The sequence below is a fragment of the Dryas octopetala genome, chromosome 6 (assembly GCF_963921425.1).
Source record: "Dryas octopetala chromosome 6, drDryOcto1.1, whole genome shotgun sequence".
Taxonomy (NCBI): domain Eukaryota; kingdom Viridiplantae; phylum Streptophyta; class Magnoliopsida; order Rosales; family Rosaceae; genus Dryas; species Dryas octopetala.
The window spans coordinates 18365759-18437847 of record NC_141371.1 but is presented as its reverse complement, the minus strand read 5'-3'; the positions used below and the strand labels follow the sequence as shown (position 1 = coordinate 18437847).

Sequence of the window (72089 nt, the reverse complement as noted above, 5' to 3'; positions counted from 1 at the left end):
ATTATTCAATTAATATCTAACATATCATAAGATGCAGTGATTTCATATTGGATGGTTCGAATCAATTAACGATATTTACAGGCTGCTATACATAACACAAAAAATCGGAATAAATGGGCCAGCCCAAGAAAAAGATGGATGAATACATATATACAGAGAACAACTGTTTAAATGTAGAGTACATCATAAATGTAAATTTTGTACAAACATTTTTTTAATTGAAGCTGGTAGCTACATTTTTTAAGATGTCTTTTTATATATTATTTAAATTTTATAAATGAAGCTGTTACATAAAATTTTTTTAATTTATAGTTCACTTGTAAAAAGAATTATTTTGGAAATAATGGAGACAATTTAACAATCAACTTGTCATTTTCTCTTTGTTATCTTCTAAATCTTCCCCACTTTCCTCTCTACGTTCACTCATTCTTTTCCTAAAAGTCTAAATAGTCTCATGTTCCTCTCTTTATCTGCTTAAGCTTCATCTGGGCAATAATGGCCGGATGAAACTTACTCTTCTCCCTCCAGTTCCCCAATCCATTTATATAAATTACTACACTGTTAAAAAAATTTTAAGAAATTTACCTGGACAATGCGGCTCCTAGAGAGTGAGTGGAGGAACTACTAAACAGACAATTATAGAAATAGTGTCAAATTTTCCAGCAACAAAACAATATATCACACAAAAGTAAATTATATATTAATATATTACTACACTGTCATGCATATATATAACATATAATTATTTAGCTCAGCTGAGGTAATTGATCTAGTGAATTATATATATATATATATATAATTTTTTATAAAGTTCAAGGCAATGTTTTGACTCCTAGCTTGGTGACGATCGAAGAAGGGTGCATTCTGCATTTCATTTTCAAACGGTTAATTTGTCATCGAAATACTTTCCTAACTAAATGACCAAAAAGGAAGGTTGCAATGAAGTAGGGTTAGCCCAAGTAAACACGAAAAGCTGCATTAATTGCAACAACAGAAGAAATAATGATTGAAGTTTACACTGACCTCTGCATCCAGCCTGATGAATTTGGCATGAAGATGCCTTGAAGCAAGGGACTTCAAATGCTTATCCATTATCCTACAAAGAATCATTTCACATGAGAACATAAATTTTGCATGCAGATGTAGCGGCTCAAAGTCTACAATCAGCTGCCATTAGCAGTCCATAATAATCCGATTATTCAATTAATAACAGAACATCATCAAATAATTCTTAAATCAAGAATGATCCAGTCATTTCATTAACAGGAAAAACATCTCAATTCAATCATGTAATGACCAATTAGATCAGCGTACCAACCTAAACTAAATTCACTTTAACCATGTTCATTCACCTAGGAAATTAACATATCTCAATGCAATCCAGCTCAACCCGGTCAGCGGCTACAAACAAAATCAGAGTTCTGAAGCTATCAACCAATTTCAATCCATCACAAACACTCAAAATAGCAGTCACCAGAGCCATACACAGCGGAGGTCACGGTGGCAGAGGGTTCTAGTTTAGGTTTTTGGATTTTAACAGAAATCCAAGTTACCAATCCATACAAACAATAATATATATTATCCTTTCACTTTTGTTGATATTTTCTGAGAGATCTCAATGCAACAATAAAATTAAAATTAATTAAGCACTTCAAAATCAGCTGTCAAATAAACGAAAATAAAACTATATATACCACTAATTTCAACCAATCTAATTACAATTCCTAACTTGTATCTAACCAAACCAAACTGCCTATTTTAAAAGACTGAAAAACCATTTGTACTAAAAACAAAAACAATTCGAATAATAATGTCTGAAATTGCTTACCAAATGAGTCTTCTTCAGAATAGAACGAAGCCTGGTGAAGCAAATCTCCATTAGTGCAATATATCTGCAGTGAAAAAGGGAATAAGCAAAACTCAGTCATTATAGTACCCCAAAATTTTGTGAATTTGATGATACTCACTAAGGCATGATTCAAATGTTTTTTATAGAAATCAACCAAAACCTTGAGAGTTAAAAGTTGAACAGAAACATACCAAAGCTAAAACCAGCGAAAAAAACCATACCTTACCCCAAAAAAGAAACCAATCTTCAAATCCAAGAAAGTATGGGAACCTGAAATTAAAACACAGAAATCAAGTCATCGGCGCCGGCGGGAATCGTGGTGGCAGTGGGTACAAAACCTAGAAATACAGATTTCACAACCAATTGAACAATTCGATCCAACAATCAGACAGAGTAGACAAAGAGTAGTAAAACTCACACAAAACCTGAGGCGTAAAGTCACCGGAGCCGTCGCAGGTGACGGTGGCAGCGGCGGAGCTAGGGTTCGAATTGGAGCTTTCATTTCGGGACCCAATTGACTTAGATCAAGCACACCAATAGAAAGGCCTGGAAGAGAGGAGCAAAACCCGACCAAAATCATCACCATCCGCCGCCGGAATCGCCAACATCGGCGGCGGAAGGCCGCCGGACTTCTCCGCCTCGAAACTCCGTGCAAGGCGGTCGGTTGAGCAATTTGAAGACCCCTTCATCCTCAGAACGATGGGAGGAACAAAACCCACCCGGTCCGACATCCCAACTTAGCCGGAATTGACGGATCGCTGCCTGAGGACTCGATCGGGTTTGGGTGTCTTTTCGAGTTTTGGCATAATTTCTGGGTTAATCAAATACCATAGAAATGAAGAGGAAGAGAAGAGGAAGAAATCGGGAAACATATCGCCGGCATACGTCGCCGGACGGTGAAGATACGGCCGGATAAAGGGGGCGGAAGGAGAGAGAACGAAGGAGAACAGAGAGAGAGAGAGGCGCGTGAGATGAGAGTGTTCCAGTATTTTCTGGGTTTTGGGCTTTCTAACAATAATCAGGATGAATGACAAAAAAGGGCAGACCCAACCCTGGTATTCACAGAATGGCACGTAGATCAAAAAAAAAAAAGACTGAGAGGGGAAACAGAAGAAAAGGAGAGCAATGGCACGGGGCGTAAAAACACAGAAAAATGAGGGGAAGAAGAAAAAAGGACGCAAAATGACCAAAACAGGCCCAAATAACCCACTAATTACAATGGCAAGCAACTAAAAAAAAAAAAAAAAGGGGCAAAGAAGGAAACACACTATTCCTAAGCTACAGTACTGCCTTTGTTCAGTTTTAGTATATAGGTAAATTTTAATTAGGATTCTTGTCACCCAAGTATGTTTGGTGCCCATGTAATCTTAAGCCCTATAAATATGGGTTTTTGTACTCTTCTGAAGGTGGTGGTTGATAATTAATAAAATTTGAGAAAAGATGATTTCTCTATTTTTCCCTATTGTTTTGATAGTTTAGAGAATTATCAGTCTAATAGTGTAACACCCCAAATTTTATTGATTTTGGGTTATGGGTGTTACTAGGTTAATTGAAATTAGTTAGAAACTAATTGATATTTCTTTCGAACACAAATGTAGATTTATTCCACATGGACAAATTTATGGAATTTATTTATTTGAATGCTTTATTTGAGATTATGAACCATATTTATTTTCATATACTTATGGTGATTTCGAAATTGGGGCAAATGTACACTTATATTTGCCTAAAATGATTTAATTGCTTATACTTGGTTGATTAGATGATAAACAAAACTTTGTTCATCCAATTGGTAGTGTCGAAATTCCAAGGGAATACCAAAGCACTTGTATTTTTTTATTTTATCCAAAAATTGTTTTAAGTTACCTAATTTAAGTAACATAATTTTAATTAATTATTTGGTTACTTAGGTGACATTTTCAGATCACACACACACACACACACTCATACTTGTACAATTATATGTGTTTGTGACATCTAATTTGTTTAAGAATTAGGATTTTATAACTAGGAATACCAAGGGTTGCAAATTGACTTTAAAAGCCTATTTTCTTTGACCAACCTAGACCACTAGAGCTAGAAACCTAGATTACTTGGGCAAGAGATTAAAATGATGACTTTTGCATGGCATGAAGGCCAAAAGAAAGGCTGGAGATGGGATGAATTTTCAGCCAAAGGGAAATAAAATCCAATAAAAAGCCATGATGAATTTTATTTAATTGACTTGGATAAGTAAAAGTCTTTGATTGATTATTGGGCTATTTAGCCTAGAGTCTTAGGCTAAATACTCAATTAAAAAGGGCCAAATAGATTGGCCAACCAATTAAAAGCCTCTTGGGAAACCAAAAGCCCTAACAAACAGCCCAAAGTTTTGTCAAAAACCTTTTTCACGTAAGATAGGAAGTGACTCTTCAGTTTTCTCTCCAACAGACACAAGAACCCTTTTATAAAATCAACTCCTGTTCAGACCAAGAGAATCCACGAAAATTCTGAGTTTTACAGAGAAAAAGAGTGACAGAAAGAGAGAGAACAAGAGAAGAAGAAGAGGAAGGCCAGACCAAATGGAGAGATGAAGGAGTTCGACTTGCATTGTTCTTTGGGAAACTCAACAAGAATTGGTAAGAACCTTCATCCTATCCTCTACGTTTGATTTTCAATACCCTTTTATCTTGTTGAATGGCTAGGGTTAAGTGCATTCAAAGAAAAATCCAAGAGTCTCATAACCTAACCTTGTTTTTCAATTTTCGGATTTCCTGACCTTGCTTGATAAAAATCGATTTTTCGTACCAAAAGGGATGCAATCTTGCAAAACTGCTTTTGTTCCATAAACTAGACATATATATCTTTCATTCAAGCCAAGAATCATGCAAATCCCATCTATATTGAGTGAGTTATGTAATTTTAAAGTTTGCATAAAAACTGCCTATTTTCTATAGCTTTTTCAAAGGAAATTCTTGAGGTTTGCATACTTGGATTTTGATTTACTTAGAAACTCATTTTGAGATCATCATGATAGATTGTAGGACTGATTTTGGACTTGTACCAATTGTTTTTACATGATTTGGTGCATTAAACACGAAAAAGACATTTTTTTCACGTGAACAGTAAAATGCAAAATAATCAGCTTACTGATGTGAACTTGGGGCCTTCAAAAATCATACTTTCACAACTCCAATTGCTCTAAAAAGTTTTGTGCACGAGTATTTGTATGTCTTCTAAATTCTTGTGAAAAATATCATTCAAATTATTTTTCTGTGATTTTATAAAATTCTGGGAGCAGGTGCTGCTCATTTGTGATTTTGAAAGGAGCATTATATCTCAAAAATGTCATTTTTGATATTTAGGCTTTTTGGCCTAAATGGTTGGCTCACACAAGTCACAAATCATCCCTACGATTGATCTATGAGCATGAGGAAATTTATTTACTTCTGGAATGAAATTTGGGTTGTCAAAATCCCATGTTTTTGAATAAAAATTAGGCTTCAGCATACCTATTTTCGGCTATGGCGTATGTGTTGATTTCTAAGCTTCCAATTATGTTTGTATACATGATTTAGAACTTGTCTAAGGTCATAGGATGAATATTTATTGGTTAGAGGTCTCAAATGCCACTTAATTTAGCCAATACGACATTAAAACATTAGGAAATTAACCTCATTTGAGAGAGTTAGAATGTGAAATCTAATTCCCTTTATGTTTTGGGATTGATTTTCAGTTTGGTGGATCACCACAAGGACGAGAAACTTCATTAGAGGTAGGGCGAGCTAGTCCTTTCTAAACTCTATGTTTTAATATGATTTAATTCATAGATACATTAATGGTTTTTTTTTTTTTTTTTTTGATTGCTTGTCTTGACTTTGAATTGATATTTTAATTTGTCTTGACATGTTGTGGCTGCCATGTTTGCTATGAAATTGATTAATTAACCTTATAAGGAAATTAAAATTCATTTGGTTAATCGTAAATTAGCAAATAAAAATGGTAATTGAATTAGCTTTGAAACTAAAAGTTAATTGAATTTTGTATGTATGTTGATGACTTCAACTTGCCTTGTGAGAATGAAATAAATTAATCTACTTGTTCTAGGATCAACGAGTGGACTTAAGTGAATTTATTTGAGAATTAAATCACTAGGGCTGCATGTTTAGTTTTAAATAAACTAGCCTAGGATTTAAGGTTCTAATTGGACTTAAATTGATTTATTTGGTAAAGTAATAAATCACTTGACATTTTAATGTGGTTTGAAAGGGTATTAGATCACCTAAACTTGAAACTAATTAGGACTTGCATAATTGGTGGTACCCAAAAATATTAAGGATTATTTATTACCTTGTTGTTAATCTTGGAGGTTTTAAGGTTCAAGAACTAGATTAAAGGGTAAAAGAAGATTGAACCAATAAGAGAATTATGTGATTAATTGGCCTTGTGATTGGTTTCGGATCCAAGCTTTTAAAATATAAACTTGGTTGTTTATTTAATTGCTTATATTGTTTTATACTTGTTGTGTTATAAAACATGTTATATAATGAAATGAATGAATTGATTATATAATTGAATTGTCATTTCATGTTCATTTGGCATCATATATTCATATGAAGCATTGAGGACAGTCATGCGTTGTATGGGGGTTGCCAAGGCATAAATTAGCATTCATATTTATTGAATCAAGAATGTTTTACACTAATGTGGTTCTAGTATTTGGACTTCCTAATTAGAGATGAAGGGGTATAGTTTTTACTCTATCATTTGGTTCAATTCCCTAAATGTATGCATATATACATATGTCGTCTAGATTGTTATGAGAAATAAAGAATATGCTAGTGGGAAGTAAATGAGTTTTTATTTACTTCAATGAAATGACATTTCACTATTTAGATCTTACTTTTTAGTAAAATGAGGAATAGCGGTAATTAATTTTTCAAATTAGGGGATAAGTCCATTGTTTATAAACTTTGACAGGTTTGCAATGTCATGAAGAAAAAGGTACGCTTGCATTGTTATTTAATATAACATGCATATGCATTTTATGAGATTAATTATGTTGGAAACATATTAAAATGGATGCATGATGGTTTGATAATGCCCAACCCGAAAAGACATGGGTTTATGTTGGGAATTATGGCCATGATTTTATGCTTGTGAAATTGTATTTTTAGCATTGAAATTGATTATACTTGTGCTTGTATAATTGTGGCTTCAATCTTTGAAAATAGATTTGTTTAAATTTTCAAAGAAAGAATGATTTGATTTATATTTAAATGTTTTAAATAGGTTGCCATTTAATTAATTGAATTATTTATTTGGTCAATAGCCATTTCGGCATGAGCTTAGGCCAATATTAAATTCTACTTGTTATTGAAGTGATTGTATTGAATTGTTTGAGTTTTGTTGGACTAGTTGAGTGTGTGATCAACTGTTTTGGTGATACTCACCCCTACAGAGTTTGTTAAGTTGTAGGAAACCTATAGGACAAGAGAATGGTTAGCTTCATAGACATTTCGGATAGCAAGGGATGAATGTTTGAAAGTAGAGAGAATTCACCAAGGATTAGCATACCATCACCACCCACATCCGTATACTTAAGTGATGAGGAAGATGACCCAATCATGAATGAGTTAGTTACTATCCCTTTTATTTATCTTTTTATTTTAGTTAAGAAGTTTGAGAAATTGATTAATTAAAGATTAGTATGGCTCTATTATTTATTAAATATTTAATACTTATTTATGTTGATTCGTTCACACCAAAAAATTAGATTTTAAATTAAAGTTTTTACTCTCACTTGGTTTCAATTTCTTATTTGATGTCTTATTTATTGATTTTAAAACAAATGGTCTATCTTTATTTTTGGAAATTGTTTTATCTTAGAAGGTGAATAGCTAAAGCTCACCATTTTACAAAGCTTCCAATTTTGGTTTATTCTGATTAATTGTTATTAAAAATAGAAAAAAATTCCCACGGTTTTTTGGAGTTTGGTTTGTTTAAATTTTATGTCTTACACTGTTCTCCGATCTTGGCATGTTCTTACTTAGGTTTAGTGAGAGTATGTCTAGGTTGAAGACCAATGTGGCGTTGCCACATGCCCAATGTGCTAGACCCCATTTTGGAGTGTGACAAATAGAAACCCTTGTTTTTTTTGCCATTCTCGATATAGAGAATCAACAGATCTAAGGTAGGTTGTACGTGTTCCGAAGAACCGTATCTCTCTCGCCCACCATGCGCTACACCATTCTCTTTTCCGGTTAATCCAGGTAGTCATGACCGTTGCTAGGTGTCAATCATAGCTTGTGTAAACCTAAGGATAAAATGGTAATTTTACCCGGATTAGGTTGCTTTAGGAGTGTGTCCTAAATCCACTGCTGGATTCAATTTGAATCTAAGAGGTCACACGCAATACGTGTGAGATGATATTAGAAATGAGTTTGAACAAAATTAATTAATGGGTTAATTAATTGCGCCTAAGACTAATAGAAAAGAATTAGAAGTGATGTGTTTATGGGCTTATTGATCAATTAAAGAGTTAATTAATTAGTTGTTTAACTAATTGTTATGGGTTAAATACAAAAATGGTCCACGAACTTCACAGTGAATCTCAATTTGGTCCACTAACTATAAAAAGTATTAATTTAGTCCACGAACTTTCCAAGTTGTATCAAAACAGTACAAACGTTAACTTCCATTCGAAAATTAACGGAATTGGTCACATGAAAATGCGATGAACAAACAAAAATGCCTCTGAAAATGTGGTCACTTGCTGTGCACATGACCATTTTTCATTAAATTTTTGATGGAAGTGAACGTTTGTACTATTTTGGTACAACTTGAAAAGTTCGTGGATCAAATTGACACTTTTTATAGTTAGTAGACCAAATTGAGATTCACTGTAAAGTTTATGGACCATTTTTGTATTTAACCCAATTCTTAATTACATAGTCAAATGAACCAACAAATTTGGTCCATAAGACTAAGTGGCTGGCTCCCTTTAGTGGAAAATTAGTTTTCCACTCAAGTCTATAAATAAGGGCCCAAGTCAAGTAGTCAGTACAAGATAGCCCCAATAGACATCACTTTACGTTCTTTCTATTTTTCAAAGGCCATAGTTGTAAGAAAAGAGCTAGCACTCCCATTGTCCAGCAAGTTCATCCCTCCATCTTCTTCCTAGCGTGGACTTATTAGTGGTCATACACTTGTGTGACAATAATGACCAACTGGTGTGGAGAGCTTGTGGATTCACACCTTGGTAGGCTTCCAATTAAGAGGACAAAGTATGAATCATATTTCAATAGGGGAAATTACCAATTTAGTCCATTTATTTGTTCTAAAGTCTCATCTTGGTCCACGATTTTTTTTTTTGGCCAACTTAATCCACTAACTGTTTGACGTTTGCCAACATAGTCCATTCCGTCAAACTTTCAATAACGGCCGTCAAATTTAGGGGCAAAATGGTGAATTCATATCCTTAAATGTACTATTGGTCCACTTACTTTCACATTTTTCCCAAGTTGGTCCACTTTTTTTTCGACATTTACCTACTTGGTCCATTCTATCAATTTTGTTATAAATTCTGTTAAAATGAAGGACAAAATTGTCTTTTCATATTTAATAAATTTGTAATTCTATTTCTAATTTTAAAAATATTAGAACTAAAAAAAAAACCCAATAATTAAATTTAAAAAACAAAAAACAAAGAAAAAAAACCCATCGTAAATCCCCGGCCAAACCCACAAACCCCAGCCACCCATCTTCCTTCCCTAAACCTCATTTTCTCATCTCCAATGGCGGAAGTAGAAGCTCCTAGTGTCGTCGCCCGAGGCTCCAATGGCAGAAGCAAAGGCAGATCGAGATGGGGTGAAGTCGACGATTGGCAAAAAGGGCATATCGAAAATGGATTTGGCTGCAAATGAAGAAGAAGTTGGATTTGCACATTCAGAGAGAGGGGAAAATAGAGAGAGAGAGAGAGAGAGAGAGAGAGAGAGAGAGAGAGAGAGAGAGAGAAAAAAAAAATAGGAGAGGGGGAAGAGGGGGTCACTGGCTAGGTGTGGTGGTAGGGCCGGGCAAAAGGTCAGTGAGAGGGAGAAAAGGGTGGAGGGTGGTGGGTGGGTGAGTTGCCGATGGTGGATAGAGGGTTGTGGGTGGTGGGTATGGGCTGGGCATGGGTTGGAGAGGGGAGGTGATGGTGGGTTTGATTTTTTCTGTTGTTTTTTTTCTATATATTCTTTTTTTCCATTTTTTTTTTGTTTTCTGCAGGTGAGGGTGGAGATGGTGGGGAGGGAGGAAGGGCTACGGGTTGTGGGTGGAACCTAGGCTTCTTGTTCTTCTTTTATTTTTATTTTTATTTTTTAAATTATTTTTATAGTTGGGCATGAGTGAAGATCAAGGGAAGTTGCAGAATAAGAAAGAAGGTGAAAAAAAAAGTAATGGCTATGGGTGTGATCAAGGAAGAAGAAGAAGAAGAATTAGGGAAAAGAAATGGCTATGGGTGTGATCAAACAACAAGAAGAATTTGGGTTTATTGCAAATGGACTTTGGGTTTATGCAACTTTTGTTTACTGCAATTAAATGGACTTTGGGTTTACTGCATAATTTTGGATTTTGTGTGTGAATTGAAGAAGAAAAAGAAGAACAAGAAGAAGAAAGAAAAAGAACAAGAAAAAAGAAAAAAAATTTGTGGGGGCTGTTATTTTTCTTTGTTGATCGATCTAAGGGTATGAATGTTTTTTCTTTGTTTTTTGTTTTTTAAATCTAATTATTGGGTTTTTTTTTTAGTTCTAATATTTTTAAAATTAGAAATATAATTAAAAATTTATTGAATATGAAAAGACAATTTTGTCCTTCATTTTAACAGAATTTATAACAAAATTGATAGAATGGACCAAGTAGGTAAATGTCGAAAAAAAAGTGGACCAACTTGGGAAAAACGTGAAAGTAAGTGGACCAATGGTACATTTAAGGATATAAATTCACCATTTTGCCCCTAAATTTGACGGCTGTTATTGAAATTTTGACGGAATGGACTATGTTGGCAAACGTCAAACAGTTAGTGGATTAAGTTGGCCAAAAAAAAAATTTGTGGACCAAGATGAGACTTTAGAACAAATAAATGGACTAAATTGGTAATTTCCTCTATTTCAATATCATAGTATTGTTGTATCATATTTCAATCCGAAGCATGATCATATAAAATTTAAATTCCGCTGCATTTATATGATTAATTTTTAATCAACAAAGGAGGGCAGCTGTGCTGGTTGTGGGTTTTTGAAACTTGAAAAGTCATTTGGATGTAATTTAGATCTGCTGCTTGGTAGAGTTTTGTTGTGGAATCTGTTGGTTGGTTTTGTTTTCCCTCATTCTTTGTGTTTCTTGGCTACTGCATGCATTTCTTTGTTATTTGGAGGTTCAATTGTTTTGCTGTCATTTGAAGAAAGAAAAATTTGCACATTTACCATCCATATAGGGGGTCTATGCATTTACCATCCAAATAATTTTTTTTTTACTATTTGACATCTAGACTTTGTGCTGTGTAGCAATGTAGCACATGAGTCACATTTTGTCCATTCTTTTGTTAAATTATAAGGGTATTTTTATAAAATCATATAGGGTTTAATTTTAAAAACCTTCTTTCTCTTAAAAATATTTACGTAAAACGTAAAATAAATTAAGAACAAATAAAATTTTTAAAATTAAAAATAAATAATTAAAACCTAAACCTTCACCTTGCACATCCCACCACCTGGCCCCTCTCCCCTCTCCTGACCCTCGGTGACCCTAAACTCCTCCCCTCTGATCGACGCTCAATGATACTGGCAAATCCGCATCATATATTTCCCATATCCTTTTTTTTTTTTTTCTCTTTTTCTCCTTTCTCTCTTTCTTTTTTCCTCTCTCCCTCTTTTTTATTTCTCTTTGTGCGACACCGTTTGGGCCGTATTTGACCCTTCTCGCACTACCGCTGAGCATTTAAAACAAGGGCTATATAATCGATGTTTTGCGGCAAGCTCACGTACTCACCAGCGATCATGTTGTTGACGATGATAGTGGTGACATCGAGTGGTAGGTAGTTTGGTTAAGTGTTTGATCCAGATATGCATTAAGATAGAGAGAGGAAGAGAGAAAGAAAGACTAAAAGAGAGAAAAGAAGATAGAAGAAAAATAGAGAAAATAGGAGGTGATGGTGGTGATCAGAGAGGACGATTGGATGGTGGTGAGGTGCAGTTGGGTGGGGGGAGGGGTATTAGGTGGTTTGTTTGTTTATTTATTTTTTATTTTTTAAAACCTTTTAGTTAGTTAAGTAATAAATAAATATTTTTATTAAATAAAATTAGTGAGGAAAAATGGAAGTTTTTAAATTTTATATAAGAATAAAATAGAGCTTTTAGAGAAAAAATTGTCTAATTTAATAGAAAATGTAACGTAGGTGTGTCACATTATTACACGGTGCAAAGTTTAAATGATAAATAGTAAAATTTTGGCTCAATTACAAATGCAACCACCAATTATGGGGGATATTTTAAATTGGTCCACGAACAAAAAAATATTTCAAATTAGTACATAACTAATAAAAAGTTACAAAATAGCACATTTATTATGAATTCCGTCAAGAAAGATAGTTAAATGCCACTTTGGACAAAATGATGTGACTTTTTTTAATAATGTGAACACCAAATTTGCTATACATGAATTTATAATGTCATATAGATAAAAAAAAAAAAAAAAAACTACAAAAACTTTTAAACTCTTAAACTTGTTATCATTAATCTATGTAATGTAAATTTAGAATCCACATTATTCAAAAAATTCATATTAGCACTGTCTACACTAGCATTTAATGCTATTATTGACAAAATTTGTAACGTATGTGCTATTTTGTAACTTTCTATTAGTTAGTGTACTAATTTGAAACATTTTTTTGTTCATGCACTAATCTAAAATACCCCTCATAATTAATGGATGCATTTTGTAATTGAGCCTAAAATTTTTTTGTTCGGGTGGTGTTTCTTTATGTCGTGGGCCTTTCGGCCCCCTAATTTTAAAAAAAAAAAAAAGAAACTACATTCGTTTCTTTTCATTTTCCCGCCCTCACTTTGGATCAACGGACAAAACCCTAAAGGACTGGAACTCTCTCTCTCTCTCTAACTCTTTTTTGATGCAAAAATCCGTAAGAGAGATGCAACAACTTAAAGAAGATGATCTGGCTGATTGAAAGTCTTGTTGGATGATGAGGTGGATGTCGACTTGAGATCTTCCTGCACGAACACAAAATCAAAGGAGAAGGACCGGTGTGGTACCAGCCAAATACACTCCGATGATGAAGTCAGTGAGGTGTATTTGAAGGTGTTTGAGTAAGAATAAGGAAGAACAAGTGATGAACTTGGGAGAATATGGAAGAACAATGTAAGATCTTCTGGGTTTATTCTTAGCAAGTTGTGTGTATTTTGATAGGCCTTTTGGTGAGTAAAATTCTGTGAATCTTTTCCTTTGTGCATATAAGTGGGTTTATATAGACAAAGGAAGTGGTGAATGTTAAGTTACCTACATGAGGATGAACGGCTGAGAAGAGGCCATGCATTTGGTCATGAACAGTAGAATGCCCAGCTGCCCCTATCTTTGCATTCAATGTTGCATTGAATGCAAGTATGGAAGAACAAGTAGGATGCCCTCATAGTCATGGTTGTGAGCTGGGATGTCCCATCTGTCAGAAAGTCATGTCAGGTGCACTTGAGTATGGCGGTTCGTCCAAACGTGATTTTCTTAGAATGGTGGTGGGTGGACGAGCTGATCTGAACACATATGTCCTCATGTGCAGATGTGAAATCCATGTGTGATCGGATCGGACATGGACAAGTCGGCCAAGCCGATCAGGTAGGTAGTGTAGTGATCCCTTCAAGTGAAAACCGACTGTGACTAGAATTTGAGAGGATGATCACCAAAGGCGGAGCCGAACCGGGTGTCCACTTCATGATAGATTTTCCTCAGTGTAGAGAAACGGTGTTTGATCGATTCGGATCGACAGGAGGCAGTTCCCAGGCCGAGCCGAACACATGTCATATGTGAATCTCTCATGTATGAGGCAGTAAGATGTGCCAAATTGGAAGAGTAGGGCATTGGGCCGAGCCGAACCAAATGGTCGAGATGATCTAGTGATGACAAGATTGTCAAAGCAAGTCTGATCTTGATCAGTCATTGGGCCGGGCTGGGCAGGGCCGAACTAATGGTCGAGATGATCCGGTAATGACAAGATTGTCAAAGCAAGTCTGATCACGATTGGTCATTGGGCCGGGCCGAGCCGAACCAATGGTCGAGATGATCCGGTGATGACAAGATTGTCAAAGCAAGTTTTATCACGATCGGTCATTAGGCCGGGCCGAGCCGAACCAATGGTCGAGATGATCCGGTGATGACAAGATTGTCAAAGCAAGTCTGATTATGATCGGTCATTGGGCCGGGCAGAGCCGAACCAATGGTCGACATGATCCGGTGGTGACAAAATTGTCAAAGCAAGTTCGATCATGATTGTTTGACCAAGCCAAAGTAATAAGACGATTGGGGTGGCTGACCAGGTCAACCGTTGACTGGTCAAGATGTCACGTAGGATCTTTGAGGCGGTGGATTAGATCATCCAAGCCGAGCTGAATATATGACTTTGTAAATGTCTCATGTACAATGATCATCTTGTCTAGTTTGATCAACAAAATGATGATCTGGCCCGAGTCGAGCCGAGCCAAGGTGAGTTGTATAATCATCATCTCATCTGGCCGAGCCGATCTGAGCTGTACAATCATGATCTCGTCTGACCGAGCTGATCCGAGCTGAAGACTTTGAAAGTGATGTTCCAGGTTCTAATAGAATGCTTAATGGTTGAGATGTGACTGGAGAAAGATGATCTCCAAATCCGAGTCGAACTGATGGTGTTCGAAAAAGATGATCTCTTGAATTCCTGGTGGATCCCAATGTCAGTTCGGATCGGACATGGGTAACTCAGAGGTAAGAGCCGATCTCAGATGTACATGTTGTTGGCATTGCTAAGTTGAGATGATGACACACATGGGTGGGTCTGACCAAGTTGACCATTAAAATGTTAGAGCAAAAATGGGACCTGGTATGCCACGTGTTGGTCTGTGATTGGCCATTGAATCCATGTGGACTTATCCACAAATAGAAGTACCCCAACTTCCAATCCAAGCGCAAAAGACTTGGATTGGAAGTTGAGAATTGTCGGTGGAGGTGGATGTTTGTAGCCGAGTCGGATCAACCTTTGGAATTTTGAAAAGACCGAGAAGAGAGCGTCCGAGCTGACCTGGTTTGAACCGGGATCAAGTGCTTTTAGCTCGGCAAGCATGGTGTGGAGTACAAGAGAATATGAGATAAGTCAAATACTCCCAACTTGGCGAGCATAGGTGAGAGTATGAAGGAAGATGTGATGAGCCAAACACTCTCAGCCTGATGAGCATAGGCGAGAGTACAAGGGATGTTTAGAGACCTTTCGAGTTTTTTTCTGTTGGGCGCTTGGACTGTGGCCAGTTGCTCCGGCTTGGACCAGGTGTTTTTAGAGACCTTTGGAGTCTTTTCCTGGTGGGCGCCGGAACTGTGGGAAGTCGCTCCGGCTTGGACTAGGTGTTTTTAGAGACTTTTGAGTCTTTTCCTGTTGGGCGCCGGGACTGTGGCCAGTCACTCCGGCTTGGACCAATTGTTAATTACATACTCAAATGAACCAACAAACTTGGTCCATAAGACTAAGTGGCTGGCTCCCTTTAGTGGAAAATTAGTTTTCCACTCAAGTCTATAAATAAGAGCCCAAGTCAAGTAGTCAGTACAAGAGAAGCTCCAATAGACATCACTTGACGTTCTTTCTATTTTTCAAAGGCCATACTTGTGAGAAAAGAGCTAGCACTCCCATTGTCCAGCAAGTTCATCCCTCCATCTTCCTAGCATGGACTTATTAGTGGTCATACACTTGTGTGACAATAATGACCAACTGGTGTGGAGAGCTTGTGGATTCACACCTTGGTAGGCTTCCAATTAAGAGGACAAAGTATGAATCATATTTCAATATCATAGTATTGTTGTATCATATTTCAATCCGAAGCATGATCATATAAAATTTAAATTCCGCTGCGTTTATATGATTAATTTTTAATCAACAAAGGAGGGCAGCTGTGCTGTTGTGGGTTTTTGAAACTTGAAAAGTGATTTGGATGTAATTTAGATCCGCTGCTTGGTAGAGTTTTGTTGTGGAATCTGTTGGTTGGTTTTGTTTTCCCTCATTCCTTGTGTTTCTTGGCTACTGCATGCATTTCTTTGTTATTTGGAGGTTCAATTGTTTTGCTGTCATTTGAAGAAAGAAAAATTTGCACATTTACCATCCATATAGGGGGTCTATGCATTTACCATCCAAATAATTTTTTTTTACTATTTGACATCTAGACTTTGTGCTGTGTAGCAATGTAGGACATGAGTCACATTTTGTCCATTCTTTTGTTAAATTATAAGGGTATTTTTATAAAATCATATAGGGTTTAATTTTAAAAACCTTCTTTCTCTTAAAAATATTTATGTAAAACGTAAAATAAATTAAGAAAAACTAAAATTTTTAAAATTAAAAATAAATAATTAAAACCTAAACCTTCACCTTCACCTTGCACATCCCACCACCTGGCCCTCTCCCCTTTCCTGACCCTCGGTGACCCTAAACTCCTCCCCTCTGATCGATGCTCAATGATACTGGCGAATTCGCATCATATATTTCCCCTATCCTTTTTTTTTTCTCTTTTTCTCCTTTCTCTCTTTCTTTCTTCCTCTCTCCCTCTTTTTTATTTCTCTTTGTGCGACACCGTTTGGGCCGTATTTGACCCTTCTCGCACTACCTCTGAGCATTTAAAACAAGGGCTATATAATCGATGTTTTGCGGCAAGCTAACGTACTCACCAGCGATCATGTTGTTGACGATGATAGTGGTGACATCGAGTGGTAGGTGGTTTGGTTAAGTGTTTGATCCAGATATGCATTAAGATAGAGAGAGGAAGAGAGAAAGAAAGACTAAAAGAGAGAAAAGAAGATAGAAGAAAAATAGAGAAAATAGGAGGTGATGGTGGTGATCAAAGAGGATGATTGGATGGTGGTGAGGTGCAGTGGGGTGGGGGGAGGGGTATTGGGTGGTTTGTTTGTTTATTTATTTTTTATTTTTTAAAATCTTTTAGTTAGTTACGTAATAAATAAATATTTTTATTAAATAAAATTAGTGAGGAAAAATGGAAGTTTTTAAATTTTATATAAGAATAAAATAGAGAGTTTAGAGAAAAAATTTTCTACTTTAATAGAAAATGTAACGTAGGTGTCACATTATTACACGGTGCAAAGTTTAAATGATAAATAGTAAAATTTTGGCTCAATTACAAATGCAACCACCAATTATGGGGGATATTTTAAATTGGTCCACGAACAAAAAAATATTTCAAATTAGTACATTAACTAATAAAAAGTTACAAAATAGCACATTTGTTATGAATTCCGTCAAGAAAGATAGTTAAATGCCACTTTGGACAAGATAATGTGACTTTTTTTAATAATGTGAACACCAAATTTGCTATACATGAATTTATAATGTCATATAGATAAAAAAAAAACTACAAAAACTTTTAAACTCTTAAAATTGTTATCATTAATCTATGTAATGTAAATTTAGTATCCACATTATTCAAAAAATTCATATTATCACTGTCTACAGTAGCATTTAATGCTATTATTGACAAAATTTGTAACGTATGTGCTATTTTGTAACTTTCTATTAGTTAGTGTACTAATTTGAAACATTTTTTTGTTCATGCCCTAATCTAAAATACCCCTCATAATTAATGGATGCATTTTGTAATTGAGCCTAAATTTTTTTTGTTCAGGTGGTGTTTCTTTCTGTCATGGGCCTTTCGGCCCCCTAATTAAAAAAAAAAGAAAGAAACTTCATTCGTTTCTTTTCATTTTCCCGCCCTCGCTTTGGATCAACGGACAAAACCCTAAAGGACTGGAACTCTCTCTCTGTCTAATTCTTTGTTGATGCAAAAATCCGTAAGAGAGATGCAACAACTTAAAGAGGATGATCTGGCTGATTGAAAGTCTTGTTGGATGATGAGGTGGATGTCGACTTGAGATCTTCCTGCACGAACACAAAACCAAAGGAGAAGGACCGGTGTGGTACCAGCCAAATACACTCCGATGATGAAGTCAGTGAGGTGTATTTGAAGGTGTTTGAGTAAAAATATGGAAGAACAATGTAAGATCTTCTGGGTTTATTCTCAGCAAGTTGGGTGTATTTTGATAGGCCTTTTGGTGAGTAAAATTTTGTGAATCTTTTCCTTTGTGCATATAAGTGGGTTTATATAGACAAAGGAAGTTGTGAAGGTTAAGTTACCTACATGAGGATGAACGGCTGAGAAGAGGCCATGCATTTGGTCATGAACAGTAGCATGCCCAGCTGCCCTTATCTTTGCATTCAATGTTGCATTGAATGCAAGTATGGAGAACAAGTAGGATGCCCTCATAGTCATGGTTTTGAGTTGGGATGTCCCATCTGTCAGAAAGTCATGTCAGGTGCACTTGAGTATGGCGGTTCATCCCAACGTGATCTTCTTAGAATGGCGGTGGGAGACTGAGTCGATCTGAACACATATGTCCTCATGTGTAGATGTGAAATCCATGTGTGATCGGATCGGACATGGACAAGTCGGCCAAGCCGATCAGGTAGGTAGTGTAGTGATTCCTTCAAGTGAAAACCAACTGTGACTAGAATTTGAGAGGATGATCACCAAAGGCCAAGCCGAACCGGGTGTCCACTTCATGATGGATTTCTCCAAGTGTAGAGAAACGGTGTTTGATCTATTCGGATCGATAGGTGGCAGTTCCCAGGCCGAGCCGAACACATGTCATATGTGAATCTCTCATGTATGAGGCAGTAAGATGTGCCAAATTGGACGAGTAGGGCATTGGGCCGAGCCGAACCAAATGGTCGAGATGATCCAGTGATGACAAGATTGTCAAAGCAAGTCTGATCGTGATCAGTAATTGGGCCGGGCTGGGCCGAACTAATGGTCGAAGTGATCCGGTAATGACAAGATTGTCAAAGCAAGTCTGATCATGATCTGTCATTGGACCGAGCCGAGCTGAACCAATGGTCGAGATAATCCGGTGATTACAAGATTGTCAAAGCAAGTCTGATCATGATCGGTCATTGGGCTGAAGCAAGTCTAATCATGATCAGTCATTGGGCCGGGCCGGGTCGGGCCGAGCCGAACCAATGGTCGAGATGATCCGGTGATGATAAGATTGTGAAAGCAAGTCAGATCATGATCAGTCATTGGGCCGGGCCGAACCAATGGTCGAGATGATCCGGTGATGACAAGATTGTCAAAGCAAGTCTGATTATGATCGGTCATTGGGCCAGGCCGAGCCGAACCAATGGTCGAGATGATCCGGTGGTGACAAGATTGTCAAAGCAAGTTCAATCATGATTGTTTGACCAAGCCAAAGTGATAAGGCGATTGGGGTGGCTGACCATGTCAACCGTTGACTGGTCAAGATGTCACGTAGGATTTTTGAGGCGGTGGATTAGATCATCCGAGCCGAGCTGAATATATGACTTTGTAAATGTCTCATGTACAATGATCATCTTGTCTAGTTTGATCAACAAAATGATGATCTGGCCCGAGCCTGGCCGAGCCAAGTTGAGTTGTATAATCATCATCTCGTCTCGCCGAGCCGATCCGAGCTGAAGATTTTGAAAGTGATGTTCCAGGTTCTAATAGAATGCTTAATGGTTAAGATTTGACTGGAGAAAGATGATCTCCAAATCCGAGTCGAACTGATGGTGTCCGAAAAAGATGATCTATTGTATTCTTGGTGGATCCCAATGTCAGTTCGGATCGGACATGGGTAACTCGGAGAAAAAGCCGATCTCAGATGTACATGTTGTTGGCATTGCTAAGCTGAGATGATGACACAGATGGCTGGGTCTGACCAAGTTGACCATTAAAAAGTCAGAGCAAAAATGGGACCTGGTGTGCCACGTGTTGGTCTGTGATTGGTCATTGAATCCATGTGGATTTATTCCCAAACATGAAGATAAGTTACATTCATTTATAACGGAGTGTTTAGCATAATGCACAACATAACCAACAAAATAATAAACAAGCAGAATTGCCATTACCCCAAAAGCAGAGGAAAGTTTACTCACAAAATTAAAAAACGGATCTTTCTCCTTCTTTCCATTACGAAACCCTCGATCTCAGAAAACTATGACGAGAACCTCAAAGCCACAGGTGTAGTCCGATGAAGCCCTATCCAACGGCACGAATTCGTCGGAAGAAGAGCCGATCAACGACGAGGATGTCCAGGAGGACGAGGAGGAGCTCGAAGCCGTGGCTCGCTCCGCCGACGACTCCGACTCCGACTCCGACGAGGCCGCCGCCGACAACTTCCCGGGCTCCGATGACGACGTGCCGGCCACGAAGAACGGCGATGACTTGGAGGAAGTGAATGAAGCTAATCTGAGTAACGCTGAAATTGGAAAACGTGAAAAGGGCAAGCTTAGAGACATGAAATAGTTGAAGAAACAAAAAAAAAACGACCAGAACAACCATTATCCCAAAAATAAAAAACGAAATTGTATTAAGGAAAAAGAAAATTTGCCATAGATCACAGCAGTAGAAAAAGAACGAAAGGATTAGGCCCCATACCCCCAAGCAAGCAGAATCACAATATCACCAAAATAAATAAACACAAATTTGGGGTAAAGTAAAATCAATCATAGTACATACCGCAATCTTAATTAGCATCTTAATCTAGCTATTTGAGTGGCCCCAATTGATTTAGGGATTAAGCTTCTCAACTTTCAGTTGTGATGAAAATTGAAGACAATGGAGGCAGATTTCGCCACTGAATAGAAAATGGAAGAAGAGCCGAGAAAGAGTGTTTATGGATAAATCTACATGGATTCAATGGCCAATCACAGACCAACACGTGGCACACCATGTCCCATTTTTGCTCTGACTTTTTAATGGTCAACTTGGTCAGACCCAGCCATCTGTGTCATCATCTCAGCTTAGCAATGCCAACAACATGTACATCTGAGATCGGTTCTTACCTCCAAGTTACCCATGTCCGATCCGAACTGACATTGGGATCCACCAGGAATTCGAGAGATCATCTTTTTCGAACACAATCAGTTCGGCTTGGATTTGGAGATCATCTTTCTCCAGTCACATTTCAACCATTAAGCATTCTATTAGAACCTGGAACATCAGTTCCAAAGTCTTCAGCTCGGATCGGCTTGGCCAGACGAGATCATGATTGTACAGCTCAGATCGGCTCGGCCAGACGAGATGATGATTATACAACTCACCTTGGCTCGGCTCGGGCCAGATCATCATTTTGTTGATCAAACTAGACAAGATGCTCATTGTACATGAGACATTTACAAAGTCATATATTCAGCTCGGCTCGGATGATCTAATCCATCGCCTCAAAGATCCTACATAATATCTTGACCAGTCAACAGTTGACCTGGTCAGCCACCCCAATCGCCTTATCACTTTGGCTTTGTCAAACAATCATGATCAAACTTGCTTTGACAATCTTGTCACCGCCGGATCATCTCGATCATTGGTTCGGCTCAGCCTGGCCCAATGACCGATCATGATCAGACTTACTTTGACAATCTTGTCATCAGTGGATCATCTCGACCATTTGGTTCGGCTCGGCCCAATGCCCTACTCTTCCAATTTGACACATCTTACTGCCTCATACAAGGGAAATTCACAGATGACATGTGTTTGGCTCGGCTTGGGAACTGCCTCATGTCGATCCGAATAGATCAAACACCGTTTCTCTACACTTGGAGAAATTCATCATGAATTGGACACCCGGTTCGGCTCGGCCTTTGGTGCTCATCCTCTCAAATTCTAGTCACAGTCGGTTTTCACTTGAAGGGATCACTACACTACCTACCTAATCGGCTTGGCCGACTTGTCCATGTCCAATCTGATCACACATGGATTTCACATCTACACATGAGGACATATGTGTTCAGATCGGCTCGGCCTCCCACCGCCATTCTAAGAAGATCACGTTGGTACGAACCGCCATACTCAAGTGCACCTGACATGACTTTCTGACAGATGGGACATCCCAGCTCACAACCATGACTATGAGGGCATCCTACTTGTTCTTCCATACTTGCATTCAATGCAACATTGAATGCAAAGATAGGGGCAGCTAGGCATGCTACTGTTCATGACCAAATGCGTGGCCTCTTCTTAGCGGCATGCTACTGTTCATGACCAAATGCGTGGCCTCTTCTTAGCCGTTCATCCTCATGTAGGTAACTTAACCTTCACAACTTCCTTTGTCTATATAAACCCACTTATATGCACAAAGGAAAACGTTTACAGAATTTTACTCACCAAAAGGCCTATCAAAATACACACAACTTGCTGAGAATAAACTTAGAAGATCTTACATTGTTCTTCTATATTCTCCCAAGTTCATCACTTGTTCTTCCTTATTCTTACTCAAACACCTTCAAATACACCTCACTGACTTCATCATCGTAGTGTATTTGGCTGGTATCACACCGGTCCTTCTCCTTTGATTTTGTGTTCGTGTAGGAAGATCTCAAGTCGACATCCACCTCATCATCCAACAAGACTTTCAATCAGCCAGATCATCATCTTTAAGTTGTTGCATCACTCTTACGGATTTTTGCATCAACACTTCATCACATATCAAATGGTTAATTTGCTGTAACATATGTACAATAGATGGTTATTATAGTTAAAACTCATGGTTTTGGCCAAAAAAAAGTCTTGACTTATTTCAGTGCAGGTCTTTTTAATTCAGCGCAATATCCCTTGTAAAGACTGTTAGAAAGGGCTCCATTTTTTTCTGTACAATCATGGCGGAAACTCCAGAGAGAGAATTGCAATCAACTAAAAGATCCAAGCAACAATCCCGTTTCAACCCCAAACCCTTGCCTTCTCTTGTTCCTCCAACTCCACAAACACTGACCCCTCGCCGATCCATACGCCAAGCCTTGCTACAGTTTGATTCTGCCACTCCTCAGAAACTTTTTGAAGATCCGGCAAAGAAGAAGTTGAATGACGCAACACCTCAAGGCTTAATCAGTGACGTCAAAGAATTGCAAACTGATTTGGCCAAAAAACACAGACCATTGCCTTCTCTCACTACTCCAACTCAACAAAGTCTGACCCCTCGCTGATCAGCACGCCGAGCCTCACTACAGTTTGATTCCACCACTTCTCGAAAACTCTTCGAAGATTCGGCTAATGTCAAAGAATTGCAAAATGATTCTACCAAAACACGCAGGAAGGAAAAGACCAGGTAAATTCCAAAAACTCCAAAATCTGCTGACAATGGTGAGAAGTTGAAGCATAACGAGGAGGAGAAATTGACTGAGATTGAATTTGCATTCTCTCCTGTGTCACCGGACTCTATGAAGCACCGATACGGATACGGATACGGTGATACGATACGACACGACACGGCGATACGGTAAATTTCTAAAAACTAGGATACGATACGTTATGGATACGGCAAATAAAAATATATATTAATATATAATAATAATAATATGAATAATTTAAAACATACTTTAAATAACATAAAAATTCAAATTCATTTCACTCAAACTCTAAAGACTTAAAAAGATCATCCAAATTTAAAATATCCAAACTCTAGAAAATTAAAAAACATAAGTCTCAATCAACTTCAATATTCATAATGTCTTCCCCAGTAAATAAAGTAGCCTCCAATGATGGTTCATCAAGAGAAAGGCTAGCAAGCAATTTCAAGCATTCCAATACCTTCTTCACCCAAGTTATCAAATATATCTCCTCCAACATCCCACATTTGAGTAACACCTTCTTTGTGACAAGCTATTAATAATATAATTTATATTATATTATATTACAATCAAATAATGAAATAATCAGTTTTATTATATATCAGCCAAACAACCAGTATACACTATACAACTTTTCTTAATCTCAATAAGTCAATTCTAGTTCTCAACTAGTATATTACCAGTATACCACGGACAAAGTTCAGTAGTTCACAAAGAGTAAAAGACACAAAAAAACACCAGTACGCAGTTATCAGTAGATGAAGTGATTGAAAGAATCTGGGTTCGGCGGTGCGGTGCAGGTCGATCGTTTGGAGTGGGTTTCTGCGCATCCGATTTGGGTTTCTTGACTCTTTCCAATTTGGGTTTGCAAGAATAAGTGAAGAACTGAAGAAGTTGCTGAAGAAGATGAAGTGGCACTGTGGCAGACACGCAGAATCCTCGATCGTTTTCATGATTTCAAGGTAGAGACTCTTCGTATCCTTCATCCAAATTAAATTCTCTTCGTTTTCTTCAATTGGCTGTTAAACGTATCCAAAAAATCGGATACCCGTGTCAAGAGCAAAGGATACACGTATCCAACAAGTCAAATACGTATCCGTTGACTTGGATACGTATCCTGTGTTCCCGATCCGTGGTCACTGAACGCCATTACATGTTAAAGGACTTCAATCTCCATCTTTTTCGTAAGGTATTCTCTTTTCTCTATGACTATCAAGTCTCTACTTTGAATGAGCTCCCCAAGACAGTCCCTTCCTACAACCTTACCATTGTCCAGGAATAGAGGTGTCAAACGGGTCGGGCCTGCCCGAGCACGACACGAATAAAATAGGCACGGCACGACACGATTAAATGGGTCGGGCCGGGCTGAAGTTTTTAGCCCATCAGGTATTGCATCGCACGAGCACGACACGGGCCAAGCACAGCACGAGCACGGGCACGAAATAGGCACGACTATTTTAACATTGTTTTTTCCATTTTTAAAGAACTTTTCAAAAAAAATATTCAATTTTCATGAAAAATAATGTTAATATTTAATTATAAATAAGAAAAAATATTATAAGATTAGTTTTATCACCTTAAAAAATAAAAATAAAAAAAAGGTCCCTGGGCCTGTCCGTTTAAGGCACGGCACAAGCACGAATGGCCCGCGAGCCGTGGGCCGTGCCGAGCTTAGGTCTTAACTATATGGGTCCGCCCGAGCACGGCACGAAAGCACGATGGGCTCAACTTAAACGGGCCGGGCCGGGCTGGCCCGTTTGACACCTCTATCCAGGAAATTTAAGCTAATTTTTCAGGTCGCATAGCCCGAAATGGATTTAATGTATATGTGCAAAATTGTGATGTGTATTTTTGGCCTAGTGAAATTTGTAAAGTTCTTGGATTGAAACAGTACAACCACTCCAATTATCTGCAATATTTACCGATTTTTAGGGCATATTATGCTGAACACTTCCGGGCCCTGGCTTATGTTAATCCTACTACTCTCTTAAAAGATGGCTTGTTACTTGAGAAGTCTGAGTTCAAACCTTTTCACAGGTTTTTGTGGGATTTTGTGCGCCACAATATTCTCCCTACCTCCCACAACTCGCATCCTTCTGAGGAGCAAATTCAGGTCATGATGTCTATTCTGAATAAGGATCCCGTTCCTTTAGGTTTCATTATTTATGAACACATTCAGACAAAGACAATTGGTAGGGGTCGTGACCACAAGGGTGCTCTCATTTTCCCTCTCCTTATCCACCTCCTTTGTGCCCGTAGTGGTATCCCCCCTATGGCTGACTTGGATACCTTTGCTGAGCCAGTGGCTGACTATACAAAGGCTGTCATGAAAGTCAGTGAAACATTTGCTCACAAAAAAAGGGGTTATCAGGCTCCTTCCCTTGAACAAGAGAATGCTGCTCTTCTTGCAAAGGTTAAAGGTCAATCGGCTATCATTACGGATCTCATGGCCCAATTGGCAGCACATACGGCTCATTTTGCTACTTTTGTCATTGTTCCTTATTCAGATGGGCTGCATACTGACGATGGTGATCCCCCTGATGACGTTCCTGATCATATAGATGCAGCATCAGCGATGGACCCCACAGGTTCTCCTGTGGCAGCAAGCACAAATGTTCTTCAACCTGCGAATGACTTTGAACTTGCCATGCAAGCCCGTTATCATGATGTTGCAGCTGCTGCAGATTATTAGTTTTACGGGAGTTCGTAGTTAGGGGGAGTTAGAATTTAGAGGAAGTTAGTTTTTAAGGGGAGTTACTCTTTGCGCATGTAGCACTTTATTTTTTTTTTCTTGCATACTTTTTCCAACTCTATGTAGTATTGCACTTCACTGTTATTTCTTTTGCGCCCTTTTGTATTTCCATGACAAAAAAGGGGAGAATATATTTGTTTAAACTGCATTAGTTGCTGTGCTATCATGTTTTGTGTTGTGCTAGTACTTCTTCTTGCAGGAACACTTTTTGGAAGCTTATACTAAAGTGTTGAGCTGAGTGTTGAGAGCCTTGTGAGGTGAATGAGTTGTTATTTTGTTAAAGAAAGTCAAAGGGGGAGATTGTTAGTTTCTAGGATTTTGTATTGGATGTTCCTTGTCAAAATCATTGTATTTATTTCTTAATTATTCACTCACAACTCTAGGCTAGAATTAAGAATCAAGATATCATATGTTGAAGAAGTCAAGTCTGAAGTTAAAAGGAAAAAGGCCCTAAGGTATAATGCACTTCATGCATTTCGCGAAAAACAGTTTTGTGTCTGTTTGACTAGTCACTCACTGATCATAAGAACAATTTTCTTCACACATGTACTGCATTTGCAGTTTTATCACTTGAATAATTGTTGACAGTTCAGTAGTCCATTTCGTGACTTGGTTCTTAAAGCCCATTCAAATTAAAGCTTATTTCTCTTTTTCTCTTTCTTTAAACAAGCATGTGCACTGCACATGATCTAGTTGTTCACTCACACACTCACATCACTATTCCTCTTCTTCCTCTTTTTTGAATTTTGCAAAATGAGGATATTATTGAATTTACAGCTCTACATCCTTATCTTCAGCTGTACTAGGATTCCTTTCTAGGACAAAATGAATATGCCTTCATTTGTCTCTTGTGTACGGCCACTACTTAGCTTCCACGTGGCATGGGCAGACAATGGGTGTGTGCGTCGTGAGTATTTTGGCGTCCTTGGTCTTGGTCTTCCATGTGTGACGTGAATTTTAACTGGGCATGCTTGCTGCATGTGAGCTTGGGCTTTTAGGTGTGTGTGTTCATCTTTTCAAATAAGAAAATGCTTTTGATTTTCACAAATTAAATGATTTTCTTAACTTGTTTTTCACCCTCTAAAATATGAATGTGTTTGAGTGTGTTCTAAAGCTTTTCACAAATTCATAAACACTATCATTTAGATTTTAGATATAGGATTCTCCATTAGCCTTTTCATGTCTCTTGCTTGAAAAGGTTGATTTTTAAAGAATCCAAATCTGCATATCATGTTCATACATTGAAGAATCTGTTGTGCTTGGTATGAATCGATGTCATGGGCTAATGAGCTTGGAGTTTGAGCTGCCTTCTTCATGATTGACTGATTGACTGATTGCCTTGCTTTTGGAAGTTGTACAAAGGGGTAAGAAGCTGCCACTTAGTTTAGGACTTAGTAATTGAGCTTGTATGCTATATGCTCCATTTGTATTGAACCTCCTTGATAGTGGATTGTTTGGTTAGCTGAAAAAGACCCCCAGTTTTTTAACCGTTAGTGGTTTTTCTGGGTGAACAATTTTGTGCCTTGTTCGTTGTTTATTTCTATTGTGTTGCTTATTATTAATCTGAAAAACTTCTATCACAAGATCACACACTCCACTTTAACATGTTAACTTAACATTTTGAATGATAAATGAAAGTTTGAAAATCTGCTCACACACCACTTTAGTTGTTGATAGCACTAGGATGCCTACACTTATGGATCATTTGAGTGCATAGGTTGTCACTTAATCCTTGGGTGTGTTTGATTTGTGTTGGCTACAAAAGTTGTATTTTGATTTACAAGTGTTAATCTGCGACTTCATACTTAAGTCTGTTTGATTAGTCACTGAGTCATCACGTAAACAAAAATTTGGGTCCAATTACTGAATGTGGTTTTAATCAAGTCAATTAGGTAGATAAATCACTTAATACAAACTTTCACTATATTAGTAAAAATGCTGATATTTGTACACTAAAATTAAGCTTCTAGAGTTTAACTAAAATCCAATAGACATTACATCAAACCAAACTACCAACTTATATAATACATACTAGCTGATGCCTTCCAAGTACGATATATTATATAAGGAGGACATCAAATTGAACACTATGCATTCATTCAAACATATAAATAAAAAGATATTATTACATTTTCTACAAAGAGGTATAGCCTGAACAACATCAAGTGCAGCTTCCAACTTCAGGCCCACATACACTGGAAATTTCCCAAATGCATATCAAAGACAAGCATTGATGTTCCAGGAAGATATTACACATTCACAAATGTAAAAACATAGTAGACGCACACCATATAGTATTACATTTACCAAGGAACTTCTAAAGGTACATTTTTACAACGTAAATCTTAAACTTTAGTTGTAACCAAAAAGTTTGAAACACTTGACATCCAACATATCAATAAATGTATGTTTGTTTGTGAGAAAATATGGGTCAGATTATATGCAATGAGAATAAATAAAATAATGATATGCATTTTTTTATATTATAAAACAAGGTGCTACTAACAGCCAAAGCAACCACAAAGGCTCAAGAAGGATTAAGAAGAAAAAAACACCAAAGTGAGAGATGGAAGGTTCCAAGTGTTACAAAGTTTACCAAACTGCTCTAATTACTAATATGATCTTCATCTTTATCACAAAAACTGAAAAGACACCAAGCTATATATGTAGCACTTTCATTTATGTACCAAACTATTGTGTTGCTATCCCTATCACTAGTCATCATTACCAAACTATTTCATGGTTAACATATGTTGCCAGAACCACACTGGCCATCAAAATCTCATCCCAATTAAACTATAGCTAGCTAGACACGTATAACCCAAGACCAACCTTTCAGCATGAACAAAGTCATACTCTAGTCTCTAGCTTATTGCCCATATACATTCAAATATACATTCAAAGCTACAAGTCCATACACATTCAAAAATTAATCAAAACCCAAATGATGAAAACCAAGACAATTTTGTCCAAATCAACAAAAAATCAGACTAATCTCAAATAAATAAACCTATATACATGAAAACTTGCATAAAAAAAAATACAAACCTCAAGCAAATCAGGTTTATCTCAAGAGAAAATGCAGAATCCTAGTAACCTGCAACAAAAAAAAAAAATTCAAACAAACCCATAAATTCAAAACCCAGAACCAAATTAAGTAACAGATTGAGAGAGAGTGAGTGTAAGAGACAGAGACATAGATAGAGAGTGAGAGAGAGGGGAAAAACCCTCAGAAAAAGGAAAAACCTCAACTTTTTCGTAGCTCACAACCAAAGCCCCAAATCTGAGAGTAAGAAGATGGATCACATAGCAGCAATGGAAGAGGAAGAATAGCTGGTATCAGAGAGAATTAAACAAGATTGAGAGAGAGTGAGCGAGAGACAGAGACAGAGATAGAGACAGTGAGAGTGAGAGAGAGGAGTGAGACCTGAAGATGACATTTGGCGGAGATGACTTTTGCCGGCGATGAGTGGCTGGAGATGACCACCGTCGTTGGAAATCGAATCGACAAGAGCAAGAGAGGCGAGAGGTTCAGCTGAGGTATGCACGATTGGAATATTAATCCTTCACATTTTAATTGGATAAGTTATCCTACAGCATATAACTTAGGCTGGACTAGGTAGGATTAGGCCTTTTCCAATCCAAAGTCATACTTGCAGCCCAAACATGGTAAACATATAACTTATCCTATTCCAAGTCTATATCCTGCTCAACAAACGGGCCCCAAGTGTACTATTTGTCCATATGCAATTTGTATTCAGATCACTGTAAGTAGGAACTATGGACTAGCTGACATTGGTCTGTAATATAAGATTGTGTACGCAATAGGTGAAGTCGATCCAATCAACCTTTAATGGCTTTCAAGGCACCCTCACCCATATATCCCAACGCAACCTCTGCTCAATCTGATTAAATAGGGACTTCATCGTCACTCATTTCTCCTAGCACAACCTGAACTCCTCCACTTCATAACCCAGTTTATTGAACATGGCAAATAAGGGTGACAACTCATCACGCTACAATGACAACTCAACCTGTCACCCTGCGTAATCGATTGTCGATCATTTAATTTTGTTTTACATGGACGACTCCTCATACTCATCTCCTTCAGCAAACGTGTTACTGTTACCTTTGTTTTAAAGAAGAACGTAGATAGCATTTCTTTTTAATCTAATTGTATTGTACTGTTATATAAAACTGAATTGGACTGCATTATAATATTATTGCAAGAGGTCGGATTGGTGCCAAAAGGATAACATGTCTGATTACCTTTTAAAACACAAAAATTCAATAAAACAGCTATTATTTTACATTATTTAATAAGATCAACAATATATTTTCTAAACCATATCAGATTAGTTTTCAGTTACAAATAAAACCTTAAATTGAAGACCAAAATAAAAGAGAAATTTGAAAAACGAAAAGAAGCACATAAAAGTAAAATTCAATTTGCAACAAGATCCAAGAATATGTCGAAATTGGAGGAACTTTCACTACATCTGGATCGAGTCGAGTAGCTCCCCTTGAAACTAGTGTAGCTGCTGCTTTTACTATCAACTTCTCTTGCAGAAAATCACTAAGATCTGTTTGGTAGCTCAGAAAAGAAAATGAAAACTTGCAAGATCTTTCGCAGCTTTTCCATTTGGAATCCGATAGAATGGTTGTGGTAGGTAGTGACAAAATTGTTGGAATAATATGCCCTAATGCAAATTGTTTTAATAAATGTATTGTGTATATTTCTAACATCGTGGGCAAACTTATCTTTTATGTTTCATCCTTCATATACATATATACTATATCCTAATATATGTTTGTATGCATAAAAGAGGTTCATGATTTCAAGTTAATGGGAATAATGTACGTCCTAAAGAAGTTATTAAGACGGTGAGACTTATATCCCTTAATACTTGAAGTCTAAATTTTTCCTGGTTGCATGATTGATAACTAGACAATATCAATCCGGTAAGACCATCTTGATCTATCTATGCTTAACGTTTAGGATAATCGGTCTCAGATTATCAGTGTAGAGACACTAGGAGAAGATCATGGGTGCCAGTAAATGGTTCAGTAAACATGATCGACATAACAAATACCTGTCATGGAGTATTACTCACCCGTCAACATGAATTCGTTAAGTCTTGCTAACACAACTGGTCTCTAGACTTGAGACGCCACAATTGTCATGTGTACTCGGTCGCTATGCTCTAACTGTACTATTAAACTAGGCTCCTAGAGTTTAGTCAAAGGTACATATTGGGTATAGTCACTGATGTATGGGGACATGTGTGTGTTCAACACATGATCTATCACTCCTGGTAATATGAGAAATATTCTAAGAGGCAACAGATATCTAGATTCAAGAATCTCTGGCCAGAGTACTAGATTATGGAAACAAGCTTCTTTGATCGAATATATGGAATATATACATAAGTATTGTACCTCAAGGATCGTGCTAAGATTGCCGGAATTTCATATCCGACCATGATTCAAGAACATAGGATTATAGAAAGACTATATTGTGTTGCAATAAAGATGAAATAGGTTCTTCTCTGATGCAGTATGCGTATTCGAAATATCTATCTTTTAATTTTAGAAGATTTATTTTATTTTAATAATTTGTAATACGAAGTCTCTATTAGTTTTAGGGACTTTTCTTAGGTTTGGTAAGATAAGATTTTAATTAATATTTTAGATTTCATTTTAATTAGGATTCTTGTCGCCTAAGTATGTTTGGTGCCCAAGTAATCTAAGCCCTATAAATATGGGTTTTTGTTCTCTTCTGAAGATGGTGGTCGATAATTAATAAAATTTGAGAAAAGATGATTTCACTATTTTTCCCTATTGTTTTGATAGTTTAGAGAATTATCAGTCTAATAGAAGCCCTTGTTTCTGGCCATTCTCGATGTAGAGAATCAACATATCTAAGGTAGGTTATGTTCCGAAGAACCGTATCTCTCTCGCCTGCCGCCGCGCGCTGCACCATTCTTTCTTCCAGTTAATCCAGGTAGTCATAACCGTTGCTAGGTGTCAATCATGGCTTGTGGAAACCTAAGGATAAAATGGTAATTTTACCCGGATTAAGTTGCTTTAAGAGTGTGTCCTAAATCCATTGCTGGATTTAATTGGAATCTAAGAGGTCACACGCCAATAGGTGTGAGATGATATTAGAAATGAGTTTGAACAAAATTAATTAATGGGTTAATTAATTGGGCCTAAGACTAATAGACAAGAATTAAAAGTGATGGGTTTATGGGCTTATTGATTAATTAAAGAGTTAATTAATTAGTTGTTTAACTAACCAATTGTTAATTACATAGTCAAATGAACCAACAAACTGGGTCCATAAGACTAGGTGGCCGGCTCCCTTTAGTGGAAAATTAGTTTTTCACTTAAGTTTATAAATAAGGGCCCAAGTCAAGTAATCAGTACAAGAAAAGCCTCAGTAGAAATCACTTTACATTCTTTCTATTTCTCAAAGGTCATACTTGTGAGAAAAGAGCTAACACTCCCATTATCCAGCAAGTTCATCCCTCCATCTCCTTCATAGCGTGGACTTATTAGTGGTTATACACTTGTGTGACTAAAATGACCAACTGGTGGAGAGCTTGTGGATGCACACGTTGGTAGGCTTCCAATCAAGAGGACAAGGTATGAATCCTATTTTGTATATCATAGTATTGTTGTATCATATCTCAATCCGAAGCATGATCATATAAAATTTAAATTCCACTGCATTTATATGATTAATTTCTAATCAACAAAGGAGGGCAGCTGTGCTGGTTGTGGGTTTTTGAAACTTGAAAAGTGATTTGGATACTTGCGAGAAAAGATCTAGCATTCCCATTATCCAGCAAGTTCATCCCTCCATCTCCTTCCTAGCGTGGACTTATTAGTGGTCTTACACTTGTGTGACTAGAATGACCAACTGGTGGAGAACTTGTGGATTCACATCTTGGTAGGCTTCCAATTAAGAGGACAAGGTATGAATCATATTTCGATATCATAGTATTGTTGTATCATATCTCAATTCGAAGCATGATCATATAAAATTTAAATTCCGCTACGTTTATATGACTAATTTCTAATCAACAAAGGAGGGCATCTGTGCTGGTTGTGGGTTTTTGAAACTTGAAAAGTGATTTGGATGTAATTTAGATCTGCTGCTTGGTAGAGTTTTGTTGTGGAATCTGTTGGTTGGTTTTGTTTTCCCTTATTCCTTGGTTGCTGCATGCGTTTCTTTGTAATTTGGAGGTTCAATTGTTTTGCTGTCATTTGAAGAAAGAAAAATTTGCACATTTACCATCCATGCTATAGGGTCTATGCATTTACCATCCAAATAATTTTTTTTTACTATTTGACATCTAGACTTTGTGCTGTGTAGTAATGTAGGACATGAGTCACATTCTGTCCATTCTTTTGTTAATTTATAAGGGTATTTTTATAAAATCATATAGGGTTTAATTTTAAAAACCTTTTTTCTCTTAAAAATATTTATTTAAAACTTAAAATAAATTAAGAAAAGCTAAAATTTTTAAAATTAAAAATAAATAATTAAAACCTAAACCTTCACCTTGCACATCCCACCACTTGGCCCCTCTCCCTTCTCCCTGACCCTCGGTGACCCTAAACTCCTCCCCTCTCATCGATGCTCAGTGATACCGGTGAATCCGCATCATATATTTCCCCTGTCCTCTTTCTTTTTTTCTTTTTCTCCTTCCTCTCTTTCTTTCTTCCTCTCTCTCTCTTTTTTATTTCTCTTTGTGCGACATCGTTTGAGCCGTATTTGACCCTTCTTACACTACCTCTGAGCATTTAAAACAAGGGCTATATAGTCGATGTTTTGCGGCAAGCTCACGTACTCACCAGCGATCATGTTGTTGACAATGATAGTACGTGGTGACATCGAGTGGCAGTAGGTTTGGTTAAGTGTTTGATCCAGATCTGCATTAAGATAGAGAGAGGAAGAGAGAAAGAAAGACTGAAAGAGAGAAAAGAAGATAGAAGAAAAATAGAGAAAAGAGGAGGTGATGGTGGTGATCAGAGAGGATGATTGGATGGTGGTGAGGTGCAATTGGGTGAGGGGAGGGGTATTGGGTGGTTTGTTTTTTATTTATTTTTTATTTTTTAAAATCTTTTAGTTAGTTAAGTAATAAATAAATATTTTTATTAAATAAAATTAGTGAGGAAAAATGGAAGTTTTTAAATTTTACATAAGGATAAAATAGATAGTTTAGAGAAAAAATTGTCTAATTTAATAGAAAATGTGATATAGGTGTCACATTACTACATGGTGCAAAGTCTAGATGACAAATAGTAAAATTTTTTTTGTTTGGGTGGTGTTTCTTTCTGTCGTGGGCCTTTCGGCCCCCTAATTTAAAAAAAAATAGAAAAAGAAACTTCATTCGTTTCTTTTCATTTTCCCACCCTTACTTTGGATCAACGGACAAAACCCTAAAGGACTGGAACTCTCTCTCTCTCTCTCTCTCTCTCTCTCTCTCTCTCTAACTCTTTCTTGGCTCTTCTTCCATTCTCTATTCAGTGACGAAATCTGCCTCCATTGTCTTCAATTTTCATCACAACTGAAAGTTGAGAAGCTTAATCCCTAAATCAATTGAGGCCACTCAAATAGCTAGATTAAGATGCTAACTAAGATTGCGGTATGTACTATGATTGATTTTACTTTACCCACAAATTTGTGTTTATTTATTTTGGTGATACTGTGATTTTGCTTGCTTTGGGGCCTAACCCTTTCGTTCTTTTCCTACTGCTGTGATCTATGGCAAATTTTTTTTTTCCTTAATACAATTTCGTTTTTTAATTTTGGGATAATGGTTAGGGGTGGGCATTTAAACCGCGAACCGGGCACACCGAACCAAACTGGGGGTAAAAAAACCGTAAAAATCGTGTTGACCAAAACTGGTCAAAGATTGGACCAAACTAGACCGGACCGGTCCAATACGGTTCCGATTCCGGTGTTGCTCTTCTTGAAGCCGGGCCGGACCGGACCGGACCGTGTAGGACCAAAAACATATATATTTATACATATTTATACAATTTTATATTTGTATACACTTTTTTACACACATTTATACACATTTTAGATAATAAAATTAATATTAACCTAGCTATATTTTAGACCTTAAAATATATTTTATATATCCCTATATGGCCTATATAGTATATTATATATATATTGTACTATATAGTATATAGTTTATAATACTATAGTATATCCTAACTTATAATTTTTTTATATATATTATTGTTTACTATAAGACTATACCCTATACCCTAAATGCCCTATGGCCCATATACTCTAAACCCCAATTGAAACCCCAATTGAAACCTTCAAACCCTAATTAGATTAGTCAATTACAAATTACCAATTGAAAACTCAATTGAAACACTAATTATATATTTGATAGTACTATATAGTATATAGTTTATAATACTATAGTATATCCTAACTTATAATTTTTTTATGTATATATTTACTACAAGACTATAGCCTAAAAACCTATACTCTAAACCCCAATTGAAACCCTCAAACCCCAATTAGATTAGTCAATTACAAATTACCAATTTAAACCCTAATTGAAACACTAATTATATATTTGATAGTATCATATAGTATATAGTTTATAATACTATAGTATATCCTAACTTATAATTTTTGTATGTATATGTTTACTATAAGACTATACCCTATACCCTAAATACCCTATACTCTAAACTCCAATTGAAACACCAAAATTCAATGAAATCCCAATTGAAAATTTGAAACCCTCAATAAGTCAAACCCTAATTACTACTTGGCCAAAAAAAAAAAAACCCTAATTACTAATTAGATTAGTCAATTACAAATTTGCAAATTACCAATTTACCCATTTACCCATTTGGCCATTTAGGCAATTATGCCAATTACCCTACCCAAATACCCAATTACGGATTACCCCAACCCCAAATCCCCAATTGATTTCTCACTCTTATATCAGTCTCTCACACAGTCGAGTCTGGACTCTCTGCTGTGTCTCTCACTCTCAGCTCTCACGCTCATCTCAGCCTCTCAGGTAACCATCGGCGTCGTCGCAGCGTCTCCGGTACATCTCGTCGACATCGTCTCAGGTAACCATTTTTCTCACTCTCATTTCTCATCTCGCGTCTCTCATCTGTCAAACTATCATCTCTGTGCAATTTGGGGTTTGATTTCGGGTTAGGTCCAGTCTCTCACTCTCTCATCTCAGGCTATCATCTCTGTGCAATTTGGGGTTTGATTTTAGGTCCAGTCTGTCACTCTCTCACTCTCTCATCTCAGTCTATCATCCAGAAACAGTGCACTGGACCAGACCGGAACTGTTACCAGTCTGGTTTGGTCCAGTTCTGCTGCATCAATTCCGGTGCTCAGCACCGCACCGCACCGGATAGGCTTCTCCAGTGCAGTGCCGGTGTGGGGGGAGAACTGGGCCGGACCGCACCGTTTTTATTATTAATGGTTGTTCTGCTCGTTTGTTTTTTTTTTTTTTTTTTTGTTAAATTTGGGGAAATGTTGGATCCCCTTTTTTTTTTTTTGGTTTTTTCAACTGTTTCATGTCTCTAAGCCTGGCCTTTTCACGTTTTCCAATTTCAGCGTTACTCAGATTAGCTTCATCTGCTTCCTCCAAGTCATCGCCGTTCTCTGCGGCCGGCACGTCGTCATCGGAGCCCGGAAAGTTGTCGGCGGCTGCCTCGTCGGAGTCGTAGTCGTGGGCGGAGGAAGCTCCTCCTCGTAGTTGATCGGCTCTTCCTCCGACGAATTCGAGCCGTTGGATAGGGCTTCATCCGACGACACCTGTGGCTTCGAGGCTCTCGCGCTTTTGGGGTAATGGCGATTCTGCTTGTTTATTATTTTGTTGGTTATGTTGTGCATTATGCTGAACACTTCGTTATAAATGAATGTAACTTATCTTCATCACATATCAAATGGTTAATTTGCTGCAACATTTATACAATAGATGGTTATTACAGTTAAAACCCATGGTTTTGGCCAAAAAAAAGTCTGACTTATTTCAGTGCAGGTCTTTTTAACTCAGCGCAATATCTCTTGTAAAGACTGTTAGAAAGGGCGCCATTTTTTTTGTACAATCATGGCGGAAACTCCGGAGAGAGAACTGCAATCAACTAAAAGATCCAAGCAATTCTTCTCAAAAAAAAAAAGATCCAAGCAACAATCCCGTTTCAACCCCAAACCCTTGCCTTCTCTTGTTCCTCCAACTCCACAAACACTGACCCCTCGCCGAACCATACGCCAAGCCTTGCTACAGTTTGATTCCGCCACTCCTCAGAAACTTTTTGAAGATCTGGCAAAGAAGAGGTTGAATGATGCGACACCTCAAGGCTTAATCAGTGACGTCAAAGAATTGCAAACTGATTCGGCCAAAGAATTGCAATCAGTGACGTCAGTGACCCCTCGTCGATCAGCACGCCAAGCCTCACTACGGTTTGATTCCACCACTTCTCGGAAACTCTTCGAAGATTCGGCTAATGTCAAAGAATTGCAAACTGATTCTACCAAAACACGCAGGAAGGAAAAGATCAGGGAAATTCCAAAAACCCCAAAATCAGCTGACAATGGTGAGAAGTTGAAGCATAACGAGGAGGAGAAATTGACTGAGGTTGAATTTGCATTCTCTCCTGTGTCACCGGAGCAATCAGAGACGAAGAAGAGGAAGAGGGGCCATGAGAAGATGGTTGTTACACGAGCTAGAGCTTCGAAAAATGTGAATTTGGACAAGAAGAACAAGAGTGGAGCATTATCGAAGAGAAAGGTTTTCTACAAGAAGGTTGTGTATGATGGGGGTGCGTTTGAGGTTGGGGATGATGTATATGTGAAGAGGAGAGAGGATGCAAGCTCTGATGATGAAGTCGTTGAAGTGGAGGAATGCAGGGTATGCTTTAAGTCTGGGAAGGCTGTGATGATTGAGTGTGATGATTGTTTAGGTGGGTTTCATTTGAAATGCTTGAAACCTCCATTGAAAGAGGTTCCTGAAGGAGATTGGATTTGCAGTTTTTGTGAGGCTCGCAAATTGGGTAAAGAGGTCCAGCTTCCGATACCTCCAAAAGGGAAGAAACTGATTAGAACATTGAGGGAGAAGCTTCTCTCAAGTGATTTATGGGCTGCCCACATTGAAAGGTGGATGTCTATCTTGATTTAATTGGGAAATGATGCATGCGTCTGTTGTTTTGGTTATAATGTATTTGGATTTTGATAATTTTTGTTTTTGGAGGTATGCAGTATATGGAAAGAAGTAGATGGTAGCTATTGGTGTCGAGTACGTTGGTATACAATCCCGGAAGAGACTGCAGTTGGAAGACAAGCACATAATTTGAGGAGAGAGATTTATCGCACAAATGATTTCGCTGACATTGAGGTGATAAATGATATATAACCTTAATTGTTCATTTACTGATCGAAGAATTGATTATAACTATGATTGTTTCATGTCACAGAAAGGTTCTTTATGTTTGAATAAATATGTGAATGATGGGACACAGTGATTGTCCTGCAAGAAAGAATACTTTTGTCTGACCCACATGATAATGGTGACATCCTACTTGTTTTATTCTTTTGTTTTTTTGTTTTTGTTTTTTTGTTTTTTTGTTTTTTTGTTTTTCTGTTAGTAATGAATTATTAGAATTAACAAATTTTATATATCCACTAAGCAAAAAGAAAATAAATATTCATGGGATATGTTTAGCATAAGGGTAAAAAACAAAGCAAAAATAAATTAACAAAAATATGTATAATTGTTCATGCGATATAGCCAACCCTGACGAATTAGGATTAATTCTTAGTTCAACGGAGTTGAGTTTGCATGAGGAAAGGGTATACATGCCATTTCTCTTTAAAGCATAATTTTCTGCCTCATACTCCATAGCATCTTCCTAACTAACCAATTTTTCTAAGTTTAGTAAATTTTTTGTCCTCTATGACCATGGCATGGAAAAGCCTGCATTTCAAATTGCCCCAGGTTGTGCAATTCTGACCATTTTCATTGGCAGGCGAGTCCATCAGTTCTATTAGTGACAATTGGAGGTTTCACTAGCTCTCATGTACCTTAAATTAGTTGGAATTAGTGTAAAATTGTGAACACTTACATTTTTCTTTTGAAGAAGTTGGCATTGGTCTTCCCTGACTAAGGATTTAACATGTTGATTCAGTTTATAGGATCATGCTGATGAAGTTGCAAAAAATTTATAGGAGAGAATATGAGGAGCATATTGATTTAGAACCAGTAGAGAGCTATAGAGAAAATAAGGAGAAGAGAACTCGAAAGGGAGGATGCGGAAGTAGAAAATCAGGGCAAGACAATCATATAAATAGTTTTGAATTAAGATAAACACTAAGAAAATGCCTAGATGAATACCAGGATAAACATAAATGAAAATACATCAAGATCATAAAAATGGATAGACATGAAAGTGATGAACATCAAAATGGATAAAGTCCAATCTCTTTCACATATAGCAAGCAATGATGTCTCTACTTTAACACGTAACTTATAAATTCTAATACGGTACATGATGAGGAGCTTAGAGGAAGGATCAATTGTATGGTGTGGACATGATTTGGTTTGTGAGAAGTTAGATTTCCTTGGAATAGAAAGGCTGGTATATCAGTATTTTTCATTCCTATAGTTAGGTAGCTTCAAAAGGTATTGAAAGCTGGAAGAGCATGCCAAAGTTGGAAGGGAAAGGCTAGTGTGCAGTGATTTGCATTCTTGTATTGAGAGCTTACAATGACATTGGAAAGTTGGATGATTGTGCTGTTGCTGCATTTTTATAGAAGTCCCAAAATCTAATGAATGATTGCAATTTAACAACTTGATATGAGAAATGAATTTCTTTGACTGTTAACTATTTGCTAAACTGGCTTCTGTGTTAGGGTCTTCTCACTTGGATGCTTTTTGTGCCTACTAATATTGAGCTAATTGCAAGGCCTACCAGCCTCTAGGGAAATGCTTATTATCATATTGCAGATATATATACATACACATATATATATATACATATGATTACTCCTTTTACACCAAAACTTTACTCTCTGTACTTTGGTTTTGACTGACACATCACGAATTTACCTTTTTCTGGACTTGATTCCAGCAGAGTAAGTGAAATTTTTAACAGTAAGTTATGTGGTTTCTGCCAATCATTTCAAGCATTCACCACGTGAGCACTCTATAAACTATTGAGCCTTGATGGCAATAGACTAGGGTATTCAACCTATCAAACTACATTTCAAAATTCATGAGCAGTGCCTAGAAAATGAAAAGAAAAAAGAAAAAAGAAAGAAAAACCAGCAGTCTTGATGGACACTTTAAATGTAATACAGTTTGGAAGGAATTCTTTTTTTTTTTTTTCTTTTTCCCCACCCTTTGTTTCTTGTTTGTTTCAAGTGACCCTGTTATGCTCTATGTTCTTTAGGTTTGGTTTGGATGAGCTTCAGGACTTTTTCAAAATTTTAGCTATGGGCTAATAGGGTCTTGCTTTGTACGTATCTAACTATAATTAAATACTTTTGAAATCTTGTTTTGTTGCTTAATATTCACTCAATTATGAATCAGATATTATGTTGAAAAGAGGTTGAACTTTTCATCCTTAAGATCATAACTGTGCTGATTTATATTTTTACAGATGGAATCTGTTCTTCGACATTGTTTTGTCATGAACCCTAAGGAATATGCCAAAGCGAATGAAGGGGATGATATTTTTTTATGTGAATATGAATATGATATTCATTGGCACAGTTTCAAGCGCCTTGCGGATATTGATGATGGCGAAGAGGTAAGCAATATTACATGAAAATCAAAAGCAGCATTTGGAAATTATGCAAAATTCCAAATGGAGTAAAAATTCAGCCAAAATTTATGGGGTTTTAACCATTTGGTAGGATGATGATGAAGCTGAAAGTGATGAAGACTGGAAACATTGCAGAGACTCAGACTTTGATGCAGAAGAAGACATGGACTACGAAGAGGAGAGTGTCAAAAATATACAAGCTAAACCATCTCGAGCTCATGAGTTGGCTGCAGTATGGACACTACTTTCTATCTCATATTTGTGGCTTTAGCTTGTTTTCTGTCCAAAATTAAAGTAGTCAATTATGTATGTACAGAATTCACAGAAGGGGCGGTTTTTTGGACTTCAAAAGATAGGAATGAAGAAAATCCCAGAGCATGTAAGATGCCACAAACAGACTGCTCTTGAGAGAGCAAAGGCAACACTTCTGTTGTCATCATTGCCAAAGTCTTTACCTTGCAGGGATAAGTATGTGAGAATCAGTGCACTAAAATTTTTCTTTGATGTGCGTTATTTTAACATTTTAATCAAGTAGACCTGCTTTTATGTAGAGAAATGTTGGAGATAACTGCATTTATCAAAGGTGCCATCTCTGATGATAATTGTCTGGGACGTTGTCTGTACATTCATGGTGTTCCTGGAACTGGCAAGGTAAAATCTGTTGATTTTTCTTTTTATTAACAGGAGCTATGGTAATTCAGAGGGCCTATATATTTCATTTTTGTGCTTTTCATGCATGAACTGAAATTTACTTATACCAGTATCTTTGTATAACTGCAGACAATGAGTGTATTGACAGTAATGAGGAATCTAAGGTCTGAAGTTGATGCAGGAAGTATAAGACCCTACTGTTTTGTGGAGATAAATGGTCTTAAGTTGGCATCACCAGAGAATATCTACCGGGTAAAATTATATTTAATTTAATGCTCTATGCTTACCATGATGGCATGCCTTTTTTGCCCTGTAATACACCTTGTGTTTGCACAGGTTATATATGAAGCATTAAGTGGGTACAGAGTTGGTTGGAAAAAGGCTCTTCACTTGCTAAATGAGCGATTTTCTGATGGAAAGAAAATTGGCAAAGAGGATGACAAGCCTTGTATTCTTCTTATTGATGAACTTGATCTTCTTGTGACTAGAAACCAGTCGGTAACCATTTTTCTCCTATCAGTTGGTACCTTGTACATTTTGTGATGTGAATATTTGTTAACAACTATTCCAGTCATGTATTTTTATAATTATTCCAAGTTTTACTATGAATATTTGTTAAGTATACATAGTTACATACTTGTAGTGCCCTCTTCGTTTCAGGTTCTATACAACATTCTTGACTGGCCTACTAAATCACACTCAAAATTAGTTGTAATAGGTATACTCTTATCTTTAGTAGGTCTCCTTTCCTTATTGAATGATGATTGCATTCCTTCAGTAGACAATGATGTTTCTTTTATGAGATTAAGGGATACTCGAATACATAAAAAAGGGAAAAGGAAAAAATTAAAATGGTTCTAGTAGAAACAATGATGAGGGCGATGAGATTGTTGATGGCTTCAACATTAACTCCTTTGATAATATATATTCAGGCATAGCAAATACCATGGATCTTCCAGAGAAGTTGCTTCCGTGTATTTCAAGTCGTATGGGAATCCAAAGGCTTCGCTTTGGCCCCTATAATTACCAGCAGCTTCAAGAAATCATCTCGAGTCGCCTTAAAGGAATTAATGCATTTGAAAAACAAGCTGTAGAATTTGCTTCAAGAAAGGTTAGTTGTATCTTATCTCTTTCATCATGAATTTCAATTTTTGTTTCCTATTTATTGGTTGGCCATAGTGGATGCTCACACTGGACGCTCAGTCTTTTATATTATTTGAACATGTATTCAGGTAGCAGCTATTTCAGGAGATGCCCGTCGTGCATTGGAGATATGCAGGTGTGCAGCAGAAATCATGGATTATCAATTAAAGAAACTAACCTCAGCTCCCAATAATGCTTCTGAAGGTATACAAACTTCAACCATTGATTTACCAGACTGACTTCTTCACAAAATGCTGTAAAGAAAAGAATGAGGCCACAACCCCTTTAATTTTAGGAAACTTGATTTGGATGACCGTTTAAATTTGTATCACCATGTTTGGCAAGTAATAAGTGCTGGAATTATATAGTAGACAGAAATATCTGTTAATCATATTAAGAATGCTCATGCAACAGTGGGTGTCTGTTCAGTGATCATCTTTGGAAGCAAGTTCTTGGTAAGTGTGGGGTCCCATGGTTGAATATTTTTTGGCCTTCTTTTATTTATTGGGCTGCTTCTGCTTGGAAAGGACAATGTCTCTTTGTTATTGTGGAGAAACCTTGTTATGCTGCTTATTTTTGGTGGTTTTTTAGAAGTGAAAGGAAGCGTTCTGCTGTTGTCCTCAACTCTATTATTTCTACACTGATGCAGTTTAAGCATTCTTTTCCCCAAGCCTTCTCCTACCAGTCTTGCAATTGGCCAAAAAATGGAATGTGCACCTTGCTGTTCAATCATATTTGGCACCTTCGAACTCGATCTCTTAGATATTTCTTATGATTGATTGCCTTCATTTTGTCCTAAGGAAGTAAGGATGGACTAAATCTTGGTTTCCCGTTTCGCCTGACCGCATAAGAAAAAAAAAAAACATGAGATAATGTATGATTATTTAAACTTCTATGATCATCACTTCATAGTGAGGTAGTAAAGACTACTTATTGCAAGTATTATCTTTCTATTTGAAGATTGCCTCTTCCATTGATTACTAGAAACTGGGAACTGGAAGATATGTAAACTATTTATGCACAAGAGTTAGAAATCTGAATTAGTTGTATTGGAGGTCTTGAATTGTGTCATTTTTAGATAAAAAGTCATGTGATATTTGATGTTCGGTGGTGCATTGAAGTTTGAATTATTTGGTTCTAGAAATATACCAGCCCTTTTTGAAGGAAATTCTGGCCATGCCTCTCCCCTCCACCATCCCCATATTGGAACTTCCTCAGAATATTGACACTTCGTTTTGATGTCCAATCCCATTGTTATTACATCACGGTCTAAAGATTGATTTGTTTTGATGTGTTATTTTACAGTAAGTTCGTTGTAGTTTAGTTTACAGGAGTTGTATTTTCAGTTGTTTTCATTTCAATTTTGTCATATTGAAATTTACATTTTTGGATTACTTGACAAATGCAGAATGAATTCTCCCAAAGTAAGCTTTAAACTAAAATTTGTATACCCACTTTCTGTAAATTTGTTTAATTTTATGCTCCTATTTAACTTTGCCTTTCATTGGAAAAAAGATCAGCTGTCAAATAATTAGAGCTAGTTTCATGGAAGATCTACTTTGAATACCAAATGTAGCATCTTTTGTTTTTTTGTTTGTTTTGTGGTTCTCCTTCGTTTTTTATTTTCCTTTTTAATGAAGCAGCGTTTTATCTGAAAATCTCCACCATTTTTTGTTTTATCACCAGATAGAACTAAATACAAGTCAAGTGCTTATTATTCCTCGTCTACAAATATTTAAATTTTGATACCTAATACCCCATAGATATTTCAAGCTACACAGGAACAGTAATCTATTATACCTAATACCTATCTTCTCTGATCCGTTTGACACTTGTAATTTTTTTCCATCAATATACCCCGCAATTTGTACTTGAATTCCTTCTACCTGCCTGTTCAGTTAAATCAATAGCTTTCTCATTGCTTTACAAAATGAAAACTCTTCTTTAAACCAAAGAATTAGAATGATTAACTTTTCTTCTTTCTTGTAACCCAAAGTTTTGAATTAATACTAAGTTGCTGCATTGGTATGATAAAATACCAACATCTCATGTAGCTTCAAAATTATGTGCTTCTTTTGTTTCGAATTGTTGTTTCTTGTTCCTGAAGCCTCAGTTCTTGTAACTTACTGGATTTATATGTATCCACTTTGTAGGAGAAACACTTGTTGGTATGGCAGAGGTTGAAGCAGCCATACAAGAAATGTTCCAGGCACCTCATATTCAAGTGAGTCAAATTATATCTTATTATGATAATAAATACTTATTTGTCTGTTGTTGAGAATTGAAACTTCAGTTATTATTATGTTAAGTTACTTCTTAGAAGAGGGAACCAATGCTCTTGAATGACTTATATAACACAGTGACTATTACATAATATGCTATCCTAACATGAGATACTGAGGTCTAGATGGCCACACATTTTTAATGGTGCCTAAAAAAGATGAAAATGGTAGCTGTTAAGAATTGATCCTCCTGCACTGCGAAAATTGTGGCAGTAGGGCATTTTCTAAATCTTTATATAGCTGCCACTCTTGTAAGAAACCTAGCTTGTGAAAAAATGCTTAGAGGACCAAAATTATCATAAATCATTAAAAACTAAATTACTGGTGCTGGTTTTAAGTCTCTCTCTCTCTCTCTCTCTCTCATTTTTTATTTTTATTTTTTGTGAATTTGTGAATTTAACTCAATACTACTTTATTAAGTTTTTAGCTCCAGTCATTTCCAGTTCTGTTTGGGTGAAATGAAGTTTTGATTATTTATGTTGCATCTGGAAGATGGAAAAGAATTGTAACCTTTTTGACAGATATATTAATGTTGAATCTTCCCTTTCTTTTTCCTTTTCAGGTGATGAAAACTTGTTCAAAACTGAGCAAAATCTATTTGACTGCTATGGTGCATGAACTCTATAAAACAGGAATGGGTGAAACTACTTTCGAAAAGGTGAACCTCTCAAGCTTCCCTGAATGATATGTGTATTTACTTTTTTATCCGGTGCATTCAGAATTCTTTGTATTTAAATTTTAGTATTTAACACAGAAGGTGATAATTTTTAGGCAGAAAACTTTGACAATTGACATAATGACCAATAAAATATGATTCTCTCTCACAATAGTGCATCTCAAGTAGAAACCAGAGTATTTTGATTTTGGTTTACCAGTCTCCTTGATGCCTGCACTGTTTACTTCTAGTACTGGAGGTTTAAGAATCAGTTGTGTGTAATAGTGTTTTCATTGAAGTTATATTTTGGATTGCAGTTGGCAATGACAATCTCCTGTCTCTGTACAAGCAACGGAGAAGCATTTCCTGGACATGACGCCCTATTAAAAATTGGGTACATATGTTATAATAATATTTAACTTCTATATACATATGGAGAAATATAATTTGTTGATCTTTTCTGTTCATTATTTTTGTCTTGTTAAATGGGGGTGTTGTGGCCCTGAAAGCCTGCACTGTGTTTGGCTTTTGAGTTTTGACCCTTCTCTTCTTTCTTAACTCTTCCCCTACTTTAGTTGTGATTTCCTACTGTAAAACCAACAGTGTTCTAAATCAATATAGTTTCTTGGTTTTACTGTTTTGGCAGTTGTAAGCTGGGTGAATGCAGAATAATCTTATGTGAATCAGGAGCAAAGCATAGGTTGCAGAAGTTACAGCTCAATTTTCCAAGGTTTGTTCCCTTTCAAGTGTCAAGTCCTTGCAGCATCTGTTTAGACTTGGTTGTCCGCCATTTGCATATCTTACTAGTTATATCATACCAGTTGTCGATTTATAGGTCAAAGAGAGCATTTTGCATATAATAAACTTATTGTGGTATACCACAATAGGTTCATCCCTCTCTCCCAAAACTGCAGCTGCTGATTTCTAATAGAATTCTCCTTAACCAAAAAACAGAAAGCTACTGTGAACTTTTGGTTTGATCATTCACACACTTCCATGTTGCTGCATTACTATCAGAAAAGTTTGGACCATTTGTGATTTCATATGATTTTGTATGGGCTACGTTTCAGTGATGATGTAGCATTTGCACTGAAGGACAGCAAGGAGCTACCTTGGTTAGCCAAGTATCTATGATTCTAGACTCGGTAATTTCCAATTTATTTGGTGGAACAGTTTTGACCCTGATTCTCATCATTTGTTGTAATTGTACATTCTCTTCATAAATGTATGTCATATCCAGTCTGGACATCACCATCATCCCCTTTCTAATCAAATGTTAAAATTATTTATTGTATTATGTATTTGAAGCTTTGAGAAGTTCTGACAGAAATAGGGATATCATATTTATTTCTTAAGAAATATATTACTCAAGGTATGGATGGAGCAAAATTTGAGGCAAATTCTTCTATACATATTCTCGATGATTGATTAGGGTTATATTAACCATAGATGAACTAAAGGGCAAATAAAAGGGTAAACTACATTTTTGGTCAGTGTGTTCTTAACCCAAAATCGCATTTGGTCCTTGTATTCAATGTCGTTTGCAATCTTAGGACATTCTATACCAAAGGAAATTTTTTCTCAAATTGAAACCAATGACTTGTTTAAACTCTCGAGTTTTATTCAAGAATGATCGAAAATTATGTATGCAGTTTAGAATTTGATTTTCAAACAAGAATTTAAAGAAATCCCAAATAATTCAAACCTTAAAATTTTGAGAGTTTCAATTTCTCTAGGAAATGAACATGAACATGAAAATGGAAATTGAAATTAGTTTTAGAAAATTCATAAATGGTCTTTCAACTCCTAAAAATTTTTTTGTCAAAAACAAATGGATATTATATGAAAAGATTTTAGCTAAAGGACTTGAACTATAATATATAGTTGGAGTCCTTTAGCTAAAATTTTCCCATAATATATCCCCAAATTGAAAATATTGGTGTTTGACGAAATTTCAAAATTGGCTAAAATTCTAAACGATATAAAAGAGAAGGACCAAATTCATAATATATCCAAATATTTAGATTGAGGTGTGAATCCTGGTTCTTTGGCACCAATTCAATTTTGGTCACATCGGTTGCTGAATGAATGTTTGTGTCACGCCCCAATTCGGAATATATTCAAATATCTTAGATTGAGGTGCGAATCACATCCTGATTGAAGTGAATAAAATTTCTCCAACCACGACGTGATAAACTGCTAGCATAAATTAATATAATCCGGCCTGTAAATTTGAACTTTTCTCCATAATAAGAAAACATAAACTTATAATTTCAATTTGAGTAAATGTGGTTTGAGCTACATAGTAATTGTTTATTGAATTACACTAATTTATTTATAATAACAACGAGATAGCAAGCACGATATTTCTGGCATATTCACTTTTTTGTTTCCACCTCGGGATTGACACTTGCCCATATCTGTTAACAGCGTGAGCTTTAAAGCTCAGTAGGAACTTTTAGTTCCTCATGGATAATTATTACGATTAATCAATATTTAATAAAATAGTAAACAATTACAGTTAGATGACATGTGTGCAAAGATGAATAATGCATGTACTCACTCCTTATCTATTCCTGTTGATTCATACATAAGACAAGCAAGCATGCACGTCCCATACCATGCATTTTACTACTGTGGCTCCGAATGCCTTATAATATGAGCCAACACCCGTTCATCCCTTATCCCCAAATATTTTAATATTATTATTTTCACTTTTCTACCAGTCACAACAATTCATCCACAATTCACGAAACCACCAAGGCCATCCACTTTCTCCTTGGTGTTTCCAATAATCATGAGATGATAAATTTTTTCAAAAATGACACATACTTTGGGGTCAATTCTATTCTAGGACACATGTTTGGATTTGTGTTATTGTAAGACACATATTTATGGTTTGTGTTATTGTGATACAATCCTTCAACTCCGTTAAGAATTCTTTTTAAAATAGCCCATGTGCTACGCACATGACCAATTTTTATGGGGCAAATTTGACAATTCACCTATATATTATGAAAAAAAAATTAATAGATAAAAACTGAAAAAAAAAAAAAAAAACCCAGCACCCCTTTTCCTACCAAGCCTCACCCCACCAGCCCCCTCCTCCCCATCCAGTCCTCCCAACCCTTCCCCTCCACACAAGCCGCTCCATCACCTCCCCTTGTTTAGTTTTAATCTTTTGTAATTCTAAAAAAAATTAGTTTTAAATATTTGAGTTTTTTTAGTATTAATCTTTTTAGTTTTTTAGTTTTAATATTTATTAAGTTAGAAATTGAATTAAATAAAATATGAAATGACCAAATTATTCCTCATTTGGACAAAAAATGTAACGGAATTGACGGTTCGTCCCACAATAACACAAATCCTAAATAATTGGAATAAAAGCAATGAGTTTAAAGCACTAGAGATTGGAATCCACCACTAACATACTATCTAAAACACCATGGGTATGAGCAATCAAAATACAAAATAAGTTGATAAAGTTTGCCTACACATAAGGCCTTGATTATCGGACACTTGTGGAAATCATTCCCCTAAGACATAAATTAATAGATTGATTATCTCGTATTAGCCAATTAACTACACATGTATCCTAAGAGCTTGATTATCGCATACCCTAGGCGCATGCTAACCATGTGAGAGACATTATGCACATGTGAGAATATTGAAAAATATATAGATCATAGACCCACCCTTAGTGTGGAATCATTTTTGCTCACTATGGTGGATGAGTGACACGTGACACGTGATTACCTTTTTGTGACACGTGTCACCCATCCACCATGGTGGTAATGCTCACCACCACTATAATGCTCTAGCATCTTCCTATATTTTATTTTAAGGCTATAGAAAATTTCTGAGATTTATTTGGAGTCATTACTGATTTTCTGGAATTTATTTAAGGTTATTAGTAATTTATTTATTAGTTTTAGAAATTAACGAAAACCATTTCTAAGTATTCTGGAAATTATTAAACTAGGTTTTTGTCGTTTCAAAAACAGTTTGAGACCTTAGTATTGAAGAACTTGATAAGACGAACCCAATGACACTAAGATCATAATTATCCAAGGACCGGATTATTTATAGAGAATTTCGTAAGTTAGATTGTAATTTTGAGGAATTAGAGAAATTGAAGAAAATAGGGTAAACAAGCACTTTCGAGGATATTTTCAATTATTTGGAGAAAACATGTAAATCGTTGAAGAAACTAAAAATATGGGGAGATAGTATAGAATGCCACGAACGACATCTTATTCTTAGATTACAATGACGACTACAAGATAATTTCTGATAAATTTTGGAAGAAATTAGAGAAAAGACAAAATTTAAATAGAAAAAAAAATAGAAAACAAAGATCACAATCTCGACCGTTAATCAAGTTTGATCCAACAGAGGAGTGCTTGGCAAGAAAATGGAGTGATGGCCAAGTTATGGACACGTGTCACACCCACAATTTGCCACCCATTTTCTCTTTTACTCATTGTACCCACTAAAGTGCTAAGTAGATCCACCTACAATTGCTAAGTGTACCCACCTTGAAGCCTATAAATAGGAAGCCATTTCTCATTTCCAAATCATAGCATCACCTTGAGAGCTTCTCTCTCTAAAAAGTTTGTCTCTTTCTTTCTCTAAAAATTATTCATTTCTCTCTTCTGAAACTTCTTAACTTGTTTCCATCATAATTTCTTCATCTGACGTCCGATTCGAGATCCGTTTTCGACCACGCGATAATGATGCCGAGCCCGACCTTTCTAGATGGTTTCTAGGCCGATACTCTACATAAATTACGTTTTCATTTTCAAAGGCTAAGGTAAGGCCTTAAACCTAGTCGAAGTTCTGTTGAAATGTTGTTTGAATTTTCTCCTGTTAATTAGATTCTTGTTATGTTTAAATTAATAAACCAAAAGTAGTACTGAGGTTTTGCCCATGAGAAGTCTTCAACTAAGTAACCCAATTGCCTAACTTATTTAAATTACTAATTATTTAAATTTCAGTTACAGTCGAAACGCTGCCTGACTTTTGTTCAGTAATCAACCTAATAATGGATTGAGGAAAATATATTAATGCCAAACGATATGCTGTCTAGGCAAGTCCATGAGCAAACGGGCATTGGACACTGGGTTTGATATCCCTCAGTCTCTCATGTACTTATCTGGGCACATCGTAGGGCATTAACTTATCAACTTCCAAGACTTTATTAAAATGAACTTGAGTAAAAACAAAATATGAGTTTAGGAATTGAGTCGTTACTTAGTTCCTGAACAAAAGAATCAGACATGACTGTCCGCCTCGGGATGCGAGGTCATGTTAGATAAAAAATCCAGCAAATACAGAGATTGATCTTAGTAGACTAGTTTATGGAATTTTCTGGGAACATGACTGAAAGGAAAGGTCATGCTGAAATTCTGTCAAAATTACTTTTGACTGAATTATTGTCGTTCTTGGACTTTTCAGTTACCCAGAGAAGAAGTCAGGACATTGGTGTTGTTGGACCGCACCATCAGGTTAAGCTTGGACTCTATGTAGGGGGAATCCTCACACCCTGTCTATGAGACTTTTATTGTGTGTATGTATGATAATAAATATTGTTGCGTGCAAAAATGCATTGTTTTTTCTTGTCAAATCGTATGGATTTTCGTGTATTAACTTATTGATGATCTGAGAGTAAGGAGTTGTATTTTTATTACCTTGGGTTCGATTTCCTAAACTTTCGGAAGAAATTTGTACGGACGAGCCAGTCGAATGTCCGATAGGGAGGCTAGCTTATGAGGTACTAATCAGAGATGACTATTCTCGCTACGGTACCAAACTTTTGCTTGATAAGCGTAGTTGTTCATTAATGTGTTCGATCATCAGATAAGTTTCAATTATTGAGTACTCACAAAACGTTTGCGAAAGACTGCATGTTCATACTCAAAGATTGTGGAAATTCAACTATCATTATTGTTGCTGGTTTGTGGTGAATCTTTTCCAATTGTTTTTCTCTTCTGACCATATATTGATATGTTTATTTTAACATACTATTTTCAAACTTAGCTAGGGTCTCCCGAAGGGAAGCTATAAACGAATGTGATGCTTACCTCCTACCTGCTTTCTTACAGCTGTTTCTGGGTTTGACGATCTTGATTGATCAGTTTGGGCGTGGCACTCCTGAATCTTGGTTGGCTTCCGCAAGGTCTCTAGGTCCTTCACCATGTTCTTTTGCTACTATCATTGGAACCTTAGCCTTTTCTTTTGTTGTTGTCATTTTCTTTTCGTTAAGTTGTAATATATCTCAAATATCTGTAGTGTGTTGGTTGAGGTCTTTTGTAAAATATCGTTTAAGGTATTTTGTGAACTCGTCACCTTAACGGGTTGGCTTTTTAATATAAGCTAGTTTGAAGTGTGTTTAATTATATCAAATCTTTTGTGCAATTTAACTTTGATCCAACCCGTATTCTATCAAACAAAGGACTTAACTCATTTTAAGAAATCTTGGGATTATAATGCTCAAGATACGAGTATTATATTCTCGGAAACTCTTAAGACGGGTGTCGCTGTGGCAATCCCATGTTGGGATGTTACAACCACCTTTTTGTGGTGAGCAAAAATGGACTCCCCTTAGTGTAAGTTATGAACATCTAAGATCCCTTCTCTCATGAGTATGTTCTTAGGATACCTACTTGTTACCAATTGAAATTTGATTATCACCTGCGTAAATTCCACAACAAAATCTAGATGCATGCTAGGGTCTCCCGAAGGGAAGCTATAAACGAATGTGATGCTTACCTCCTACCTGCTTTCTTACAGCTGTTTCTGGGTTTGACGATCTTGATTGATCAGTTTGGGCGTGGCACTCCTGAATCTTGGTTGGCTTCCGCAAGGTCTCTAGGTCCTTCACCATGTTCTTTTGCTACTATCATTGGAACCTTAGCCTTTTCTTTTGTTGTTGTCATTTTCTTTTCGTTAAGTTGTAATATATCTCAAATATCTGTAGTGTGTTGGTTGAGGTCTTTTGTAAAATATCGTTTAAGGTATTTTGTGAACTCGTCACCTTAACGGGTTGGCTTTTTAATATAAGCTAGTTTGAAGTGTGTTTAATTATATCAAATCTTTTGTGCAATTTAACTTTGATCCAACCCGTATTCTATCAAACAAAGGACTTAACTCATTTTAAGAAATCTTGGGATTATAATGCTCAAGATACGAGTATTATATTCTCGGAAACTCTTAAGACGGGTGTCGCTGTGGCAATCCCATGTTGGGATGTTACAACCACCTTTTTGTGGTGAGCAAAAATGGACTCCCCTTAGTGTAAGTTATGAACATCTAAGATCCCTTCTCTCATGAGTATGTTCTTAGGATACCTACTTGTTACCAATTGAAATTTGATTATCACCTGCGTAAATTCCACAACAAAATCTAGATGCATGCTAGGGTCTCCCGAAGGGAAGCTATAAACGAATGTGATGCTTACCTCCTACCTGCTTTCTTACAGCTGTTTCTGGGTTTGACGATCTTGATTGATCAGTTTGGGCGTGGCACTCCTGAATCTTGGTTGGCTTCCGCAAGGTCTCTAGGTCCTTCACCATGTTCTTTTGCTACTATCATTGGAACCTTAGCCTTTTCTTTTGTTGTTGTCATTTTCTTTTCGTTAAGTTGTAATATATCTCAAATATCTGTAGTGTGTTGGTTGAGGTCTTTTGTAAAATATCGTTTAAGGTATTTTGTGAACTCGTCACCTTAACGGGTTGGCTTTTTAATATAAGCTAGTTTGAAGTGTGTTTAATTATATCAAATCTTTTGTGCAATTTAACTTTGATCCAACCCGTATTCTATCAAACAAAGGACTTAACTCATTTTAAGAAATCTTGGGATTATAATGCTCAAGATACGAGTATTATATTCTCGGAAACTCTTAAGACGGGTGTCGCTGTGGCAATCCCATGTTGGGATGTTACAACCACCTTTTTGTGGTGAGCAAAAATGGACTCCCCTTAGTGTAAGTTATGAACATCTAAGATCCCTTCTCTCATGAGTATGTTCTTAGGATACCTACTTGTTACCAATTGAAATTTGATTATCACCTGCGTAAATTCCACAACAAAATCTAGATGCATGCAACTTAAGGTGATTAGTCAGAGATAACATACAAATAGAATCAATTAAAATGGAGATCAAAGATTTAATTATCAACACATCTTGCAATTACGAACTCAATAATTCATGATAAAAATAGACAACATAGTTAGGGCTTCATCCTAGCCTTAGCTAGGGATTTAGTTACACATAATTAAACTAAAAGAAAAAGAAAACATAATAAATTAAAGGACTAAAAGAAACCGATGGAAGGATGGATGGATGAAGCACGACAACCTTGAAAAGCAACAATGGTGGCGGCTCGAACTTGAAAGGAGGCTTGAAGCTTGTGGCAAAACTAGGGCTCTTCCTCTCTAGGGTTTCGGCAATTCTAGGTCTAGATGGAGGGGGGCTGTTTGTGTGGGAAGGCTAGGGTTTGATAGAAAGGAAGGCGTGAAAAATAGTGAATGAGGAGGGGTGAAGGTCTATTTATAGGGAACCTTGAGATTGAGGTTTTGCTAAATTTAAGATGTGGGATTTTGGTCACTTAACCTCATGGATTTAAAATAACATACAAAACTCATGGTCCAAAGCCCATGTTGCACACCAAAGGTAGAATTCACGCCCAATTAGGCCCAATGCAAGGCTGACTTTGCTTTTTGCTCTCCTCTGGATTTTCTTGCACTCCAAGTCTTCTAAGAAGCTTCTAAAACTTTTAACTATTGACTAGAATGTTGACTTTGACTTTCCTTTTCTAGTCCCACTAGGATTCCTTGTGAGACTTTGACCATTTTGCCTTTGACTTTGACCAACTAGGATTGAGATTCCTCTTCCAACTAGGATTTGACTTTGACCATTTTGCCCATCATGATTCCTAATAGAATTAAGACTAATTCTTCAACTAGGATTAGGTTTCCTAGTCCAACTAGGATTTCCTAATTTGACTAGAAAATGTCCAAAAATAACTCATTTTAGATTTTTTCTTCATCTTTCGTCCTATTTACCTATAAAACACAAAAATAAACCAAAACACACAAAAAATGTCGAGTTCTTGCACTTTAAGTGAGACAGTTAGTATGCAAAAAATGATGTAAATTAAGCACTCAACAGGCGTGCCACTGTCAAGCCAAGTTTTGCCTCAATTGGAATGAGAAAGTAGTTATTTGAGCGATTGTGCCTAAAAATTGATTCTATTAAACGTTTTGCCACCAAGCTAATCGCTCTTGGCCTAGGTTCTGTTCAGCCTCAGGGACAAGGCTCTTATAGGCTTAGTCAGATTCAGAGTCTGTATCGCAAGTAGACCTCCTAAGAATTACGTGATCGAATTCGTGCACATAGTGTCATAATTGTCGAAATAAAATAAAGAAACTATGAATAACAAAAATATAATGAAACTTAATGCGATCTTCACCAACCAAATTGATTTCAAGATTGAAGACAACAATGAATACAGCAGGAATTTAGATTGAAAGCGAATGAAAGAAAATTGCATTAAACTCGAAATAAGAACAATTGAAGTTGCATGAAAAACAAAGAACGAAAATCAAATCAATACCACAAGCCTTTAGAAGGATGATGACAGACCTACAAACCTAGTGAACTTGAAACTAAAAGTTATATATGAGAAACTTAAAAGCACCTCAAACAGAAGCAACAAAGGAAAATTGAAAGCAAAAGAACTTTGAGTGATTTTTAAGACTTGAGAGCCTGTAAGCGTTATGTGCGTTATGTGTCCTTTTTCTCTTTCGAATGCATCTATTTATAAGGGTTAGGATACAATACTAGGCAATGGGCCATTACTTGCCCCATAATTCTCTTTAGACTCGTAGTTCGAATGAGATTCAACTATCTTGAATTCAGGATTCGACCGGATTCTTGGTTGATTCTTCCTTATTAATCACGTGATCTTTAGCATTGATGATTGATCAAAATTCTTCCTATATTTTCACTCTTTACTTGCATGTCTTGGCTTCTTGATTTACTCAAAAAATTTAATCCCCAAGAATTTCCAAATTCTTCCCTTGGTAGGATTTGAATTGATCTTGTATTTAATTTCTAAGTTTCCGTCCAAGTAAAGACTTTAACTAAAATTTGGATATGGTCTTGGGCAGAATCCTAGCTCGAGTGGGACTTGGGGGTGAATTCAAAATCTTCTATCACTTGGGTTGAACTATTATTGGCTTGGCAATTTGAATCAAGAAACTTCTGCGCTCGATCAGATTCATCGGGTCTTTAAGCTTAATTAATAAAATATGGCCCATATATTAAGACCCAAAGCTTAATTAATTAAAAAAAAAAAAGTAATGACCCGGCCTCCAAACTATGTTGGAATCACTTCCTTTATTTTTCTTGACAATAATAAATATAATTAAATTTCCCGACCTCTATTATCCTTGATCGGGCCAATTTTGTGATTTAAATATATAACCCGGCCTCAAATCAGGCCAAAATTATTTCTTTCACTCATAATGAATAAAGCGCCTAAAAAATCAAATTAAATTGAGCCGACTCCCTCTACTTTCATAACGATTCCAATCAAAAAGTTGATTATAATTTATTTGAGCAAAAGTTGATCAAGATGAATTTTAACCAATCCGATCGAAACTGATCGAAATAAATCCAATGAGGTCGGCCGATATTTCTTCAAATAAAATTGATCAAAATTTATTTGCTACCCAAGACACTGATTGAAATAAATTCAATCGGAAGAAATCTTTACCAAGTCAATTAGATTGCTTTGGCCGGACTAAAATTGATGTGGTCGATCGAAATATCTTGGCCGCTATATCCATGTACTCGGCTGATGACTTATTCAATTTTTCCTTCTTTATTGTCTCACAATTCGATCAGACTTCGACCGACATTTCTTGTCTAAACACAAAGTCTTGGCAGAACTCATTCACACAAATAGCCTCAATTTAGGCCGATGACATAGGTAGAAATCACCCAGCCCAATTTTTTTATTTTTTTGGTACAAGGGAGGCCAAAGCCCAAAAGAAAAGAAAGACCCTAGACTAGAATAGCTGTAGTTCTAACAGAGCGAGAAGCATCAACAACAAGAAAGGGAGAAACCACATCAGGAGTTCCTCAAACCAATGAATACCCAAGCCAAGCTCCTTGCTAAGAGAAGCTAAGCAATCAACAACAGCATTTTGCTCACGGAAAACATGACAGATTGCAGCCCTTTTAAAATTTCCAAGTAGCACCTTGCAACTATTGATCAAACTAAAGAACGGATGAGTTGGAACAATAGGATTAGAAACCAACATCATCACAAGTGCTGAATCACACTCCACCTCTAAAGCTGCACAATGAAGATCCATCACAAGGTAAATACCCCAATATAAGCCCTAAAGCTCAGCTTCAAACACTGTCCCAACACCCAAATTGACTGAGAAACCCTTATCCAATTACCAGTCGAGTTTCTAATCAAACCATAGCACCATTCAGACCAAGGTCAACACTCCTGCAACCATCTGTATTAAGTTTCAAAATACCACAAGCAGGATGCTTCCAAGACAAATATGCAACCTGACATGCAGGCTTAACCCCACAGACCATATTAATAGAAAACCAATCCTTAGCAAATTGAAAAATCAACACTTTAGGTTGAATAAGCATCACAAAATTGACATAAAAATCAGATTGCACCTCCATTTCCAAATCATCCAAAGAGAAGACACAAAAAACAGATGCCAAGAAATACCATTTTTGAGAGAACCACATTTAAGATTACCAGCTACCCAAGCACCAAATTGACCATCCAAAGCCACATGGATACTAATAAGAACATACAAAGCACTCCAAATGGCTTGAGAAGAGCAGCAATCTCAGAAAAGATGGTCCAAAGGTTCCTCCTGGCCCTCATATCTATGACAAAAAAGGTTGGAAGAAAATCTCCTTTTAACTCTCTGGACATTAGTCATGAGCTTTCCATGGCAAACAGCCCAAAGAAAAGTCTTTAGTTTAGGAGGGAGAGAAAATTTCCATATAAAAGACCAATACCAATGAGCAACATCATTATTAAAAAAAAAAAAAAAAAAAAGACAAATAAGCAGTTTTCATAGAGAAAGAGCTGTTGGAAGTGAAATTCCATATACATTTATCCTCACCACTACCCACAGCCCTAACCTGAACACAAAGAATCCTTTGAATAATATCAATAGGAAGACACTCATGTAAACAATCCACATCCCAATCATTATCATCCAAAAAATCACACACATTAAGCTGCAACATCTCCTCAGTAAGATCAATAATAGAGAACTGATTCGCACCAATCCCAAGCCAATTGTCCAACCAAAAAAGAATTTTCTCTCCACTCCCAACTCTCCATTTGAGGCCAGCAGAGAGAAGCTTAGCCCCAAACAACACACCCCTCCAAGTAGAAGAACAATTAGCATACTGTATGTTTTTAGCAGCCATCAAATTACAATGTCTGAGATACTTCCCTCTTAAGATATTAGCCCAATGCCCATTCTCATGCTGCAACAACCTCCAACTAGACTTAGCCAGCATAACTTGATTCATAAACAAGGATCTTTTTAGCCCAAGCTCCCCAGCTGCTTAGGCCTACAAACAGTGAACCAATTAACCAAATGCACTCTATAATTATCTACAGTGTGCCCCCAAAGGAAATTTCTATTAAGCTTATCTAAATTATCACAAATAAACACAGGTAACTGAACAGTTTGCATTGTATACAAAGGAATGGCAGCAACAACAGCTTGAAGAAGAGTCAATCTACCAGCAAGAGAAAAGGTGTGACACTTCCAAGCAGCAAGCCTCTTACTAACCTTCTCCACAACTTCATTATAAGTCTCCTTAACCACCTGTGGAACACCTAGGTATTTTCCCAAACAATCAGTGATAGGGGAGCCACAAATGGAAGCAAGTTCATCAGCCAAGGCAGTTCTAGTATTAGCGGAAATACAAATGTTAGACTTCTCAAAGTTAACCTGTTGACCTGAGATGTCACAAAAAACATCTAGACAATGCTTCATCACCATTGCTTGATCAAAAGAAGCCTCCCTAAATAAGATCAAATCATCAGCAAAAAACACATGAGACACAAGAGGACCTCCCTGATAAACACTAACAAGATGCCAATTTGAAGAATTAACCTCATGCACAATCAAATGAGAAAGCTTTTCCATGCATAAGACAAAGATATACTGAGATAAGGGATCATCCAGTCTGACCCCGTAGGCAGGAAAGAAAGCTTGGGAAACCTCACCATTAATCACAGCTTGGAATCTCACGGAAGTTATGCATTGCATAAGAAGCTCCAAAAAAGTACCTCTAAGACCAACCTCCCACAACACTTCTCTAATGAAACCCCATTTAATACGATCATAGGTCTTAGAGAGATCAATTTTCCAAGCCATATAACCTTTCAAACCTCTAGTCAACTTAAATTTATGCAACACCTCTTGGGCAACAATTATGTTGTCAGTACCTACTAGGGATAAAACTCACCTGATTAGGACTAATAAGCTTGGCCATAATAGGCCTAAGTTGAGATACCACTATCTTGGAGATAGCTTTGTAAAGAGTGTTGCAAAGACCAATAGGTCGCAGTTGAGTAACAGAAGTTGGACTCTGAACTTTAGGAACCAAAGTAATAAGCGTATTATTAAGCCCTGTAGGAAAGGTAGCTGTGACAAAACAATTCACAACAAGATCAAAGATGTCCTGCTTACAAATCTCCCAAAATTGATGAAAGAAAGAAGTAGGTAACCCATCAGGGCCAGGAGCTTTCAGACTACCAATAGTAAACAAGCTTATATATATATATACATGCCCCTTCTATTGAGAGATCTCTCAAACAATTTTATTTAAGGGATCTCTCATGGGCTCACTCCATATAGTATTTCAACAATCTAAACCGTTTATTTTCTAATTCTATATTCAAATGTCATCTTTGCAAAAATTTAGACAAATCGGAAACCATTAAAGGTATCAAACTTTGATCAAATAAATAGACGAACAAAATATTTTCGATAAACATTTGAAATAGTGATCATTTAATCAACGGTCAAATAGTTCCGATTAACCTAATTTTTTGAAAGACGATCCTTAAAGGGAGACCAATAAAATAGACGGTTCCAATCTTCAAAATACAATATGGAGTGAACCCCACAAGAAATCTCTTAAATAAACTTATTTAAGAGATCCCTCAATGGAATAGGCCTGATATATCTATACATAGGATAAGCATTTAGACAAACACTTTACAAATATTTTGAGCCTGTAGATCTTAAAAGATCCAAGAGTAAAAAACAAGACTAATGTATAAGGTATTTACTGATTAAATGACATGGCACATGATGTGGAATAAGAAAAACTAAAAAAAAAAAAAAAAGGGAGAGAGAAAGACAGATCGATCACCACCTTCCCTCCCTCCCTTTCACCCAGTACATCATCGTCGGTCCGCCACTGTCGCCGGCCACCATGACGTCAAAAAAACTAGAAAAACATAGCAGCAACAATCTTTCAGCTATATCTGCAACAACCCCATAAAACACAGTAACAAGCACTAAGATCCACGCTTTTGTGTGTAATCTGAGATACGTAGATGAGGATTTGGGCAAGTGGGTGTGTTTTGTGGTTGTGGGGGTGTGAGGAGGAGATTGGGGGATGGAGGTTATATAGAGAGAGATGAGAGGGTGGAGGGGTGGGTTGTGGCTGAGGTTGTGCCGTGGGGTGTGTTCTAGTTTGGTTTGGTTTTTGGTTATTGGCGTGCTATTGAATTAGAAGACAATATTTGAGAAATTGAGAGATTGAGGTTTAGAGAGACCTACTGAGGTTGATGGGAATTGGGACTTTTCACCTTTCTTCGCCTGAAATGCTCAAATTGGTTGCCTTATTAAAAAAACAAAACCAAAATAACAACAATAGATCGCCCGCTCCCTTCTTCTTCCTCCCACAAACCCCTTTTTTCTCTGTTTTTTCTCCATATTTCTCACCTCTTAGTGATAGAAAATCTGTCACAAAACGTGGAAGTGTTCTCAGCATTAGATGGTGGAGATGCCATCTGGATTTCGTCGACGTCATGATGACCGGCGACGATGACGGACCGACGATGATATACTGGGTAATAGGTAGGTAGGGAGGGAGGGAGGGAGGGAGGGAGGGTGTGATTGATTTATCTTTCTCCCTCTCTTTTTTTTTTGGTATAAATTCAATTTAGACACATAACTATATATGTTATTTCAACGGGGTCCACGAACTTTCAAATATTTCAAACATACATCTGATTTATTATGTAAATTGAAAAATGAAATTCTGTCCATCAATTTATTGAGAGATCAGTTAAATGTCAGCTTGGCCTTTGCTAACGGGGATTAATTGGCGACGTAGCACCAACTCAGCATACATTTCCCGCCAAATGAGCAACACATGTCTACTTGACACGGGCCCACACACCCATCACCACTTTCCCGCTCGTCGAACGCTCTCCTGACCATTTAGTCTCCAAAAAACATCACGTTTCCCCCAAATTCGAATATAAATCTCTCACTTGTGTTCAACGAGCGAGAAAAAGATGATGACTTTGTGGATCCGTGTCAGGGGTTAGGTGGACATGTGTCGCTCATTTGGCGGGAAATGAGCGACACGGGTCCACCTAACCCTTGGCACGGGCCCACAAACTCTCACTCTCTCTATTATTATTAAATTGTGGGCCCGTGTCGCTCATTTGGCGGAAAATGTTTGCTGAGATAGCGCCACGTCGTCAAGTAATCCCGATCAGCAAAAGCCAAGCTGTCATTTAACTGATCTTTCAACGAATCAATGGACAGAAATTCATTTTTCAATTTAAATAATAGATCGGGTGTATATTTGAAATATTTTAAAGTTCATGGACCCCGTTGAAATAGCTTATAGTTATGTGTCTAAATTGAATTTATGCCTTTTTTTTTTTCTTCAGTTTTTCTTATTTCAATTTTTTATTAATTATATTCCACATCATGTGCCATGTCATTTAATGAGTAAATACCTTATACATTAGTCTTATTTTTGACCCTTGGATCTTCTAAGATCTAAAGGCTCAAAATATTTGTTAAAGTGTTTGCCTAAATGCTTGTGCCATGATCCTATCCTCTATATATATATATAAAATGCTCAAAAATGCTCTAGAGCTAAATAGTTAGTAAAATGCTTGGACCCACTACACAATGTAATCTCATGATCCAAACTGTTTATATTTTAGATTTCCATTCAAATATCAACCAAATCAGAAATCATTTGATTATCAACGAAAACATGTTCATATTAGCCATTTGATTATTATAATAGCTATTTATATGCTTTTATCGAAAACAATGGTCGTTTATTTATTTGATCACAATTTGATAACTAAATGATTTTCGATTTAGTTGATTTTCTGCAATGATGATCTTTGAAGTATGGCCTAAAAAATGGACGGTTCAGATTATGAGATTAGTTATATGATAAGCCTAAAATCATGGTTAGCTTCGTATTAACTTGCTAACTAGCTAGTTTTAGAGCACTCCTCTATATATGTATATATATATATATATATAGTAATGCTCTAAAGCTAACTGGTTAGCAAGTTCATACAAAACTAACCATACTTTTAGGACCACCACATAACTAATCTCATAATCTGAACCGTCAATTATTTAGGTCATACTTCAAAGATCATTATTACAAAAAATCAACCAAATCAGAAATCATTTAATCATTTGATTATCATTACAATCATTTCATGTTTTATTGAAAAACTTGTGTTTTTCCATTTACATGAGCACAATTAGCTTACTAATAGTTGACTAAATGATTTCCAATTTTTTGCAAGGATAATCTTTGAATAGGAATCTAAAAACTAAATGGTTTGAATTATGAAATTATATTGTATAGTCGGCTAAAAATGATGGTTAACATCGTATTATCTTATTACCTTGTTAGCTTTAAAGCACTCCTCTATATATAAATACAGGCTCCTTATATTGAGGTATTCCTCAACTTATTTATGTTGAGGTATACCCTATTGGGGCCCACACGAGTCGTTTTGTGTCGATCCGAACAATTCATTTTTTACATCTTCATTGATAGATCATCCTTGCAAAAAATTAGTCAAATCGGAAATCATTTGCCTATCTAACTTTGATAAAACAAATGGATGGTTTTATTGAAAATATTTGGTTCGTCCATTTATTTGATCAAAGTTAGATAGGCAAATGATTTCCGATTTAGCTAATTTTTTGCAAGGATGAACTATCAATAGAAATGAAAGGTTCGGATCGACACAAAACGACTCGTGTGAGCCCCAATAGAGTATACTTCAACATAAATAAGTTAAGGTATACCTCAATAGAATGAGCCTATATATATATATATATACAATAATGCTTTAAAACTAACTAGTTAGTAAGTTAATACAAAACTAATCACCATGTTGGACCCACCGCACAATGTAATCTCAAAATCCAAACCTTCTATTTTTTAGGCCATACTTCAAAGATCATCCCTGTAAAAAATCTCCAAATTCGGAAATCATTTAGTCATTTGATTATAACAACAACTATTTATATGCTTTTATCGAAAACACTGATAGTCTATTTAATTGATCTCAATTAGATGACTAAATGATTTCCGATTTAGTTGATTTTTTGTAATGATGATCTTTGAAGTATGACCTAAATAATTGACGGTTCAGATTATGAGATTAGTTATGTGGTGGTCCTAAAAGTATGGTTAGTTTTGTATGAACTTGCTAACCAGTTAGCTTTAGAGCATTACTCTATATATATATATATATACATATATAGAGGAGTGCTCTAAAACTAGCTAGTTAGCAAGTTAATACGAAGCTAACCATGATTTTAGGCTTATCATATAACTAATCTCATAATCTGAACCGTCCATTTTTTAGGCCATACTTCAAAGATCATCATTGCAGAAAATCAACTAAATCGAAAATCATTTAGTAATCAAATTGTGATCAAATAAATAAACGACCATTGTTTTCGATAAAAGCATATAAATAGCTATTATAATAATCAAATGGCTAAATGATTTTTTATTTTGGAGATTTTTTATAGAGATGATCTTGAAGTAGGGCCTAAAAGATAAATGGTTCGAATTTTGAGATTAAATTGTGCGGTGGGCCTAATAGAGTGGTTAGCTTTGTATTAACTTGTTAACCAATTAGCTTTAGAGCATTCTTGTATATATATAGATATTAACCAACTTTTGGCTCTGGACTGTGGGCAACAACTTCACCCAACTCCTTCCTTTCTCTTTTTTTTTTTTTTTTTTCTTTCTTGAAACAAGCTAATATATATGTATATATGTATATATTAGCTTCAAAATTTTCTGACTTTAGCCACTCAACTGCTTCTCCATTTGTTTGACCCCAATTAACATCCTTATTTGGACCAGTAGACTTCACCCATTGTACTTTCTAGGGGTGCACAAAAATACCGAAAAATTGAGTTTCGAACCAACCAAACCAATCGAATTGGTTTGATTTAGATTTTTGTTTTGTTTTTTTTGTCAGTTATCAAACCGAACAAAACCGAAGTGAGCGGTTTAATATTGGTTTTAACCGAACCAAACCGAAGTGAGCGGTTTGGTATTGGTTTTCAATATTGAAATTTTTTGTTTTAACCGAACCGAATCACCACTTATAATAGATATTAATTGTTTTACAAATGGTTTTAATATCTATTATAATGAAAACCTAACGCCCTATTATATGTTAGACACTCAACTATAGGGGGTATTTCAACTCCTTCTTTTCTCTTTTCATTTTTTACCCCTCTCCACCTCCCACTCTCTTTCTCTTCCCTCTCTCTGGTGAACCTTCCCAACCCTACCCCTCCCGACCCCACCCCCACCCCCACCCCCACCACAACCCGCAGGACCCTCCCCTTCCACCTACCTAAGTCTCTCTCTCTCTCTCTTCTCTCATTTTTCTTCTTCTTCCCCGTGTCTCCCTTCTCTCTCGTGTGACTTTGCACAATTCGGTCGTGACCAGGCCAACTCCGGCCAAGCCCAACAGGTGCAGAACCACTAGCCATCAGCCCGCATCTCCTCTCTCTTCCCCAGACATCCTTATCTTCCCTCTCCTCTCCCGCACGACTTCCTCCCTGTGCGCACCTCAGCCTGGCCTAGGCCACCGGTAGGTCCCCTAGTGTTGGCCATCCCTCCACGAGCTATAGTTGGGGTCGGGAAGGTTGTGGTGGGGGTGGGGGTGGGGTCGAGAGGGGCTGGGTTGGGAGGGTTGGCCGGAGAGAAGGCAAAGAAAGAGAGAGTGGGAGGTGGAGAGGGGTAAAAAAGAAAAACAGGAAGAAAAATTCATTTTTTCAATTTAGATTTTAGATGGGGTATGTTTTTGAATGATTTTATAGATGATGGATACAGTTGAAATACCCCCTATTATTTAGTGTCTAAATTGAACTTTAGCCTATAGTTTATATACTTTATATTTTATAGTTTATATAGTATATAGTTTATAACTTTATATAGTTTATATAGTTTATAGGTTTAGTCTATAAGGTATTTTTAATTAGTTTTTATATGAAATCTATATAAATTATAAACATATATATATCTATTAAATTATATGCTTTATATATATATTATAAAAAACATATAAATTCAAACATATGTACTGTATATAGTTTTAGTATAAGGTATTTAATTAAACTAGTTAATACCCTAAATATTCCAAAAACTATTTCTCAAAAAAAAAAAAAAAAATCCAAAATCCAAAATCCAAAATCCAAAAACTAAAACCTAAAACACAAAAAACAGACCAGTAAGTCACTCTCGAATGTTGGAAATAAGAAACCCAGAAACCTCACTCTCTACTCTCTCGCCGCCTTCTCGCCGCCCTTTCGCCACCCTCTCACCCCAGAACCTCAAACTTTCTTTCTCTCTTCGAGTTTCGATCTCACCTCGCTTGTCTCGATCTAAACCATCATCCAGTCACTACTAGGGTCTCCCATCGCGACTATTAAAAAGTAATTGATGAGTTGCCCTGCGCAATACAACTATTTGATGGATATTTCAATATTTGGTTTATGTCATTTATGTATTTTCTTTATTTCCAGCTTATTAGTCAATTAGGTGATGTAAGAATGGCATTAGGGGTGGGAATGGGTCGGGTCAGTTGATTATCAGCCAAACAACCGACCCAACCGACCAACTGAGATTGATGGTTTTTCAAAACCATTATCGGCCCGACTTTAGTGGGTCGGTTGTTGGTTAGCAACCAACTTAGTCGAGTAATGTTGGGTCGGTTTGGTTGGCAACCGACTTAGTCGGGTAATGTTGGGTCGGTTGGATGGTTGACCCGACTTTTTTTTTCCCAACATTCCTGCAAAGTGCAAAGTTTAATTTGAACAATGAACAATATGAAAAGTTGCAAACTGCAAGCAGCCAAGGCTGCCAAGCAATTATTCACATTGAAATTCCAGTTTTGTAAAGGTCTAAACTCTAAACATAACCATCAAGGCACCAATATATTAAGTTATTAACCTAATAACTATGGCAATATTGCCTAATAATACCTGCAAGTTGTAATTTTCCAAGTCACCCATCAACTTGAATGATTCAAGCATTCACCAAAAATAATGTTTGAGAGCAATACTAAAATTTCTAATTACTAAGTAACTTAATAAGTTAAAATTGAAAAGTTACACAAAACAACTAAACAAGAGTGCTTGTAAATTGTAATTGGAAATTTGGAAGGGAAGGTTGGGCTGCAGCCTGCAGATTAGGTGGTGGTGGAAGCTTGGACTGAAGAATGGGTAGTTTCACCATTTGGTGCACTTGTAGTTGTAGTTGGTGTCGGTGGAGGATTTCCTTGGAGGTTTGGCATGCTAACACCTCCGCAAAATCACACCAAACCAAACATAATAATTAATAAATAACAATCCATGATTCCATTCCAATATGCACAAAGAAACAACAAATTGCAAACAGCCAATCATTATCAAATTCCCCAAATTGAACTGCCAGTATCAAAATCCCCAAATTAATTAAAAACCCTAAAATGATAAAACCTTAAAGAAGTGACAATTAAACTGAAGTACAATCAAATAATGTTGATGTGAAGCTTACTCGAGTCTGTGTCAGTTAAGGACCTTGTTTTTTTTTTTTTTTGTTTTTTTTTTTTAAGTTTTTATCTTAACTTTTCCCCGACGTTGGACACATTAAACATCCACCAAATTTAGAAAATTTATGCTGGATTTAAAGATATGTATCTCCTCCTTACAATCATATAAAGATTACCCAAATCGGACCTCTACAACTCCAGATAATCGGCCTTAAACTAGGATACTCGAAATTATCCAATTTTTCAGATATTTTTCCAAAGGTCTGATTGGACAGTTTCAGATATCCTAGTTTGGGGCCAATTATCTGAAATTGTAGAGGTCCGATTTGGGTAATCTTTATATGGTTGTAAAGAGGAGATATATATCTTTAAACCTAACATAATTTTTCTAAATTTGGTGGAGATTTAATGAATTCAACATCGGGCCAAAGTTGAAATAAAAACTAAAAAAAAAAAAGTCTTTAACTGACACAAAATGAAAATTTCAGTCTTCAACTGACACAAAGTGAAATTCATATCTTAAATAGAAGTTTGAGATATAGTTGGAGTCTTTAGCTAAAATTTTCCAATATTTTTATTTGGATATGGATAATACTTTCTGGTTCGATTATTAACGCCTCCTTTATTTTGTTAGTGAAATTTTTGTATTTTGAGCCGTGAGTTAAACGTTCCACGGGCCAGGTTTCTTTACCTATCAGCATTTCCCACCATTATTACACACAGATGCCGACACTCAAATATAATGGTCATCCTCTCGATGTTCAACCTCAGACCTCCACGCTTGGTTGCTAAGCATGTCTCAGCCTCTCTCCTTTCCCTCTTCCACACCCGCTCTCTCTCACCCCACAAAGACAAACCCACCAATTGGAACACAACCCACACATTTGTTCAAACAAACCCACTTCTCTCCCTATTAGAAACATGTAAATCCATGTCCCAGTTGAAGCAAATCCAAACCCAAATGACCCTTACCGGGCTAATCTCAGATGGGTTTGCTTCCAGTCGCCTTATCACCTTTTGTGCGCTTTCCGAGTCGCGAAATCTTGATTATGGTACTAAGATTTTGTACAATATGCAAAACCCAAATGTGTTTTCTTGGAATGTGGTCATTAGAGGGTATTCGGAGAGTGTTAATCCGAGAGAAGCGCTTGTGTTGTATAAGAAAATGTTGGGAAATGGTAGGTCGAGACCGGATAACTATACTTACCCATTATTGTTGAAAGTTTGTGCTAATTTGTCGTTGAATGTTATGGGTCGTGAGGTTCTTGGGCATGTGTTGCAATTGGGTTTATATTTGGATATGTTTGTTCACAATGCGGTGATTCATATGCTTGATTCATATGCTTGTTTGATGAAAGTTCTGTGAGAGATTTGGTTTCTTGGAATTCTTTGGTTAATGGTTATGTTCGATGTGGGTTGGCGTGCGAGGCATTAAGGATTTATCAAGAAATGGCGGTGGAGGGAGTTAAGCCAGATGAAGTTACAATAATTGGGATGGTTTCTTCTTGTGCCCAATTAGAGGATTTGAGTCGTGGGAGAGAATTTCATCGGTTTATTGAAGAAAACGGACTAAGTTTGAATGTTCCTCTTGCTAATGCGCTTATGGACATGTATATGAAGTGTGGGAATCTTGAGGCAGCGCAAGCACTATTTGACAATATGACCAAGAAAACCATTGTCTCATGGGCTACAATGATAGTGGGATATGCCAAATCTGGGTTTTTGGACATTGCTCGCAAGCTTTTGTATGATATGCCAGAGAAGAATGTTGTGCCATGGAATGCAATGATAAGTGGCTATGTTCAAGCCAAACAAAGCAAGGAGGCTTTGGCTCTGTTTCATGAAATGCAAGCAAGTAATATAAATCCTGATGAAATAACCATGGTTAGCTGCTTATCGGCATGCTCACAACTTGGAGCACTGGATGTTGGAATATGGATTCACCATTATATTGAAAAATATGGTCTTTTTTTGAATGTTGCTTTGGGGACTGCCCTTGTTGACATGTATGCTAAATGTGGGAACATCACCAAGGCTCTCAAGGTTTTCTGGGACATGCCAGGAAGAAACACTTTGACTTGGACAGCTATTATTTGTGGTTTAGCCCTTAACGGACATGCCCATGATGCCATATCTTACTTTGCAGAGATGATAGAGACAAGATTGATGCCAGATGAGATCACCTTTCTTGGGGTATTATCAGCTTGTTGTCATGGAGGTTTGGTTGAAGAGGGTCGTATATATTTTTCCTTAATGAAAACTAAATTTAATCTTTGTCCCATACTTAAACATTACTCTTGCATGGTGGACCTTCTAGGTAGGGCTGGTCATTTGGAAGAAGCAGAAGAGCTTATCAATGGCATGTCAATTAAGGCAGATGCTGTGGTGTGGGGTGCATTATTCTTTGCTTGTTATATTCATAAAAATATTTTGATGGCAGAAAGAGCAGCTTCCAAGCTTCTCGAGTTGGACCCTCATGATAGTGGAGTTTACATTTTGCTTGCAAAAATGTATAGGGAATCAAATATGTGGGAGGAGGCAGGGAAGGCGCAAAATATGATGAAGGAGAGAGGAGTAGAGAAGACTCCTGGTTGCAGCTCAATTGAGGTCAATGGCATTGTATATGAGTTTATTGTCAGAGACAAATCACACCCTTGGACGAAACAGATATATGATTGTTTAGTTCAGTTAACAAGACAAATAGAGCTTGTTGGTTGTATATCTGCAGGAAGTATAAGACCCTACTGTTTTGTGGAGATAAATGGTCTTAAGTTGGCATCACCAGAGATATCTACCGGGTAAAATTATATTTAATTAATGCTCTATGCTTACCATGATGGCATGCCTTTTTTGTCCTGTAATACACCTTGTGTTTGCACAGGTTATATATGAAGCATTAAGTGGGTACAGAGTTGGTTGGAAAAAGGCTCTTCACTTGCTAAATGAGCGATTTTCTGATGGAAAGAAAATTGGCAAAGAGGATGACAAGCCTTGTATTCTTCTTATTGATGAACTTGATCTTCTTGTGACTAGAAACCAGTCGGTAACCATTTTTCTCCTATCAGTTGGTACCTTGTACATTTTGTGATGTGAATATTTGTTAACAACTATTCCAGTCATGTATTTTTATAATTATTCCAAGTTTTACTATGAATATTTGTTAAGTATACATAGTTACATACTTGTAGTGCCCTCTTCGTTTCAGGTTCTATACAACATTCTTGACTGGCCTACTAAATCACACTCAAAATTAGTTGTAATAGGTATACTCTTATCTTTAGTAGGTCTCCTTTCCTTATTGAATGATGATTGCATTCCTTCAGTAGACAATGATGTTTCTTTTATGAGATTAAGGGATACTCGAATACATAAAAAAGGGAAAAGGAAAAAATTAAAATGGTTCTAGTAGAAACAATGATGAGGGCGATGAGATTGTTGATGGCTTCAACATTAACTCCTTTGATAATATATATTCAGGCATAGCAAATACCATGGATCTTCCAGAGAAGTTGCTTCCGTGTATTTCAAGTCGTATGGGAATCCAAAGGCTTCGCTTTGGCCCCTATAATTACCAGCAGCTTCAAGAAATCATCTCGAGTCGCCTTAAAGGAATTAATGCATTTGAAAAACAAGCTGTAGAATTTGCTTCAAGAAAGGTTAGTTGTATCTTATCTCTTTCATCATGAATTTCAATTTTTGTTTCCTATTTATTGGTTGGCCATAGTGGATGCTCACACTGGACGCTCAGTCTTTTATATTATTTGAACATGTATTCAGGTAGCAGCTATTTCAGGAGATGCCCGTCGTGCATTGGAGATATGCAGGTGTGCAGCAGAAATCATGGATTATCAATTAAAGAAACTAACCTCAGCTCCCAATAATGCTTCTGAAGGTATACAAACTTCAACCATTGATTTACCAGACTGACTTCTTCACAAAATGCTGTAAAGAAAAGAATGAGGCCACAACCCCTTTAATTTTAGGAAACTTGATTTGGATGACCGTTTAAATTTGTATCACCATGTTTGGCAAGTAATAAGTGCTGGAATTATATAGTAGACAGAAATATCTGTTAATCATATTAAGAATGCTCATGCAACAGTGGGTGTCTGTTCAGTGATCATCTTTGGAAGCAAGTTCTTGGTAAGTGTGGGGTCCCATGGTTGAATATTTTTTGGCCTTCTTTTATTTATTGGGCTGCTTCTGCTTGGAAAGGACAATGTCTCTTTGTTATTGTGGAGAAACCTTGTTATGCTGCTTATTTTTGGTGGTTTTTTAGAACTGAAAGGAAGCGTTCTGCTGTTGTCCTCAACTCTATTATTTCTACACTGATGCAGTTTAAGCATTCTTTTCCCCAAGCCTTCTCCTACCAGTCTTGCAATTGGCCAAAAAATGGAATGTGCACCTTGCTGTTCAATCATATTTGGCACCTTCGAACTCGATCTCTTAGATATTTCTTATGATTGATTGCCTTCATTTTGTCCTAAGGAAGTAAGGATGGACTAAATCTTGGTTTCCCGTTTCGCCTGACCGCATAAGAAAAAAAAAAAACATGAGATAATGTATGATTATTTAAACTTCTATGATCATCACTTCATAGTGAGGTAGTAAAGACTACTTATTGCAAGTATTATCTTTCTATTTGAAGATTGCCTCTTCCATTGATTACTAGAAACTGGGAACTGGAAGATATGTAAACTATTTATGCACAAGAGTTAGAAATCTGAATTAGTTGTATTGGAGGTCTTGAATTGTGTCATTTTTAGATAAAAAGTCATGTGATATTTGATGTTCGGTGGTGCATTGAAGTTTGAATTATTTGGTTCTAGAAATATACCAGCCCTTTTTGAAGGAAATTCTGGCCATGCCTCTCCCCTCCACCATCCCCATATTGGAACTTCCTCAGAATATTGACACTTCGTTTTGATGTCCAATCCCATTGTTATTACATCACGGTCTAAAGATTGATTTGTTTTGATGTGTTATTTTACAGTAAGTTCGTTGTAGTTTAGTTTACAGGAGTTGTATTTTCAGTTGTTTTCATTTCAATTTTGTCATATTGAAATTTACATTTTTGGATTACTTGACAAATGCAGAATGAATTCTCCCAAAGTAAGCTTTAAACTAAAATTTGTATACCCACTTTCTGTAAATTTGTTTAATTTTATGCTCCTATTTAACTTTGCCTTTCATTGGAAAAAAGATCAGCTGTCAAATAATTAGAGCTAGTTTCATGGAAGATCTACTTTGAATACCAAATGTAGCATCTTTTGTTTTTTTGTTTGTTTTGTGGTTCTCCTTCGTTTTTTATTTTCCTTTTTAATGAAGCAGCGTTTTATCTGAAAATCTCCACCATTTTTTGTTTTAT

General features: G+C 36.5%; 2 protein-coding genes, 1 long non-coding RNA gene, 1 other non-coding gene and 1 pseudogene across 23 annotated transcripts in view; 3 read left to right on the top strand and 2 right to left on the bottom strand.

Annotated features, from left to right (window-relative positions):
- The window catches only part of LOC147283009 (uncharacterized), a 5064-nt gene extending 2050 nt beyond the window's left edge, over positions 1-3014 (bottom strand). For 2 of the 19 annotated variants that reach the window (XR_015123013.1, XR_015123019.1), the window contains exon 1: positions 1-22. This exon is cut by the window's left edge. This is a non-coding gene — a long non-coding RNA (uncharacterized LOC147283009). Of the gene's footprint in view, positions 23-585; positions 625-1023; positions 1097-1828; positions 1893-2040; positions 2188-2267 lie in introns of those variants that run through there. The other 17 variants (XR_015123008.1, XR_015123009.1, XR_015123021.1 and 14 more) reach the window with 17 other exon arrangements.
- Positions 3015-35987: 32973 nt separating this feature from the next.
- LOC147283007 (origin of replication complex subunit 1A-like) lies at positions 35988-46959 on the top strand. 2 transcript variants are annotated; one of them, XM_086248653.1, is made up of 19 exons: positions 36002-36129; positions 36320-36496; positions 36632-36862; positions 37059-38173; positions 38276-38411; positions 40675-40824; positions 40931-41071; positions 41156-41307; positions 41391-41490; positions 41620-41742; positions 41827-41988; positions 42151-42208; positions 42423-42601; positions 42723-42837; positions 44787-44857; positions 45478-45573; positions 45888-45964; positions 46217-46300; positions 46641-46959. In XM_086248653.1, the coding sequence occupies exons 4-19, from the start codon at positions 37128-37130 to the stop codon at positions 46702-46704; spliced, it is 2754 nt and encodes a 917-aa protein (XP_086104779.1). In that variant the 5' UTR covers positions 36002-36129; positions 36320-36496; positions 36632-36862; positions 37059-37127; the 3' UTR covers positions 46705-46959. The 2 variants fall into 2 exon arrangements, with proteins under 2 accessions (XP_086104778.1, XP_086104779.1); XM_086248652.1 differs by lacking the exon at positions 36320-36496 and having other exon boundaries at positions 35988-36129.
- Positions 40732-40809, top strand: LOC147283008 (small nucleolar RNA snoR28). The gene has a single exon (XR_015123159.1). It is a non-coding gene; the product is annotated as a small nucleolar RNA snoR28 (small nucleolar RNA).
- A 9686-nt stretch (positions 46960-56645) lies between the features above and the next one.
- On the bottom strand, positions 56646-59018 carry LOC147283006 (uncharacterized). Its single transcript, XM_086248328.1, has 4 exons — positions 58212-59018; positions 57763-58116; positions 57075-57162; positions 56646-56935 (listed from the first exon to the last, which is right to left on the bottom strand). Exons 1-4 carry the CDS (start codon positions 59016-59018, stop codon positions 56646-56648), a joined length of 1539 nt encoding a protein of 512 aa, XP_086104454.1.
- An 8634-nt stretch (positions 59019-67652) lies between these two features.
- On the top strand, positions 67653-68087 carry LOC147283005 (pentatricopeptide repeat-containing protein At2g22410, mitochondrial pseudogene; annotated as a pseudogene).
- The last annotated feature ends 4002 nt before the right edge of the window (positions 68088-72089 follow it).

Coding starts and splice junctions, on each gene's coding strand:
- LOC147283007 (XM_086248652.1), top strand. CDS start 37,128: ATGGCGGAAACTCCGGAGAGAGAACTGCAATCAACTAAAAGATCCAAG. Junction 41,491..41,619: donor GTGTTCCTGGAACTGGCAAG/GTAAAATCTGTT, acceptor GTATAACTGCAG/ACAATGAGTGTATTGACAGT. Junction 42,602..42,722: donor TAGAATTTGCTTCAAGAAAG/GTTAGTTGTATC, acceptor ACATGTATTCAG/GTAGCAGCTATTTCAGGAGA.
- LOC147283006 (XM_086248328.1), bottom strand. CDS start 59,018: ATGGCTTGGAAAATTGATCTCTCTAAGACCTATGATCGTATTAAATGG. Junction 58,117..58,211: donor ATTTGGTTAATTGGTTCACT/GTTTGTAGGCCT, acceptor AGGTTGTTGCAG/CATGAGAATGGGCATTGGGC. Junction 56,936..57,074: donor TGTTGACCTTGGTCTGAATG/GTGCTATGGTTT, acceptor TTCATTGTGCAG/CTTTAGAGGTGGAGTGTGAT.